Source organism: Manacus vitellinus, unplaced genomic scaffold (assembly GCF_001715985.3).
Source record: "Manacus vitellinus isolate BGI_N305 unplaced genomic scaffold, ASM171598v3 scaffold_4_pilon, whole genome shotgun sequence".
In the NCBI taxonomy this organism is placed as follows: domain Eukaryota; kingdom Metazoa; phylum Chordata; class Aves; order Passeriformes; family Pipridae; genus Manacus; species Manacus vitellinus.
In genome coordinates, this window is record NW_021940604.1 from 18,699,698 (window position 1) to 18,760,645 (window position 60,948).

The window sequence follows — 60,948 nt, forward strand, 5'->3', positions numbered from 1 at the left end:
ATGGCATGTGAAATGGATTTCTTTTAATAATAAAAGAGTAATCCACCAAAGTGTGGGATTTCTAAAATTAATAACCTCAATACACTCCACTTTTAGTCTCATTGATGTCCCTAAGGAAGTAGAATAGTATGTGACCAGCTTCATTTTGACCCTTTGATGTTTTAAAGGGACAACTGATGTTAAGTTTGGTGCTTAAACCGTAGAAGGATGAGGGGGGCAGATCAGAACTTTTATTTGAGCGCAAAGACTATCAAAACCCAAATAGGCAGTGGGTTACTTGCTAATCATGATCTTTCAGCCCATGATAATTTTATGAGTGAGAGTTTTGGAATTGTTGTTTTAATTTAAATGCACCACCATATTACAGGGTTCTAAAGGTGAAATTAGTTTAAAAATTACTCACAATTATGTGGGCCCTTTGGTATTTTTTTTTTCTGAGCATCGTCAATGTAGTGTTTGGTTTTGAATGGATATGGTTACTGCTAATGGAGTTGGTCATTATTAGCTTTACCTTATGAAATGCTCAGTGCTTTTGATGGGTACTGAACATATTAATTCCACATTAAAATAATCCTTAAAGAAGTGGAAGTTGAGTGCACAGTACTTTACAGAAGGTGCTCAGAATGATACTGTGTCTGGCCCTATCCGTGTCCTATTAACTTAAAATTGTCTTACTGTTGAAACAAAATGTTACTGCCTTTGTGAGAGCAGCATATCTTAAAATTGTTTTTGATTGGTGTACATCTAAAGGCCCATGACAGGGCTGCAGACAGCAATGTTGAGGACAGTGTCTTGACCAGTTTCTCATACTCCATTTGTAGATCTGTTGGTGAAGTGCAGAACACTCCACAAACAAGCTCTACATTGTCATCGCACTTATTATTTCAGCATGCAGTGCTGTGTTTCCTGCCCATTTCTCTGCGGGCTGTTGAACTGTAATGTGAAAAGATTTTGTACATTGAAAGAGGAACTAACGTGAAAAGACATCTTTGCAAGTGTTACTGTGTAGGATGTACATACGTAAGAAAAAAACTCAAAGGCCTTTAGAGTAACATCAACTAATCTTATGTTCTAAATTGTGATGTAGAACACAGTTACTTTGTCTCTCCTAGGAGCACTATATATATATATATGTTTATAGAAAAAGCCTAAAAATGTATATACTTTATTAAAAGATTTTGCTATTTATAAATCCCTTAACTTCGCTATTTACACGATAGTTTTGTGTGTGTATACGTGCGTGCATCAATTCCACTTGCTCAGTGGAATAACATTATTTGGTTCATTTTTTATAATAGTCTTTGTCATACAGCATACTGTTGAAGGTTTTTAAAATAGTCAAGGCTGTACAGTTTTCACTGAACAGAAACTAGTATTTAAAAATAAAGTTGTGTGAAGAAGAAACAGGTCCCCAGGCATGTTTCTTTTTCTGAAGCTTCAAAAACTTGAGGACATGTTGGCTGTGTGTTAGCAGATGAATCCACTGCCAGAACTTTGCATTCAAATTTGTGTTTTTCCCACAGCTACTCAAGCAGAGTGCATTCTGAAACTGTATGTAGCCTGGAACACTCAATGTCCTCTGTCAGGAGGGATAGTTCAAAGCTAAGTAGTGGTCATTTTGTCCTTGAAAATCATGGCTTTATGGAATCTTGCTGCAATTCTTAAAAATTAGGCTTGTCCAACCAGTTGTGTAACTTTTTAAAAAGGCAGTAAGTTTGCCTGTACGGTTTCTCTTTATTTGAGGGAAAAGTGAAATTTTTAATTTATTTGTTCTTCCTTACTTCTTGGCACACCTGTTTTCTGTTTAATGCGTTTGATCAGTTTTAGCCTGAAGTGGGGGAATGTTTCTAGAGTTATTTTCCTAACATTTCTTGTCCACCAGTTTTACATGATGTTGTATTCTCTACTTCATCTGCTAGACCCTTTTCTCTGCTCCTACCTTGTCTGTTTTTGACTATATATGAGAACTAAAGGAACACGACTAGGAGTAGATGAATCAGGTAGCAATAAATTATCATCAGATTTCCTTCCCGACAGTTTTTATAATTTTGTTTAGAAAGTCTTGAATGGGAGGATTTTGCTCAGACACTACAGTCTGTGTCCATGTACTCTGTACTTCCTATCAGCTGATTTAACATGCTGGTTTATTTGTAATCATACTGAGATGCTTAGAGATTAATATTTAAACTGAGAAAAGTTTTGCAAGTTGAGATTTCCAGATTCAGTAGACAAATATGTGTTCTTCCCTTTGTCAGTAACTGGAAGACTCAGTCCTGCTGATTCCCAGGAGTTGAATAAGTTAGTTAGACTTGGAAGAATTCCTGAGGGAAGTCAGTGTTCAGACGTCATTTTTATTTTTTAAAGTGTAAAATGGTTTACTTGTGTGTGCATATATATTTTTACTTAAAAAAATAAAATAATATTCTAAAGATAATTTTGCAATTCTTTTTTTTAGTAGATAATTCCTTGCCTATTAAAATTTTCAGTGAGACAATTGTGTTCTAAGCTAAAGGTGGACAGTGTTGGCATCTGGGACCATTGTTAATTAAAAGCATGTAAGATAAGGAAAATGCTTTATGGCAATAAATTTAAGTCTGATCAAAGGCTGTATGTAGTATTTCCTTTGTACAAGTGTGTTCTTGGCAGTGAAGATGGTTTGTATCTGTCTCACTATATTTTAATCCACAGTTATATCAGACAAAATTAAGGTATTTATTGTATTTGTCCAAACTTAATTACATCATGGGTTACTCTCATTTCTCTAGCAGATACAACATTTTGCAAAAAATGTATACATCTCGTTGAGCTGAATATAATACATTTTTATTAGCCTGCAAATAAATATACTCTTCTGCATTGCAGTGATTTCTGCACCTAATTCAGACTTGTATTTAATTTTCTTCTTTTTTTATATATAAAAAACACCCAACTTTGTATGTGATATTTTTCTGTTAAACATGTAGTTCTCACCTGACCTAAAAACTAATATGGGGCAAACCAAAACTGCGTAATTTTGACTCTACTCCAGTCTTGGCCAGCAAAGGTTAATAGCAAATTACATTTTTTGAAAGATAGTTATAGGATATGTTTATAATTTCATTGAGATACATTTTCTACCGAATGTTCTTCAGTTAAAAAAAAAAAAAAAAGAAATATTTGCAGTGTCTGGCTGTATAATAATACCATAAGTATTCTGAAGCCCTTGACTAAGAGCTACAAAGACCCAAACCTGTCAACCAATTAAGTCATTTGGGTAAAATTGTGGATACTGCCTTTTTTGTTTCTCATGCATTATGAATAATAAGTGTATTCTGAGTTTTCCACTAAAGTTACGAAACACGTTTAAGTTACAATTTTTAGTCCTGATATTAAGGTCTTGTTGTTCAGATTAAGTGTCTGTTTTGTATTCTAAATTGCATTTTAAAAGAAATAATCTCTCACCTACACTTGAGTGATCATCTTGCCCTAAAACATCAAGTTCATCTGAATGAACAGAGAGCTCCAATGAAAGGTAGTGGTCTGGTAGCTGTGGTTAGTAGTATAATTATGGTAGTACTTAAGGACTTACTGAGAGTGTATAAGTAGAGAATAGAAAACTGTGAGTGTAGGAACTGTCTCAATAGACAAGGCTGAGTCATTTTGGATGAAAAGATGTATAATGGACAATTGGTGAGGGATAGAACTGTAAGTATTTTTTAGCTCTAAAATTTTTAGAAGGGTTTGGATATGGGTGACTTCAGCAGATGGAAGGAAGAGGGAAAGCAGAGAAATCTTGCCTGAGTTGTCATAAAACAAGGAGAGGAATAGAGGCAGCTATGAATGAAGATGAAAATGGAAAGAGGAGAAAGAAAATTACTTTTTTATGTCACCTGGAGTCAAGGAAGATCATTCAAAATTTCTTTGTATCCCAGTGCCCTACTGAAAGACTGCAGAGGCTGCTCACTAGTCCTCTGCATTTTTCTTCCAGGAATCCACATGTGACAGAAGAGAAGAGAAACACATGCTGACTTAGGGTGCGTGTGGGAAGTCTGTTTTGGTTAAAACTTCAGCTCAGTGACCTGAGAAGAAAATTGGCTAAAATATTTCAAGCTTGCTTTACAAGCTTGAAATTACGTTACAGCAATTGAAAAATATTACAAGCTTGTCCAGTGTGTCTTTTCCACCACAATGTGATTTCTAATTCTTTAGAAGTTTCACAGTTGGAAGGGAACCTAGGAGTCGAGAAGTGGAAAATGTGATGACTTTGAAAGATAAATACTCAACTTCTTTGGATTTGCTTTTCTCAACGAGACAGCTGTTGCTTCTTATGCTTCGGAGCAGTCTTGCCTTAGCTGGGTTTGCCTGATGTACCCCTGCTTCAGACATACTTTGATATCTGCTCCTCATGCCTGCTTCTGTGCAGGACAATGCTTCTAAGCCAGATGGTTGAAAAAGGGCAAGTGATATTTTTCAAGGGTTTTCACTTCTTAGGTGAAAAATTGAAGTCACTTGCATAAATTTTCCACACTCTATAAAAAAGTGTTTAATTATTTGGTATCTCTTTGTCAGCCTTCAACTTTGTGTGCTGAGACTTGTGCTTCCCAGCTCTACCTAGGTAAGTGTTGGAGCTGCTGATGTTTTGAAGGCTCTGCCAGGAGTATGCTCTTCCAGTCCCCCGTGAGAGGTATGTTAGAAGTCCATCTATTGATCCCTAAAAAAGATTGCAGGAAAACCAGTTAAAGTTGTGCTGCTTTTCTTTCTTTGTGACTTTCTACAGGAGATAGTAATCACAATTCCATCATTGAGTTTTTGGCACTCTATTTCTTCAGATTTCCTTTTTGAAGTGCAAAAGCACTGCAGCCTGAGCCATCTCCCCAGCTTCCCCTCCATCAGTTGTGAGGCCATCGGCACTCTGCTGCCTGGTTTTCAATAGCTGGGTCTCAATCAGAAGGTTAGGAAAATGTAAAAACAAGTAAAGTGAAAGAACAGGCAGTCACAGACATGTTTTGATTGCCTGTAGTGCTGGAAGTCAGGGGTGCTTGGGAGACAGCTGGTAACTTTTCTGTTAAAACTGCAAGTCTTCAAATATATCTGTAAATGTCTGTAAATCCTGTTGATTAAGTCTTCATTTACCTATTAACTGTCTAAATATTTGCACAGATACTACTACTGTCAAATGAAATAAACCAGATTGGCATGAAAATATTTTTTCTAATGTTATTTTATTTGCTGTTGTCCAAGTGTTTACGTCTGTTATCAATTTCTTTAGGGGAATTGGAAGCATTAACAATCATGCTGCAGAACTGGGCTCGAATGTGTTCCCTTCAAATAAGAAATGTGGTGTCTGTGTTCACTCTCTGCTGGAACAACCTGTAGAGAGTTTGCTGCTATTGACTCTTCTTCAGCTAAAGGTAGGGGAAGAAGGTTACTGTAGGTTGCCTATGCTGTTCCTCTTATGTCCACAAATGCACCAGTTCCTCTTGTTTTGATTTATAATTTGCATGGTTATCCATGGTTTTGTGAGAAGGGATTCCCAATGGCTGCTACAATATAAACTCTGCAATGGGAACATACCTCAGCTGCTGAGGGTGACAGCTCTGGGCTTGGAATTGAGGAACTGACATTTTATATACAATAAATGGGGATTTCTGTGTAGCTGTCGAGTGCTACTGCACACATTCCCCTTTATTTGATCTTCCTTTTTGGTGAGTGTGTCAGTTTAGGTGTTCTAATTTGTGACAGACATGGGGTGTTATAAAACAATTCAGGAAGCCAGCAGGATTTTTTTTTTTGAGATCTGTTGTGCTTATTCAAGTGTTATTTTAAATCCAGGTCACGTATTACTAACTTTTATTTTGAAATGAAAAACATGGCAACTCTATGTATTATGACCCCTACATCTCAGTAAGTTAATGAGGTTGTCTTGAGTGGCCTGGTTAAATAGGCAAGTGCACTTCGGGCTGTCTCAGTTTTATGCTATTTCCACCCCCAAACTTGTACATTACTTAGTAATTGCAATTTGTGACCGGAATCCTCATTTTTAGTGCCAAGTATTTGCATTTGTATGTAGTGCCAAGAGGGGGCAGCAGCTTCCTTCAAATCTTCAGCATTAAGGTGCCTTTGAGAAAGAGAACCTACTGTTTTGTGGGTTGGTTGTTGGGTTTTTTTGTGAGGAGTTTTTTTGAATTTAAAAAATAGAATACTTTATTCATTAGAACTATTTCTAGTAGCATGTAATCTTAAAATTACGAACATCCAGTCTAGTTGACATCCCGTAGCAAGTACTTAGCAGGGGACACATCTTACAGTTAAAAATTGTCCTCTATATATCAGTGTAGCATATGTACAAGCACATATAAACACAGACATAAATAATTTCATATAGCTCTGGATTCATGACTTTTTAAAAAACACAAATATCTCCATCAATTACTTTAAAAAATGAGTGCTCTGCTCTCTTATAATCTCACACCCAAGCACTGAAGTTTTTAATCTTTGTTTATGGTTGGGTTAAGGCTTTCCAAATGAAGGGACCAAATGCACTGATGAAACATGAAGTGAGGTATCAGGTAGATATTAAACACTCCTGCCTGCACTTTGCCAGTGCCCTTCAATCATGATATGGAACCAGCATTGTCACATTCCTGGAATCTTTGCTAGGACAGAGGCTGCCCATGGTCATGTCAAACTGTGGTGAGGAGAAGTGGGAAAAAAAGGACATGATTATATTTTGCTCTAGTCTAATTTCAGGCAGAAGCCTCTTGATTGGAAAAAGAGGAAGGTCGCTTCACATTGACCCACCATCATCTTTTCTCTACTGCTGTTGGTTTCCAGTCACCACCAAATGATAGTGCAATCTCCAGACCTTGTTTGTTGTCATTAACCAGGTGATCAGTAGATCTGTCAACAAAATGTTCTGAGACATATTTATGTCCTCAATGCTGGTCCTTGTACAGTATTGTGATCATACTATAAAAGTGGGAGAGGATGGAGCATGACTTCATATGTTAAAAAGTTGCCTATATAAATTAAATATTTACCTTAAAGGAGTATCATTTATGAACACCATTGCCTGGCCTTTGTAAGATAGTAGAAAAGTTATTGCAGCATTGTTATCAAAACCACGTCTCACTTTGTGTTGTGGGGTATCAAAAAAGACTTGTGCTGCCTTTTGTGATGAGATGCTGAAAGTGCTTGGATAACTGTGGAAGAGAAGCTGCATGAGCCATCCATGACCTTTCTACATCCACATATGACACTGGCATTTCCATATAACAGGCATGCTTTAACCAGGTCACCTTATTCAAATTTTATAAAACTGTCTGTCAGAACAGATGGTGTCACTTAAGGATAAAAAGCTTAGCCATAGATGTGAAGAAAAGCTGCCTCTTCAAGTGAGGTCTGCTAGCTTGTCTTAGTTTTTATCACCCCTGCCTTCTCTCCCTGCCCAACTAAGGACTTTTCACAGGTTCATGACTGGTGTTTTCAGAGGCCTTTACGTTTTTGGATCGACTTGATTTGTTGCTACAGCTCTGCACAGGTGGCAGATTATCTATCTCAGTTCACCCATCTGTGAAACGGTGTTTTCCTAGGCCAGAGAAATTAAGATGCACAAAACAAGTTTGTAAAGACTGAAGTTTCTAGTATATGCTAAAGGGGTTAAATGGTTCAGACCAGGGGCTGGGTGGTGGGTGATGGAACTTACTGTCTTTTCTCCCTTCTTTTATGGCAAGCATCACCATCTTCTCTGCTATCAGCCACTCCTCATGGAGGATGACTTCTGATAAACTTCCTGTTGTGGGTCAGGCACCAACCATTGCTGTATGTTTCTGTATTGTTTGTATTAAATTGCTCTTTGTGTTTCTTTTAAGCCTAGAATTTTGTCATTATTTTTTTGTCTGCCTTCTAGTAGGCAACATACATGTGTTTTAAAGTCTGTTATTGTCTGTTGTCATGTAATCCGGCTGAGAGAATGTTACAGGTTTTGAATAATTTGTTAAGTTTGTAAGTTTTCTCACTCTTTTGGGTAGCTCAGACTTAATAGGAGGAGATACTGTTCCTCTTTGGGTTAGCCAATAATGCAGATAATCAATGCATTAAAGGAGATTTTCCAGTAAAGTCTGTTAAAAATTTTGTGCCTAGTCAGAATTATAGGTTCTTGAGGTCAGTTCAGAGTGGTTATTAAGGGCACAAATGCCTTAGTAACATTACTATGTTGTATTTGTTGAGTTATATTTTTTCTATGCTGAAAAATGTTATATTTTAACTTGATAAAGTTGTCTCTTTCCTGAATTTCTCATTTTTATACTTGTGGCTGTACTAAAATAAATGGGATGATAATCTCTTGGATGTCACATGGCAGCACGGTAGCTGTGTTGTGACTGTCTGAGTAAGTAATGAATTAACTTGGCCCAGGACAAGAGGTTATTGAATAACCTTTGCCTACTTGTAGGTGGCAAATGATTTTAGGACTTACAGCCATTTAATGTGAGGCGAAGCCAAAACAAATTGGTGAAGTTTTAATGAAAAAGTCTCCAGATTCTCATGTCTAGACTATACAAAGAGATAGCAGAGAAAGTTGGATGTGAGGCATCCTCCTTGTGGATAACATGAGTTTTCTCCAAGTTCGAATGTCTTCCCTCTTGTCTTCATCTAGTTTAGAAACACTTTATCTGACTCCTTCTTGCATGTCCTTTATGAACTGTAGGACTGTACTGGGGGGAGGAGGGGGAATTGAAAAAAAAAGGAAGCCCTCAGGAGAGGTTTCTATTTTAAGTTTGAAAGTGATTGTGCAGAAATGGCACCTTCCTATTAAATATGTTCCGTGAAATGTATTCTGTCTTCAGTAGTTCATAGGAATTGCAACATTGTTAGTCCTGTTAACCCCACAGAGCTATGGCACTGTGATTTTCAGTGTAAGTATCAACACTGGTGAGTTTCAAATGAAATGGTAAATACTGTTTTCACATTGTACTAATTGCAGTGGAGGTTCTCCAACAAGCTTGCATCATAGCTGACACTGGAAAGAAAAGGGCAGTATAGAATTTTTATTATGGAAAGTAATAAGGAAAGAAATGCAACAACATAACCTTGTTATCCCTTAGGTCTGGCTTGATTACAGACACCCACTCACTGAGCAAAGCTAACCTGGTTTTGGAGAGAGGGTGAACAGAAAAGTACAGATGGATTTATATAAGGTTACTTTTCAGTGGACATCCAATCCCACAGGACTGCTGTGAGACCACTGACTCCTTTTTTAGAATTCTCTTCATTTTTTCGCTTTTTATTTTAACAATAGTGATCCACCAAATAGGTAATCACAGTTAGGCATCTGCTCCTCTAATGGGACCTACAGCCTGACATTCCCATCCTGTGTAGGAAGTATTTTGGGTCCACTAAAATCTGCCCACGGAGTGAAGAACTGCCAGTTCTCTGGCAGGCAGTGGGAAAAACCTGAAGAAAATCTGTATTAAAAACTCAATCTTCCCAAGTTTTAGCCATGCCAATTATGCAGACCAGCTATGGGATTCACAAGCTGCTTCTAATGGTTGTAATCCAACCTCATGGGTTTTTTTAAGTAAGGAGGCAGGGATGTGTCATTTACACACAGGTGCTCGAGACACTGCTGTGACTGCTGACATTTTGACTCGGTGCTTACAATACTATCAGATGCAGGGGGTGCAGATTGTCCTTGGTGCTTTTCCTGCCTTCCCCCTTCTATGCAGACTGCTGTAGTCAGTGCTGAGCTGGTTGAACCTGTCCTGTGTCTGGAGAGGGAGGTGAGGCCAAGTTTTTGATCCAGAGAAAGACCATAAATGAGAGCAGGTGATACTATACGTGAGCGAGTAGGGCATCACCTGAGCCAGGATATCCTAGTTCCAATCTACAAGGGCTACTTTTATTCTATTGCCTGTTGGATGTAAAGATTCTGTTAGGTATTAAGGTAGGGTTTAATATCTGATGTTTAGCAACTAAAAGAAACAGAGAAATACTCTTCAGAATTACACTTGAAATGCTTTTATATCAAGCATTAGAAAGATACTTGATAGAAGAAATAAGAATTTGTGATCTATTTCCCAGTCAGACGTGCAAGCAAAGAACATTTGTGTTTTTCCTGTGGTATTTTCAGAATCTTTGTTGTAGTTGTTTTTTGTAGGTTTTTTGTTTGTGTTTTAAGTATGAGGCACCAGCTGGAAACATGCTAAGCTGTTGGTTTTTTATTTCAGTTGTAGGTAGTGTACACCATCTTTTACACTTTCTTACCTCAAGAGGTACCTTCTTCAGTTCCTTTGGTCAGACTTGTGCAGTTACAGTGCTGCCCCTGTTCCTGGCAAAGTCAGAGACTTGCTGTCAACTGCAATGGGGCAGGCAGGCCCTTAGTGCCATGAGCAGTTAATATTTAACCTTCTTGTGGACTCTGGCTTGGTTTTAGTGCTCCAGCCCACTGGGAGTGCCTGCTCAGGAAAGAAGTTCGGTACCAAAATGCTATTCAAAGCCTCCATTGACTAGAGGGTCAAACTCAGCTCTCCCACAATCTCTAGAGCTGTTGGTGAGAGATCCAAAGCTAAAGCAGCCCTTTTGAGCATGAAAATGTCCCAAAATGATGCATTCTCTAACCTTCACTGTGAAACAAAGTTTTTTAAATCTGTGGCGTTTTATAAGGGTGCCTTGCATCAGGGTTTGATAGAACAGGTTGATGTAGACAAGCTGGAGTTCGATGTATCAGTAAGAGGCCATTCAGAGGACGAACATGGGGATGAGCACTAGCACTGGTAAGATTCAGGCATTCCCCTTTCCTTCCTACAGTAGGATTTTGTATCTCTACCACTGTCAGGATAGAAGAGGCTACATGGGCAGGAAGTTCCCTTGCATGTCTGCTGCTAGGGTCACTAAAAGTTTCCCAGGCCAAGGTGGAGAAGCTGAGGCTTTTTAGATTAGCCACCCTCAGCAGTCACTCTGTCCCTGTTGGCACCAAGCCATTCTGAAGGGAGGCTGGAGATGTCTGGGGATCTATTTTAAACCATCTTTGCGGGGTTTTTTGGATGGCAGGGAGGTGGGGGGAATGAAGGGAAGGTGCAAATTGAGACCCAACTTTTCATTAGGCTAAACCAGCTGTGTTAAGATGTGTTTGAATGACAGCAGAAATGGGCATATGCTGCCAAGAACCCTTTGACACTTGTAGCATGCTGCAGATGCACCAAGCATGTGGCAGAAGCATATGAAAAGTTCCTTAGAATACAAGTAGTGTCATCTGCTGCCTAGTCCCTTGCATTGCTGTGTTATTTAGCTGCCTCGCTAGGTGGGGAGTAGGTCTGATTACTGACTTGTTTGTCAAGTGAGGCTAATTAGTTGCGTGGGTGGAGGATTGGTTTCAGGCTCATCAGGAGGGCATCTTCATCCTTTCCCCAATTATATGCATCCAGCAGCGGGGTTGGGCATAGACGTTATTTTGTGGCTTCTTCTATAGAGCTTATGGACAGAAAAGCTGGGCTAAATGGGGCACTGAGAGAATCTTTTTTTAGCCAGTCACACTGGGACCGTGAATTGCGGCAGCACAACTGGCACTTTTGCAGGGCGTGAAGAACTCTTCTTTCTCACCCTGCAGCATATGTGACGGGAGTGGGTGTGCAGCGATGATCAAGTCACTGAGTTAAGTGGCAGGCCCTGAGTTAAGTGGCAGGCCCGTGTGACTGATTTACAAATACCAGTGTTCTTTATTTACACAGACATGTAAACAACAGAAGGTAAACAACACCGCCCAGCTCAGTCTAACAAACAGGCTGCTGCTGTTTCACTTCAGGACCTGAGGTGTTTTAGACATTTCACAGAAACTGTAATGACAGGAAACACAGGAAGGCTACGAGGTTACCTTGACTCTTCTTTGCGCAGGAGTTGCATGCACGGTGCGGCGTGGGGGAATGGCACCACTCGAGGCCACAAAACACGCGTATGCAAAGAACCCACTCAGACCTTGCCTCAAGTTCGGGTATGGCTAGAGTATTCATGAGTAGTATCACTGCAACCAGTCTGTCCTCTGACAGCACTTTCCACCCAAGGGTCTGAAAGCACTTTACAAACAGACTGAATAATCTTGGCTGCATCCTTTGCAAATTATCCCATTTACACACAAGGAAATGGGGGGCTTTCGAAGAGTGATTTTCCCAGAGCTCAGGTTTTACTGGTCTCGTTTCCCAACCTTGTGCTTAAAATATAGCACCATTCTTTCTTCACAGAAGTATATCACTTCTTGACACTTCAGGACAAGCTTTTGAATTCAGAGAAATGCCCCAAGCACTGGAGGTAGAAGGGCAGCAGATGGTCCCAGTTGCTACCAAAAGCTGTTTTGCTCCAACGCTGCCTCTGCTGAAAGAGGAGCCAGCTACTGTGCGATACATTGCACCCATCCCCACACTTTTTCAAGTTTGTCCAAAAACAGAACTAAGGGGAACATCAGCTGCAAAAGAAAAATTATTTGAAAACAATGGTGCTGATCCACTGTCTTGCAAATTTAACTGCAACAGTATACACACTCTGTTATACTTAGTTGAAATATTTCAAGTAGAAATGTTACACTAAATTTGTAAGACAGAAAAATACCTAGTGGAGCAATAAAGAGTTCAGGAAGTTTGCTGCTTTGTGCCAAGGAACAAATGTCCTTACAGTTTAGCAGCAAAAAGGTCAGCTAGGGCTTGAACAGGATTTAATTCTCAGCTGTAAATTCACATTTTGGTTCCATGCACACTTCCTAAATAAAAAAAAGAAACAAAACCAGATTAACTGGTGTTGGATTTGTTGTTTGGTTTTGTTTGGTTTTTTTGGTTGTTTTTTTTTTTTTTTTTCTGTTGTAGAGTGATCACCATGGCTTGAACCCAAAACCAGTTTCAGCCTTTCTACTTATTTCTAACATGAATTGCAAGTTAGATGGCTCAGCTCATATGCTAGATCCAATTAAAGCATGTGAGAATTGCTGCTAAAAAAGCAGCTGGGAAGTTGGGTTTGAGCACAGTATTTAAATGCTCAGCTGCCTTCTCTTGTGCACATTATGCTTCAAGTAGTTTAACTTCTACCCTCCCAGAAAGAACTACAGTGATGCCCTATCTTCAGTTTTCATAGGAAAGGAGATGAATCACCACAACCATAAGATACACCATTTACAGCTGCCAGTACAGCAGCAGGTAAAATAAAGACAGAAAAGGAGGCCTGTTTTTTCTTAAACAGGCCTTTCTGCAATCCTTTCAAACCCCCAGGTGAAAAGGAAACTTAAGAAATTCTCCTTAAATAAAAGCTATGTACAAATTGCACACATTGCAAATGGAGCACTGAGATCAGTTACAGAAAATAAGATGTACAGTCTTCACTGATAACATCTCTCTTGCTACAAACAGTGATAAACAGCATATGCTTTCTTCAGATGTCAGAACCCAGCAAGACAGCAATATTATGTACACAGGGCTTGTTTGCCTTCTGCCTCCCACAGCAGAGTCCCTCCAAACTCTGTTTTTGCTTCAGAAAGCTGTGCAGTGATGTTCCTATGCACCACACCTCTCCTGCTCAGCAAATCACAAGAGAGCTGTCATTGCTGTCTGACTTATGGGTTTTAGGCAGTCTCTGGGTGTTGAGTAACCCTCGTTCCCAAGGGCATTTTGCTGAGGTTTCTGGTAGTCTGTGCTGTAGCTCACAGAGGTCAGAACACCATTAACTTTGGGTTTGTCATAGTTTATGACACTCTGGGGTGTCTGATAGTCTCCGTTCCTGGTGTCAGTTTTACATGAATTGGAGAAGCTGCCAGCAGTAAGGGAGTGTATCTGAGATGAGACAACAGGAACATTGTAGCCATTTTCAGAAGGGAAGTTATTTTCTCTTGCTATGTGCCGTTCTATGATGGGAGTGGCGTATTCAGGCTCTTGGCTGGTCAGGGGCAGAGCATATTCATGCCGGTTAGCTCTGTGAGGGCAGCGATAGTGATTTTCAGACTCGGAACTCCCCCTTCTTCCCTCATCTTTGGTGTCCACAGGTCGAAAAGTAGATCCTTTACGTGTTACTGTCCCAGTCCCAATCATGAGAGGCTGCTGATAATCTAAAAGGAAGCATGAACTGCTCAATAAGGCACAGAATGATTATTTTATGTATGTAATACTTATGCATAGATAGGTATTTTATGATGAAAAACTACTCACTTATTATATCAATTGTGCGGTTATTGGGGATATGAGGAAACCTTTCCGCAGCACTGATCCTGTAAACTCCTTCCGCGAGCAAGCGTTGTAGAACATGGCAGAAGCTCTTCCACAGAGGAACTGCAATCTGCCACCCCTTTTCCTACTCCCTCCCTCCCTTTCCCCACCTACCCACCCAAATAAATTAACATTTCTGGAATATACTTAAAAGCCCTAGAAAAACAAGTGAAGTCAACAAAATATTAGCACCAAACTGGACAAAGGACACTGCATGAAGATCTTCAGGTAAGAAGTTCTCCACAACAAGTGTTCCACTTTTGGAACAATTAAAATACCCAGGATTCTTAATGAGACAGCTTTATTTAAAAGGCATCTCACAGTAGCTGACTGACAAGATGGATGAAGTTAGGCAAAACGGCAGCCAAGAGAGTCAGTGGAAGTGTGAAACACACTAAGCCAGCTCGCACGGCTGCAGGCATGCCAGGGGGAATGAGTGTGGGAGGAGAAGCAGGACTGGTGCTCCCAGAGGAAATTGGGCAGTCACCCTGGTGAAGGGGGATGACAGGGATACAGCTGGCGACAGGCAAACGGCCTGAGCAGGAGCAAGGAGTGAGATGGAGGAAATACGGCCTCAAGATTTGCTTGTTTGCACCTCTAGTCAAGGCAGATGCCAGACTGCCATGTAAGGAGGAGGTCTGAACTAAAAAGTTTTTTTAAAAAATCCAGTAATACTATTATGAGAAAATTCAGTGTTCTAACTTTCTCACTTTGGTGCTGGTGACAATCTCATGTGGATACATACAGTGGCCTGAACAGTTCTAGTAAATGACACTGCTAAAGTATCGTGTTTTGATGCAGGCGTGAAAGAAGTTAGCTCAGTTTCTGTTCTGGCATCGTGGTTCATCTGACATGAGCGTTGAATTCGATCCCATATGTCCTGTGAATCTTTTTGGCAGTTTCTGGCTAACTCCCAAACTTCAGCATGGAGGGTGAAGGTGTTATGATATTTCACTAAGTAAGTGGTGCAGCTCTCCTCCGCATCGCTGCCGCCATCCCCAGCAATCTCTCGCTCAGGATGCAGCATCTCGACTTGCTCCTGGCTGCCTTTGGGAACCAGTAGGCAGATGGGGATTTGAAGTGAGGGAATTCCATGTAGCATGATAACCTATATGCAAATTGTGTGCTCTCTGCAATTAAATTATTAAATTTTCTGAGTTGCATTCACATTTTTATGTCATGTTTCTTATTTTTAAGGAGACTGTAAATGAAAGGCTAAGGCTGGGAAGCTGCCTGGGCCAGGCTGAGAGTTAAGACTTCCCACAAACACAGCAGGAGGGGAGGATGGACAGAGCAGAAACTCCCTAAGCATGGCCAGGGGAGCCAAATAACCATGATGTTTGAGCAACCTTTATTCATTCTCTTTCCTTCATGATAGAAAATTGCTTTATAGATCTCTGCATATTTACATTGAAAGTTTCTATAAATGATTGAAACTGTCTTTGAAAGATATGGAGGGTAGCACCATATGGAATTACAGTAACCATCCATTTGTTTTTAAATGTATTTTTCTGCCAAACGCTTTGAAGAAATTCTAAGGAATTTCTGAGGTCTGGAGGCTGGAAACAGCAAACTAGTCTTTCTTCAAGATTGCTGATCACTGATCTCATGAAATGGCTGCTCTCACCAGCCTTACCAGACAGACTAGACTAGGCGGGGATAAGATGTGCTAAGAGGATGAATTAAAAAATCATCCCTTTGGAATGCAAATAGTACTGATGTGGGGATTTGCTCTATCCAAACAGTGACCTAGAGCTAAGGTAGCACAGGAGAGAAGCACTGGCTTTTTTCTTCTCTGCAGTCTACCTGCTTCCACTTCAAGGGGTCTCATCTCCCAGATAGTTCAGCACCAGGAAAGCTGCACTGGGATCTCAGCACAACTTCCAGCTGGGCAGGAAATCCCACCACAAACCAACTAAGTAATTTTTCTATTTGCTCAGCAGAAAGGGGCATTATATCAAAATTTTCAGAAGCATTTGTTTTTAAATAGTAACACAAAAATTAGTCAGCAAAGGCGAACGATCCTATCCTAGGCATATTCTTGCATTCCATCCATGCCTGAGTGCCTTCCAGCATTTCAGAGTCAGAAAATCTTTCCAACAACTCCAAGAAAAAAATTGTAAAGTAGTGGTCTTTCCCTCCCTAATATATTTAGCTGCTTCACTACATATCTGGGATGAACATGGATAAATCTATTCCTGGGCCTCAGCTTGCATAAGAGCTGGAGCTTGTAATATTGCTGGGCCATCCCTCTCCATTACCTGCTCTGCACATGGAGCAAAAGGAATGCAGATGAGGGGAAGCAACTGTTACCTGCCATGTCACTGGTGACCAGATCCAGTTTTTGTGGTGTCTCCTTCTCATTGTTATAGCTGATGGTAAATTCAGTTGACTGATGTCTGGTGAAGGGCTGCTTGATTTGTTTCCAACAACCTATGATAAAGAAATAAAAATAGAAGGCTTATCAGCAAGTTAAATGCTTAGAATCAGAGGATTTACCAGGAAGTTTAATATTTGGTGTTCTCTTTGCTGTCAATATATATTTAAAGTTAAAAACCAAGGCTAAAATAGGCTGCTTGTAAAAAGAGTCCCCTAAATATGGAGGGTGAAGGAAAAAGTGATTCATCAACTGGGATTTCCAAATGAAAATGAATCTTTACATAGGATTTTTTGGCAAGAAAGGCTCAGATTCTGTAGGTGCCTGCATTGATGCCTTAACAAGGTACATTGATAAAATACTAGCTTTAAATCAGTTACATCTTATGGCATTGATTATGTGGCAAAAATAATGCTTAATTTTTTTTTTCAGTAGATTAGCGTGGCTTTCATTTTGTTGGTATCTGAGCATCTGCACTCGTCAGTTCATTTGTTCTCACAACATCCTTGTGAGACAGAAAAGAAAAAACTCCACAATGTCAGGCACTTCCCCGGAGCTGGCAACAGGAGGTCTGTGGAGAGGTAAGTTCGACTACCAGCTTTCTAAGTCCCAAGCTTCGTTCACAGGGGCTTAGGAGCTTGATTTATGAAGCACGCATGCAACAAATGAACTGACTGGGTAAGAGGCTATCTCCAATTTCTTGGGATTTGTCCTCATTAGCAAGTGAGAAAGGATTATGACGTGACCTTGAAAAATCATATTAGCAAATATGATGTTAAGTACAAATTAATTTTCTAATGAGGGCAAGCTGCAGTGGGGAACAACATTCCTTTCACTGACGTCAGCGCCTGCTGAGGGATGAAATTTCGCAGCTGAGCTATTGCAAAACACTTGTCAAGAGACATATGAACTGCTTAGTGGTTTCTTTTTTTACGAAAAGCCGAGGTTCAGAAGGATATTCCTCTATCAAGTCGGTTGGCCAGGAAAAACAGCTAAACCCCAACTGCCAAGCTGATGGGAGACCCCACTCCAGAAAGCGTTATTGAGCAAGACAAAGAAAATACTTCATCGGGGTTTTGCAGGCATCTCCTAAAGCAGTGTTCTCAAGCCAATCCCTCATTTGGATTTTACACATGCAGTACAGTTGAGTATTGTTAAGCTTTATAAACACAGTCCCAAACAGGGAGGGCAGTGAGATAAGAACATTAAAGCCATAAAAAATGATTATCCCTTGCTCTCTTGAAGAAAGGCAATCCTCTCTGCTGCGGGGAAAAGAAAAAGAAAGCAGCAATTTTCTGCAAAATAGGTATTTTGGAGGAGGGAGGGAAAAGGAGGGCACCTGGGAGCACTCTTACATGCTAATTTATGCACTCTGTATAATAGATCTTTTGTTAATTGCCTTTCTGTCATAGAAACCAAATTATATTGTTTCTCAGGGCACTGTACTAGGATGACACAAGTGGGACTATCGTTTGCCATTTCCCTTGTATGAAGAGGTGAATTTGAATGAGGAAATGTGGATGCTATTTCACAAGCATTAAATGCTTAGTTGTATAACCCCCTTCTTGTTGGCCCAATGGACAGGACAGGATGAAGTGCATGATTCTCCACTAACCTGATTTCTGAGTACTGGATAATCCATAGGAAAGTCCTTTGGCTTCTCGCCTGCCAGGAGAGAAAAGGAATTATGAATGTCTGTACTCACAGCATTTCAGTTTCATGCATTAGCTCCATCAGAGCTTTGTGTTTAGTGGCCGAGGACAAGGCTTCATTTCAAGTTCCTGGAGGCTGGTGTTTACCAGAACGTCAGGCATGCAAACCAGCACCTTGACATTTTCTATTTCCCCATCTGTGTGCAAGTTGTGAGTGCTGGTGCTCAAATGTCGGGGACTGGCACTCATCAATTTGATGTGTTCATGTCTCTGTGTCCATAGACCCAGGCTATGTTTGCGTCTGCTCTTCTGAATTCTTTGGCTAGTTTATAGATTTACTGGGAATCCAGGGCAGATTTGGTGATGAAGCAGCATCACCAAAGCATTGCTTATACTTCCAAATTGCCATCTGCTGACAGAAATATTTTCTGGCTCTACATGCAAGTGCAGGTTCATATGAATGGGCATGTGGCAAGAAGCACAGTTAGCAGTGCTTCTTCCAGTCCTCTGACTTGTGAGTTGAAGTACCTTAGTTTTAGCTGCTTACCCCAGTGTATGTGTGCAACTCCTTACAGCTGGGCTCTTTCTGCTTTCAGCCTGCTAGGTTAAGTGCTCTGACTTAAGGCACTGGGAAGCAGAAACACAACCGGAGGGAAATAAAAGAAAATGATCCAGATAGATAGCTAAAATCTTCCCTTCACTGAATTTTTACTTGGCTTTGGTGTGGAAAGTATTCTGTCTTCGATTGCTTTACACCGTAGTATTTTGGGGTATATGTAGGCTGAAGAGAACAGCTGGTTACCTTGGACTGTAAATTGGGGTGCGCAGTTCTGACCTGCTTTACCTTTGTTTTTCTCTGACTAGGGGAGGCATACGATAAGAAATACAATTTACAGAGATACAATGTGAGTTCTACTTAAAAGGAGGACTGACAAACAGGATCAATTCCCAGCTCCCTGGTAAAGAGGCTCTGGAAAGAGGGCACAAAGTTGGACATGGTAGCTAGGTACCCACAAATGCCTCTTGTGACAAAAGTCATATCTTACTTGCGTAGGGCTGCACAGATACAAATTCCAGAGAACACGAACAGACACAGCACAATGAGGACGGGGACAATTATAGCTGTAAGCTTTAAACCTGCATGAGAAAAAAAAAGTGATAAAAGTTTAAAAGGCAAATTACTCTGAAGATAATAATTTTTACTACAGAGAATGCAGCAAAAAGTAGATAATGTTGCAGGAATGCTCCTTGAAGAGAGCATAAAAATGTACATCTATAAAACTAAAATACTACTCCTCAGCCACACTTTCTTGCCATGTACCTACGTGGAACAATGTTGAGATGAAAGACTTGAATATACTTTCTCAAGGGTGACACTTGACTTGGCATCTATATGCATCCTTACAAAGAGCAGTTCTTTCTTATTACACACCAGATGACTTTTAAAAAGCCACTTACACACACTTTGTTTGCAGTTGCTTATAAATCTGCCAAACAAGGCTGCAATTTTACATGCTGAGTATGTGGCTCGTGGAACAGACTGAAGCATTTCAGTCAAAATAGTTCAAAGCTTTCCATGAGTGGATCTAGGGAAAAACCTGTTTAGCCCCTGTTAAATTCTAACACAACATGCTTTAGCACAGGGATTTGAAAATCAGCAGTGGGGTGGCTCTTGTGTCAGGAGTGTTTCATCCCCTGTTTCTACAGACACTTGCCAGCTGTGACAATAAGGTAGTACAAGTGTCCACGGGGTATTTACAATTTAGCAGATGAAATCTCAGTAGATTTAATTTTCAGTGAACATGGATATGGTTTGCCCATGCTGCTGCACAGATGAATTGAGCTTCTTTGCTCTTGGCAAGAGCTTCAGAATGTTTTTTTTTATTACAGTGATTGCTTCTACAACCAGTTTTTTCACAGAGCCATTCCTACAACTATCGGCTATCTAGTGGGTAGAAGCATTTGGTACAGCGGATCTGGTAATGCCTGCCTGGCTGTGGGTCCACCAAACAGTCAGTATAAGCACCAAATTTTGTTTGTTTGCTTTTTAAGATCTTAGATGCTAGCTCCACAGCATTAAAGGATGAAGACTGCAAATTCAGGAAGAAGTATGCAAATTAAGGTGGTCTGAGCCCCCATGAACACATGCATTATGGAAAAATGTTTAAGTACATAACTGTGCACTACTGTATGCTGCTTTTAGCTGGGGACCCTCTCTGGGAGGGGTCATGATTGTGTAGAGAGAAGGTAACATTTTTGTGAGACCACTACCTCACATTTTTAACTAATTTTTATAATTTAAAAAAATCATAAAATATAGGAAAATAGTGAGGAAGAGCTCTTCCAAAAATTGCTGCTGAGTGCTCACTATAGTCCCTTGAGCAACCCACCAAATATGGCAAATAAACCAGTAGGACGGGGAAACCAAAGCCTGATGTTAACACATCAAGGAAAATTAAGGCTTTCGATCTCTTTCTGTGCCTTAAGACAAAAAGAACGTAAGTTCCTCCCTCTTCTCTCTGTCATTAATCTTTAAAAAAGTCTGAAGGGAAAATGAAAGTTTTGGTTTGTGAGAAAGTTTAAAGTTCACTCAGGCTGGACTGAAGACATGATGCATCCTAGAGAAAATGCAGCACTAGGTAGCGTTACCCAAGTTTGTTTCTTCTGACGGGATGGGCTCTGTAACAGTCCTGTCTTCTTTTCCAAGGGAGGTTTCTGTGCTCTGACTTGGTTTCTGCCACATTGAATGCGTAAATGAACTGTTAGCTGCAAAAGAGAAGGGGGCATCAGTGGCACTGGGGTAGCACAGTGGTTTTAGAGGCACCATGCCTGGGGACCACTGCTTACCCCATACCTGGCATTATTCGACACCCCATCAGCTCAAGCTTCAATGCTATTCTTTGGTTCCAAGTCTGAGGGATAATTCGCACATAACGGGCCACTATTGGAGGGATGAAGTTATTGCGTACTACGTCACCGGAGTTGGAGTTGCCTTGGAATACCTGCAATGAAATGTGCACACATTGTTTGCTCGGTTCTGAAAGTCTCTTTCTTCAAAGTGTTCCTGACATCCATCTTCAAAGATTTTCATTATCCTGAAACTAATACATTGATAATCTGGGATTCAGACACAAGATTTTAGGAATTGAGAGTTCTGGAAAGAAAGAAATAATCTTTTCAGTTCTGCCAGATGATCACATTTTTCTGTTAGCTCGGAGGAGAAAGATTATCACCATTTCAATTCTGTGTAATTTTTAGTTAATGTATGCTGGTATAATGCTATCATTTTTTATTTAATAGCACAGCAGCACCCTTTCTTGGGAACAGGGGATAAAGACATAAAAAGAAAAAACTGAACTGAAGAGTGACTTTTAACCATGCAGTTGTTATTGCACTTATACAGTATTTCCTAGAATCAGCTCAGCCCCTTGTGCAGAACAGTAGTCCTTGCAATATTAATTCTTAGAGATGCTTCAGCATGATCTAGGAAAACTTAAAAGCCTGATGAGATAGAGAAGAGAGCTCAGCATATCTTAGATAAAATGCTAGGCCACACAGGGTTCCAATAGGACAGGTTGTGTCATGCACCTTAGCTGAAACTAAGATCATATATAATACTTTAATAAGATTATTTGCATATAGCAAGTCATTGTGGAAAACCACAAGTCTTTGCAGTTCAGCCACTACTAGGTTGATTTGTCAATTTTTGGGCCAACATCCCCTCAGTTTAATGTTTAAAAGAAACGTTAAACCAGTTAATGTTGGGCAGTGAAATTCCTTACCCTGCAAGCTAAGAAAATCAGAGCTAGCAGGAAATCTCTCTGCAGCTCTACCAAATTTTTAAAACCTGTCATCAGGCCTGAGGACCAGGTAGAACCTTCTCCTGAGGCAAACTGAGCTCTCTCAGAAATGATAAGTGAAAGTCTGACTTTGAACACTGTGGGGACACGGAGTGAGGCTTTTGGGGTTTCTTTTGTTTGAAAGGAAACATGAGGTTTTCAGGGGATAACGTTATCAGACAAACTTGTGCAGCGCGTCTTTTGTCTGCATTAACTTGTTGCACTTCTTTTATACGTTCATTGCCAAAGTCACACAGAGTCTGTGAAAGCTGTTGCGTATTTTAGTGTAAGAGTGTATATTTTACATTCTGTTACACCAGTTCCTAACAGACGTAGGCTGTGCCCACTTGTGTCAGAAGAGTCCCACCAGTGAGGAGTGGGGAGTGGTGTAGCCCTGGTGATGGTAACACGGGCACTGCGGAAGCCACAGGCACAGCTCCAGCACCTGCGCTGTACCTGAGGGAGTTGTTTCATTTGGCGGGGGCGGTGGATTGACCATCCAGATGCATTTGAAGCTGAGCCTCAGCTTCGCTGGTGCTGTGCCAACCTACGCTTCTGCACTGGTACAGCATTACTAGCACAGGCAAAAGCTGAGCTGAGCTACAGACTTGCCCAAACAGCCTGCTGTACAGCTTTCATTACACCGTTTTTTTGAAAGAAGGGTATGGACATACACATGCCTCCCTGTGTGTGTCCCACAACTTCATCAGTCCCTGGATAACTTCCTTGTTTTGACAAGCTTACTGTCTACTACTCCAGGGGCAAAAATTACACTGGCGAAGACAACCCAAGTTGAGACTAGTTTGAAACTCCTAATCTTTCTTGACAGTGAAACCTGCCCTTCAATGTCAAGGCAGCATACACATTATTGCTTTGTGTTTTCCTACCCTTCCCACTTTCCGTTACCTTTTCTTCGTTGCTCAGAATCCCTTTGTAAGTTCTCCATTTTGAGTTGTTATTTTTATAGTTCATTGTAAATGTCTTCACATAAAAGTTGAAATTCAGCATCGTGGATCCAGAACCAGTGGTCTTAATCCCTTTTGACAAGATGCAAAAAACATTTTCATTTGCTAGGTGTCTGTTTTAAAGGAACATTTTCAAATGCAAACACAGAAGCCAAAACAATTCGGAAAATTTTGCCTTCAAGGTCTTAATTTATTTTTCAAACTGTGTTGAAATTGAGTTTAAGGTTGGATGAAGAATGGAAATCAGTTTTAAATTGTCAGAGCCATGGATATTTTTAACAGAGCACAAAGGGCTGAGAGAGCTGGGCCTGTTCAGGCTCGAGAAGAGATGACTGAGAGGGAACCTCATCAATGTGTATAAGCATCTAAAGGGAGGGTGTCAAGAGGAGGGAACCAGGCTCTTCTCAGTGGTACCAAGCAATAAGACAAGAGGCAATGGGCAGAAACTGATGCACAGAAAGTTCCACCTGAATAAGAATCATAGAATTATAGAATCAACCAGGTTGGAAAAGACCTCCGAGATCATCAAGTCCAACCTTGATCCAACACCCCTGTGGTTACTAGACCATGGCACTAAGTGCCACATCCAGTCTCATCTTAAAAACCTCCAGGGATGGTGAATCCACCACCTCCCTGGGCAGCCCATTCCAATGTCTGATTACTCTCTCTGTAAAAAATGTCTTCCTAAAATCCAACCTAAACCTCCCCTGGCACAGTTTAAGACCATGTCCTCTTGTCCTACAGCTGGTTGTCTGGTAGAAGAGACCAACCCCCACCTGGCTACAACCTCCTTTCAGGTAGTTGTAGAGAGTGATGAGGTCTCCCCTGAGCCTCCTCTTCTCCAGGCTAAACAACCCCAGCTCCCTCAGCCTCTCCTCATAGGACTTGTGCTCAAGTCCCTTCACCAGCCTTCACCTGGAGGAAGAACTTCTTTACTGTGCAGGTGAAAGAGCACTGGGAACATGTTGCCCAGAGAGGTTGTGAAGTCTCCTTCACTGGAGATCTTCAAGAACCATCTGGACACAATCCCGTGCCTAAATCAGGAGATGGAAACAGGAATTTCTTTCACCTGGACAATTGTTTCAAAGGCTATGACTTTCATGTTTCTTATTGATTCCAGAACTGCATCATTAACAGATCCTAAGCAATTGTTTATCATCCACCCAGGCTCTACCAGTCCCTGTGTGTTTTGTTTTGTCAGCATGTTTATGGATCAGACACACATGACAATTGAGTTGAACACTATATCTCCATAGGAAGACCAGTCTTGTAAATAGCCAACATTTTTTTAAATATTCAAGAATATTTTTAAATATTCTTGAATGCAGAACATTTCATTACATTTAACAAAAGAAACATTGCATTTGTGCACTATTAGCTTTTCTGCTGCATTCATTTTGTTCTCCAGCTGCAACACCAGTTTCTAATAACCAGACAGCGACATACCTGTTATTCTCTTCTTCTCTCCCAGGTCTATCTCCAACCATTCACGATTGCTGCTGTGGTTAGAGGCCCAAGCCAATCCCAGGACTTGAAGCCAAGCCTTATCAGGAGACCACTGGAATAGTTGCCCAAACTCATTGGTCTCCTCCCAGTAGGAAGATGCAGTAACCTGGCTCTTGGAGAGGAATCCCTCTTCCAGACTGAGAGATTTGTTGCAGCCTAGGAGTCCCCACACAGACAGGCAGAAGGAGTTACTTTGCGTTTTCACAGGATATTTTTATATTAGGCTAGCAACATTTAAAGACCACCCACAACAGCCAAATCAGACATTGCTGAATCTACTGCTAGCCTGACGCTCTCCATTAGCTGTGGTGTTTACCAGAATTTGTAGTGGATGATCCAGTACCAGCGTGGTGCAGTCCCTCTCCTTTACCAATCTAACTCCTACGTACAAGACACCTTCTGACTACATCTGCTATTTTTGCAATTTTGTTTTTTTAATCTCTGCACTTTTGTCTCATTCCTGTGAAGACTTTTTATTTTTAAATTTTCCTTCTGAAACATAATATTTATGTTTTGAGATTGGTGTTAACTAATTCTGCTCTACAAAACATTTCACAGATGAAGGCACTGTACTGAAAGGAACACTTTACTGTAAATATTTCATGATTCTCACCTGCAATTAGGGCTAGGAAAGTTACTCATTAGAGAAGTTCCTTGATACTGCTGCCAAGACATGATATCATGAAGATAATAGCTGCAGGTAAGTATTACAAACTCCACCAAAGAACCCACAAAATTTCTGCACATTGAGGTTCTTCAGAGAAAACAGGCCAGTGGAATATGGTTTCAATGAAGTTAAAAATAATTCCTTGGCAGATTTAAAGGCCTATACATGCTCTACACATTTTCAGTTTTCAGTGGAATAGTAAATGATTTTATCTCAAATGAGTAAAATATAATCCAAATGAATGAATGTGAACTTTTCTCCCCTCTTTGCTGTGTTTTATGCAAATGAACAGCTTGACAGATTAAAAAGAGGGGTTTGCATCTTGGAAAGTCATAAACAAAAACTTGTTCTATATCGGTGCAATATAAATATATCTTCATTCCTCCTATGTTCTTTTTTCTCTTCTTGTATGATGAAGATGAAATTTATAAATGTCTGAAGAAAAATTGCTTTAATTTTTCTGTAGCCAAAAGTACATAAAAATGGGATTATCTGATTGCCATTTTTCATATGCTGGCACTAGAAATGCAACAGCAGAATACTATTTCGGTTTCTAGTCTATGTGCGTATGACCACATATATTCTCTGGGTTTTTTTCTAGCTCACTTCACATCCCTTCAATTTTTTTATTCACTTACCAATTTTAAAAAATTGCTGTCCTAAAACATCCTTCTTAGACACAGCCTGACATTCTCCTGATCATTTTTCAAAACTTTTGCAGAAAATACTTAAATAAAAAGGTAACATATGAATAGCTAAAAATAAAGCAATTGTTCTTACCATTCGAAGTAAATGTAAACCGCTTATCTGACAGTGAACCACTGTAAGAAAAGAAAAAGGTAATTCAGCCTTTCACGAGGTGATCACAGGAATGCTGAGGTACAGTTTCTGAATCACTGTTTATCCAGTAAAATGTCTCTGGCCAGACAGCTGCTTTCTTTGCACTCTAGTGCATCTCTTACTGTGACTGAATTCCAATCATTTTTTAAATGGATTTGAACATTTGTTATGCTTTAAAGTGACTTCCTGTTGCATCAGCCTGTTACTCTTGCTACATGTGAAGGAATTACACTTGATGGCAACTAAACCACACCAGCTCTGCCCATTCCTGCTTGGGCTTCAGGTGTGTCATAGGATGCCACTGGATGAAAACTACTTGTTTTAATCTGGGTGGGAACCACTTCTTTATAACCATGGCCAACATCTCCCATCAGGAATGGTTCTTTATGCTCCATTAACCACATCTATGGATCTCTTTTTCTTCCTGCTTCTGAGAGGGACTGCTTTGCTTCAGGAGAAAAGCCATTTCTTGGGCCACTCCACACAGGCCTGCACAATGCAGGACAAGATAAAATCATCACTGTGAGGGAAAGCTGAGCTTCCCTTGGCCTCCCAGGGAGCACTTTCTGATTCCCAAGGAGATGCCCCTGAGGTTTCATTCCAGAAGCAATGAAGCTGACTGGCTGCCTAATAAAAAGGAAGGCCTGGGTTTTAACGTGAAATTAGTTTGGATTTCTTAAAAATCTGACCCCTTCACCGTCACTTCAATTAGCTGCATGCATCACTTGCCCCTTTTGAAAAGCCTTGGCCAGCGTGACTGAGCAGTAAAACAACTTCTGCACTAAACATCAAGACAGTTCCCTTTAAGGCTGCCCTTTTGTTGTTGACCAGGAAAATTTCCCCCCGAGGTACTGTCTGCAGGCTAAACCACGGTGTGCACTGTCTGTATGTTTTGAGAGTACTGCAAATGGGGAATAGGAAAGTAGTCCCATGTCAAGGTCAATAAAAACACTGCCTCTTTCTGTCACTGAAGGAAAACTAATGACTACAGGCAAACGAAACCCATCAGAGACTATGGGGAGCACTGGGTGGGAGCTGATTTGTTTGGGCATGTAGGCGGCATGTAGCTAGAAGGGGAAACACAAGCCCTCCCTCCCACATCTTCCCCCCAGGCAATCCTCAGGGGCGATCAGATGCACTCTGCTCACTTCAAACCAGTTCGACATCAGAGCCAAAATATTTTTTGCTTTCTTAGTTAATGCAAAGCAATCCATTTCAAGAGAAAAGAAGAAAATAAACACCTATGGTGATCAGTAAAACCTACCCAAAACAGCAGTCACAGCACTCCTTGAATATGATAAAGCTTTGTAATAAAAAAGTCACCCAGATCCCTTTCAAATAGAGAGCAGCAAATTTAGCAAATAAAGGGAGGAGATTACCATTTCTAAGGTCTATAAAGCTATGAAATCAAGCTGAAATACTTCTGCTATAATTCACTAAAGAGGAAAAAGTAATTCAGTAAGTGGTAATTCATCAGTTTCCTAATGTGACAACTGGCATTCGTCACACAAATTCCACTTTGTCCTTTAAGGAAGGGTATCGCCCCATGCTCCTCATTTTCCTGACAACCTTCAGGATCCTGCCTTTCTAACAGTACTAGTGGCAGCACTACATAGAAGACCTGTGCTGGTAGCTCTGCAAAAGAAGGATGCTACTTCCCATAATAAGTAAAATAAATAAATATAAAATACATTTTTTTTTCCAGAGTTGGTCTCAAGCAAGCTTTTCCTAAGCAGTGAAAGTTAACCCCAAATCTCATCTTTCTCTGTTCACAAGCACACAGTATCTTGTGTCTTCAAAGACAAATGATTTCATGTGTGTAGATGTATAGTGAGAGGCCAGGCCACGTCACAAACTTAAACCCTCATGTATTTGTACTGGGTAGCAGAACTGCCCAATAAATTCAGCCACTTGGTCTTCATTACAGCATTTGTGGGTGCAGGTCCATGCGTGGATCATGAGAACTGAAAACCTCACAGATGCTGGTGCGTAACAAGCACACTGAAAAATGGAGTGGGGAGGCGAAGGTCAGCTCTCCGGGATGATGGGCAAGCGAGCTGTGTTAACAATGCAGACACTTAACAGCTCGATGCACTCCAGCACCAGCTTTTGATGAGGTCAATTTCAGCTCAAGCCACTAAATAATTTAAATCTTTAGTACTGGAATCCACTGTAAATGAGATTTTAAAAGCTTGAGTAAGCTTTTATTTAAGGGCACCTGAAAAGCTCTTAAAGCACTGCTGCTCAAGCACCAATTTTTTCTTGACAGCACTGGCTTCTCTGCAGGATTTTCTTTCACTGTGTAGGTACCCTGAGGACAGGGAAGCCATGCAACTTTGCAAATACCTCTTGTAAAAGCTTTCTTAAAGCATATGTGTTGGTTCATTTTTTTAGTAAACAGGCCCACTGTTTCTAGGAACATTTTTTCATGATTTGAAATAAAAGGATTTCCCTGAATACTCCAGATTTCCTCTCCTGGCATAATGGGCTCACACCAGCAGTTCATCTGCTCCAGGGATTGTCCCAGCTGCTAGGTATGGCAGAAGCATCCTAGGAATCCCATTTTTCTTAAGGTCCATGCCATCTAGTTTGCAGGCATCCAACCCAGTATGAGCCTGTTTACCTGTAGCTCCCTGTATAACCTGTAGAAAGTGACAGTTGTCTCCTCAGGGCAATTCAGTCTCTTCAAGATGTGCATCATGCTCAAGGAGTGCCCTGGTAGGCAGAAGAGCTACAGGGGCTATGCTCCTTCTTAGGCTGCTTTCTCAGGGGCTTCACATTAAATTGGCTACATCCAAGTCCTGGAGGCTGGCTTCAGCCTGGAAGCACGTTTCAGCTTTCCTTCAAGTAAATGGGAGTTTTCCCACTTGATGTAACAGAGAGAAGTTTGCATCTCCATGGATACTTCTATTACTCACGTGAAATGGTTGGGATATTTTGTGAATAGTAACATTAAAAGGACACAGTTAAGGCGATTGGTAATTACACAAACTGTTTTCCCCCAGCACATGAGTATTTGCTGTTTTAAACACTTAATTCCTTGCCCATAGCTCTTGTACTGTGAAAAAAATACAAATGGGAATCATAACTGCCTTTCATTATAAAATTTCATGTGCTGCTATCTGAGTTACTCCTACTGGGACTCTCAAGGATCACAAACATATGAATGTATGTAAACAGTTCTGTAACATCTTCAGGAAAGGTACAAAGTATTAAATTTATGGTTTCACTCAGCTGGCATGTGTGATGGAAAGAATTTGTATTATTTGTTTTATGGAGGAGCTTGGTGCCTGAGCAGAGCTATCAATCCTGCTCTGCTTGATACAACTTTATATTAATTTTCTTTGGCAATCAACTTTCAAGAAATATAGAAAATATTTAGGCTTTACAGTTCTTTGGCTATGATCTACATACTACCCAGGTTTGTATACTTCAGTTCCATTATATATAAAGCATTTCAATCTGTGCTGAAGTTTAAGCACAGCAACAGAGCAAATGAATGCCTTTTTTTTTTTTTTAATGAATGAAACTATGATTGTAAAATTGTCAGGAGGGTGTGAGAAATCATGGAGAAAACAGGAAAATAGTATAAAAAACACATATTCTCTTAGCTCTCATAGCTGTGGGATGGAAATTTCCCTTCCTACTTAAAAAAAAAGCCTCATGTAAAATCCAGATAACATTTGAAAATTAAAAACTATAAACCAAGAGGAATGACAGAAGCAGTTGCTGGAAGGGCTTACAGTGCTGGATAGAGATTAGAGGATTTATTTCTACTTCAACAACAGTACAATTAAAAGTGAGAAGATAAGCAGGAAATATAACACCCTTGCTATAAATATTCTAAAAGAGAAAAACTCTGAACATGTCAATAGCACAGTGTTTAAGAAGTTGTTCATTAAATCCCCTATGGCTCAATGGCACTTTTTATTTATTCAGTCTTCCTAGCTTTTTTCAAACTTTAATATGAATTTACCATGATTTATTAGCACATCGATTAAAGGTGTTCAGTGCAGAACATCATATTCTCTTGTATCTGCTAACAAAGTAATTTGTAGATATGTGTTGGAAAGAATAGAAGGAAAAAAAGAAGAAAATACTCCACTACATGGTATAGAGCCACTGAAAACTTTGAATATTTTCCTATCTCCAATGCCAACACCATTCTAATAAAGCTATAGAAACTAAGCCCAAAAGCCTCTAGACCCACACCTAACATCTTTTCCTCCCCAAAAGGTGTCCCCAGCTGCTTCTGCTGATGTGGACAGTGCACTGTACCCCAGGATTTGCCCCCAGTGTGAGCTCCACCAGTGGTACTCACTCTTGTGAGGGGATGCCATTGGCGACGGCGCCTTCGTAGCGGCTGATGCCCTTCTGCTGCGTGACGCTGATCTGCCCACCCAGCTCGTCCGTGATCACGCCCGCATGTATCGCAGATTTGCACAACAGCGAGGTCTGAAAGGCAGAAGCCAAAACTCAGAAGATCAATCTGACAAACTGCAAATGCTTTCCCTTCCAAGCCACTAGTATACAGGTGTTACAGCTCATAAAATCCAGGTAAAGCTCAAGAGAAATACGAGGCAGGGGAGGAAGGAAGAACAGCAATCTTTCCCAAAGTAATGTCTTTTGTTTTTTTTTAAATGAAAGATCAAATAATCTGCTTCTGAGAAGGTGCTGTAAGATTGTCACTCCTCAGGAAAACAAAGTCAAAGGCAAGGCAGGATTTCCTTGGGAAGATAAATCAGTAATTGCTTGCTATTCTTGCCTGAAGGCAGACCTACCTATTACTGCACCTTAGGACTTGAGTCATGGCGTACATTAGGAGATTTAGCTATGTGTTGACTAGCTGCTGCTGGGTTTTAAGTATAGCCCATTTACCAGTGTCTGAGGTGGGATAGCGCTGAAAAATACAGGCAGGACAACTTCTGTGCTGACTAGGTGGCTGCAGGCAGAAATTGGTCTGGTTCACAGAGGCCCTGCTTGGGCTGTGCTACTGGAAAATCTGGGCTGCTGGGCTGTTCCCTCCAGGGAGGGCTGGCGGGGAACAGGGGCTCAAAGGCAGCAGGTCTCCAGGGGAGCCCTGCAGGTTCTTCCCATCAGATAAGCTAAATCCTTCTTAATGGTGAAGGGAAAATGTCTTTCACAAATTCCTCAGTGCCGATAAGATCTGCATGAGGTCATGCCATGTGCTGCTTTTCTGTCCTAATCATCCAACCCAAGGGCAGAATAACTCCAGCTAATGAGAATGTAATGTGGCATTTCTTTGTTTCTTCAGCTCTGCCACTTTCCAGGCGGGAGCCGGCAAGCTTGAATAACTGGGCTTGAATAACTGGATGAACAGGTTAAACATCAACACTGACTTTTTGGAAACACAGCAACTGTTATAGTTGTGATAGGGTGGGATTTTACTTCAGGGATATGATTAAGCTTACTCTTTGAGATTTCACAGGCGTGACAGGAGGACAGTCCATGGTGAGGGGCACAGAGAGGGCAGAGCTCTGTGTGATATGAACTGTGGATAAATGCAAGCACTTGGGCAAATTCTTTGCTTTAAAGAACAAGCAGTTAGAACAACCCAAGAGGTTGGTAGTTATCAGTGGGATGTGATTAGGCAGTGTGCAATATTTATTTCATCTCAGAGGAGATTGCTAGGATACTGCAGGCATAATCCTAAAGAAAAACCATGTGTTACTGAAATGTATTTTTTTCACATGTGGACAACAAAAAAGTAAAAGCTAAAATCACAGAAATATTTGGTGCATGGATGAACACTGCCTCAAGAGGGACAAACCCTATGCAGGGTTTTTCCAGAAGGCCAGAAGCCACAAGTCAGTAGGTGTATTTGACAATTAGTGGACTTTGTTCTCACACAATTGATTTGTCTGTTTGACAAGTGTCTCTGTGTGCTTATATACTGATAGCTTACTTATATACTGATAATAAAGGGTCTATTTAACACAGCTGGGAATAATTACTGACAAAAGTCAAGCAGCAAAAGTTTAAACTGAGTGGTTCTATTCATGTTTCTTTCATCTTTATGAATTTCCCCTCATTATTCTGTGTACTTACATCTCTGTATCCTTCTCCAATATTCCCAGAAATGTCACCTGCTATGTCTCTGCAGCCAGCAGGACAGTATCTGCTGTAGTGAGAGGAGAAAGGCTTGTTTAAAACATGAACCGTAGTGATGATACACACAAATAAACTCATACAAAAGAAATGCTTTCAAACCAATAATTATTTTAGCAGCAATTTCTGGCTGGTGGTCTGTTAGTGAGTCTAGGGGATAAATAAATGGGCTCTTGAGTTTATAGGTGGACTGGACACTGTAGCACACAAAGAAACAGAAAAGCAGTTTTGCAAGGGCACTTATTTCTGTCTAATTCTCTTGTTCTAGAAATGCTACTATGTGAGTTTTCAGTGCAGATGAGATAAGAAGCCTATATGCACACTCAGAGAGCAGCCAGAAGAGCACAATTTATTACCACTTCAAATCCTATCACAAAGTTCAAGGAATCAAGAAATTATAGCTTGTCCTCAGATAATCTTATATCAGCTGGGATGTGATCTGCTCTCAGAGGGAGCACAGGAATTTAAAGCTATTTTGAATTTCAAAGTGGAAACTGTTTTTATATATACCATATATATGTGTGCCCTAACGAGTATTGCTGAGAGCTCTGCAACTCCATTCCATCATTTTTCTGGGCTGCAGACTTCCATTCTGCACTATTGCTTCTCGTAACAGAGCCTTACAGCATTGGAACTCAAAAAAATTCACTTCTTCAGAAAACCAAGACTGTTTTCTAACATTTTCTAATGACTGGACCAGATGACATACAGCAAAGCAAGCCAGAATGCAGAGAGCTACAAACCCTCTTTACCTGAATTCAGCCTTTGTATAGTGGTTTGCTCGTTCCAAACAGGTGATTAGATCTGTGGAAAGTTTACAAATGTCAATTCCCATTGTAGGATGTAGAAATAGAGATAAATATTTGGTTAAATGTGTAATTACCTTTAAAGACCCCTCTGTATAATATTTAAGCAATTTTGTTAGACTGGAAGCAACAGCTATGGTTCTCCCTCATTCTTTTCAACTCTCTCTTTTACTCCTCTTCTGTTTTACACCTTCATCAAAGTTGAACAGACCTCCAGAACATTAAATGTAGGAATGAAAATAATAATCTGTCCTACCCCGTGCTCCTATCACAGTAAGGTGGATGCTGGAGCCCAGAAAACAGTGGAGCTTCAAGGAGAATGTATTAATTTTCTCTTTCACTGGGCCTTTATTGCAGATGGTCTAGCAGCCATTATATCTGGTTAATGCTACAACTATTCCTTGCACACATGCTATTAAAAATACCTTGGTTGATGATAATCTGGAAATATTTAGGATCAAACATTTGGGCTAAAGTCTATGTGTGTAAAGAAAATAATGAAATAGGGGGGACTATGCCACTAATCCTCTACTACTTTTGGATTTCACTTTACCTGGATGATCACTACTGGCATAGGACAACAGAAAACCTCGTCCTGACACATGGGATCCACTCTCAAAGTGAATAGTTGCCTCATTGCTATCCAGAATGATTTCTTTGGGGACAGGCATCACATTACCACAATACGGCCCTATGGCAGAACAAAGAAGATTTCAAAAGTTTAGATGACATAATTAGACTGGAATATTCTCATGATTAGCAAAGAGTTTCATAACACATCCATTCTCTTTCAGTAACAATCCAAATGTTGACAAAAGGTTTTTGGCTTCAGTCCTTTATGGGTATGAGCTATAAAGTTATCCTGACAAGGAGTGGCCAGGATCCAGTTGTCTCTCCGTGGCAGAAATTCCATTATGTGTCTCTCATCACATAAGCCTTAAGAGAATGATTAATGCCCTTTGACCTTTGAAGTATAGCATGCTTACAATCAGCAGTAATTCATTAGAGAAAAATAACAGAACATTTAAAAGCAATCCAAAGGGTCTAGGCAGGGTCCCCTAGATAAACTTTCCAGACACATACAGCTCGTGCTGCTGTAGCACAGCAGCCAGTCAGGAAGGATTAAGATCATGGAGTACCTGGTTTTCAGGGACCTTCATGCCACAAATCATACTACAAGACAGTTAACACCTTACTGGGAACATTTCTTAATCTTTTCCTTTTAAAAACACCATCAGGTCATGGAATTACACAGTTCAAGTCTCCAGAATTTTAAAGGAAAAGGAGAGGTAGAGAAAGGGGAAGATGAAGGGAGTGGAACAGGGAGACAAGAGCCTTGTGCTTACATTGAATTAGATAAGGGTTTTATAGCTACCAACTACAGTATCTTGGAACAGTCTTTGGGACACTCCTTTCTTGTGAGACCAGGCATGCCCAGGACTCCTAGTAATTACATTTGCTTCTTCAGAAGTCAGTTCCCAAAGGGAGCATTCCTTTGAGACTGCCACAGTCTCTGCGCTTGCCTTCTGTCACCATACCTGGTGCAAACACTTGTCCCTGGCTACCCTCAGGCACATATAATACAGAAAATCCCAAGTAGTTTGGGTACACTTGTCCGAATTTATGAGGCTATTTACAATATAAACTGCAAAGAGGTTTTGTAAGGTGGGAAACAGATTTTTTTTCCCAAGAGAAAAAAAGATACAAGCGACCCTTTACGAGCCTTCAGCCCATCTGTTCTGTTGAGGTGAATGACAGCTTTTGTGTCCTAAAGTAAGTCTTTGGGATGAAAAATGATCAGTTTGATTTTTTCCTAGACAACCTCATTTTGTTGATTGTGGCTACTTTAGGGCAATTTGGAACTGACTTCTGAGACACAAGAAATTACATTCACAGCATGACACAAATTTGATGAGTGATACCCTCCCTAAGAGGCTCCGAAAAGCTTCTTCATTTTACTCGATATTCTGGGGTTGGGGGGGGGAAGGAGAGCTCTTTCCCAAAACTTCATTTGCCTTATTACAGCTATAAGGTCAGCCTATAGAGTAGCCTGATAGGAGCCAACGACAGCCAGCTGTCAGCAGAATGGGACAAACAAAAGAAGGAACTCTTGCCTTTTGGCTTATAAAAGTCACATGGTGAAGCCAGGCAGGCAGAGAAACAAGAGAGGAATATGACATTTCCCTGGACTACTCGTGTGTTGAAAAATGAGTCACGACTTAGTCAGAGACAACAGAGTCTATAAAAAGGGTTAAACAAATTGCTTAGGAAATGAACTTATCAAAAAGACAGCATCTGACACCGTGTCATACCAGACAACTGCACAAGTGATTTTTTTGAGAAGGTCTTTTGTGTCAGATTGCAGTGGGAGAAGTAAAGTGCTAACTTAGATATTTTTTTTTTTTGAGAGAGAGAGAGAAAAGGGAAGAAGACAGAGAGGCATTGCGCTTCTTCAAAACAAACACCTGAGAAAGCTTTAGTCCTTTTCTTCTCTGAAGGACTGTCTGTACATATTTTCTCACAAGTACTCTTTGGCTTTCTCCCTCGCAGCAATTGGCACTGACCTATCTACTCTGTAGGTATAATTTAGATGACTGATTCACAAAACCACACATCAGCTGGATCAGGGATGAGTGTCTCCTCCAGTAGCAAGTCTACATACGTTCCATATAATTATACAAACAAATCACACATCATGAGCAAAACCAATAAAATAAAATATAAAATAGGCTAGACTTACAGAGTTGTATAATCCAAATGAAAGCCAGAAATTCAGAAACAATCAGCTTAAGAAATCAGCATTTGATGTCTAAAGACAAGTTTCTACCTGTGATAAATCCAAAAATGGTATTTTTTGGATTTAAATCCAGGCTATGGTATTTTCTGCTAAGAGCAGTTCTGGTGTACTGAGAGATTTCCATGGGTAGCTCAAAATTAAGGGGGCCTAGGATGAATTCCTTAGAGAATACAGAAACAAGAAAGATTATGCACTCAAGGAAGGACTATTTTCTGAAAGTTTATCAGTTTTCTGCAAAGATTTTTAAGAAAAAAATAGGTGTGGGATTTATTAATACTCTAAAACATTAACTTGTTCTCTTGATGCAAACTAAGGAAGGCTTGCAAAATATTTAAATATATTTTTTCGCAATAAATCAGCGAAACACCACGTCAGCACTATACTGTGAGGTCCTCAGACTTGCCTGAGGTCTAGCAGAGTTTATTTCCATGTTATCAAATACAGAAAGAGGTGCTGAGAGGTAGTGCTCAGAAAAAAAAGTGTAAGCATTATCTCACCCCTATATTGATGTTCTTAGAGAAGCTGATCAGACACCAGGTTGGCTTAGAGGTTTTCTACTCCCTGAAAAACTAGACGTGTACAGTCCGTTTTTCAGGAAAAGGTGTTAATCCACTATTTTTGCTGTTTACTGTGTTTAAAATGACCTGTGTAAAAGCACCTTTCTGATTTGATTTACCTAATAATATTGGTTTTGGTTTAGCAGCACCTCACTCCATTTTGCCAGGTTTTTGCAGAGTGGCTTTTTTACCTCAAATTTTCATTTTCCCCCGAATCAATTTATTTTACATTGATGGTCTTCCAAGAAATTCTCCAGGGGAACAACCTAGTAATGCTTAAAAAATAAAACTGATTCAGGATCAAGACAATTCTGTGGGTTCAGTTTTGACCGATGAGAGAATTTTATGCTTTCATCTGTTTCCTAATTTTCTTTAGAAAAATAACATCTTTGTTTTTATGGACTCTTTCCTATGCACTTCCATATAGCAATCCTCCATTTCCTTTCATGCTGTAAAGCCAGAGACAAGATAGTCTTGTGGTCTCTCTGCATTTCAGCTTGTGGTGTGCCTGAATTAGATGCACTTTCTATATACACAGTAATGCCTAGCAGATTTGCTCTCCATTGACTTACCCATTACCTCGAATACATATATTGTGAGAATTTATAGGCATTAGAAGTATAAAACTAATCAGCATCTGTAAACATTAGACTTCATCTGAAAACTCTATTTACTACTCAGTATTTTCCATTTTAAGACAATTGAGGTATTTGGCAAAAATACTTCTAAAACTCATACATTCATATGTGCTCCCTGTGTTGTCTGTCCATTCCACCTAGGATTTATTGATTTTTATGAGCTGTCTACATGAATACAGTACAACCATAGTCGAGATGAGAGATGATGGAGAAAGCCTTGGTTTGTGTCTGGTATGAAAATGAGAAACTTGCTTATAGGGCCCTGTTAATTTTTGCTGCAGCATTTGGACTTGACTCTGGATAAATATCTAATTCCCAAAACTGGAATTTAGCCAAAAAGTTTTAAGATCCCTTTTGAGAACTGCCAGATCACGTTATCAGTTTTTCATCTCCTAATGTTAGTTGTGAGGTAAGTTGTTTTGCATATTCAGTTTGAAAAACGAGTCATGAATGCTGATCTCTCTCTGTTTCCTGTTAAAGTCACTTGGCTGGAGCTCTGATGGGGTAACTAGGCAGGATTATTGAGTTTGTTTACTAAGAACAAAGAAAAGAGTTTGATTTAATAAACAGATGTGTTACATGTGATGAAACTGAGTAGGTGTTTTCCATATTTCAGTATTATTACATCTAGATGCCAGGGCCTTTTCTTCTTTCCGTGCCTCATTAACAAGTTGACCCAACTGTGGTTCCGTCTGTTCGCTCCAGATTCTTTATATACACATATATATATATATATATACATATATATATATAAAAATATAATTCTGCAGGAGAGATATTAGGAGTCTAAGGATTTCAAATATACCTAATTTAATTTAATATTCTCTATAATTAAACTAACATTTAATGCCTTTCCTCCAGAACATTTGATCTGCTGGTATGGTCTAGGTGGCTTAAATTAAATACTTTTCTTTTGGAATCACTGTCTCCAAGTAGTATTAACATCCTGCAAGATACACAGTAAATTGTCTCGTGGATATCCTTTGGATTGCTACTCTGGAGACTGAAGAGACTATTTTATGTGTTGTTTATTTTTTAAATGTTAGCAAAGGCCTACTGCTTTTGTCTTTTTCATAATAATCTGATGATCTTTACAGCATTGTCTGGTTTTATGAGGTCGAGTTTATTTCTCCTGTCAACCAGGCTCTGGCACAGCTCATGAGCTTTCTTTGTTGAATTATGTTCCTTTATTTTTTCTACTTCCCGTAAGAAGTACTGTGCCTAGAGGACCCTCTACTCTTACACCAGCTGGCAATGCCTACATGCCATTTGTTTCTGTGGTTCTTAATACTTTCTGCCTCTTCTATAAGGCTTTTGCTTCCTTTTAGAAGCAATTATTTCCCTCTTTAGCTATTGAATGTCTGGTTCACTATGCTCATTCTCCTTTCAAATTCCCAAACTTCACTTGAAATCTGCAGTTTGACATTCACAGAGGTCTTTAAGAAACTCAGTTTAGATATCAAATCATAACATCCTCCGTTCAACAGAGAATCTTCTTCCTTTTTTTTCAGTCTTTACTTAGAGAATAAGCCACAGTTGTCAGGCAAGGTGTAGCAACAATCCCATAGATCTTCCTCTCCAGTTTTAGTATGTCCTGATGCATTTGTTTGGGGAAAACAATGTTTTAAAATGTCATCCTTATATTCAGTCGCCTTTTCTCAAATAAATCAACTTGGCATTACCTCAGTAGCTGGGGAAGGACAGGGGATATGATGAACACAGATTATGCTTGTTTTGCTTCAGAGCTAAAACCTCATCCAGAGTGCAAGTCTTTCACAAATACCACACAAAACCAGCAAGGATCTGTTGTATGAAAACACCTGCATTCTCAAAATTCATCTCCATCCTACATTCACACAAATACTTCATAAGCAGTATAAAGTAACTCTTGATAAGCAGTAAGTCTTCCTCTCCTCCAGACCAAGAGAGGTCCTCTTTGCTCCAACCATGACACGCACACGTGCAGAGGTAACAAGCATGACCCCACAAGGACGTGCCAGGAGAGAAAAAGGGCTGCTCTATGTCCTTTGCAGGACTCAGGCAAGGTGGTGTTTAATACTCGGTAGATACAAGTTGACAGAGTAGTCAAGATGAGACAGCCTGATTATTCAACAGTTAACTCTGTGCAACACAGTCTTACCCCAGGCTGAGTGGTAAACATTTCTTGTTTTAGGAAAACCTTTCATTTACTGTTTCCAAAGGGTTGCCAAAGACTGCATAAAGAAAAGAAAAAGGCATCCTCGTTTGACTGGAGAAGTAATCACAATTAAAAAATGGAGGGTCTGGACCACCTGCACAGGCTGTACATCTGCCTGCTTGACTTCAAGTGAGATCCCTCACTTCTAACATTGCGTGGTTTTAGCCAAATCCAAAGACAGAATCACAGCAACAGCTAGGAATCGTGAGTGAAGAGCTGTCGTTTAACAAGAACCAGAGAATAATACATAATACACTGTATGCAGGTAAAAGAACGGTCCATTTGATAAAACAAAACACAGACATTCTTTCTTGCATCAATCTTTCCAAATCTGAAACCTCAGGATACTCAAGCAACCACTCAGGCGAAACCCAACTGTTAGAAGAGTTTTGACTGTTAAGAAACTGCTTGACTTGATCTTCAGCAAGAACTTGTCTGGGCATTTCCCTGGGTTTCCTGAAATACCAGAAACAATACAATAATAACAAGTTTCCTTTGAGGGACAAAAAAAAAACCTGGACACACCCTTTATTCAAGCAAGATATTTATTTCTATACATAATAAGGAGAGACTGGTTTGATGAATCCCCTCAAGTCATAATGACAGGTAGGAGGCATCCAAAGGTACTTGGTTCTCCTGCACACCTGCACACACACATGTGCACACTCTCAGCAACTATTAGACACCAGTAAATGCTCAATTTGTCTAACAGCCCATAGTGGCGGGGTGTGGGGAGGAGAAAGCATTTTCAGTAATTTCACTATTTCACATTAGTTACCGGCTGTAAATTATGCAAGAACAAGTCAACTGCACTAACTCTCCAAATTATTACTAGTCACTCAGCAGCTCTGACATCCACCCCAGAGGAACACATCAATCTCCTACTGACTGGAAGTGAATGAAGAAGTAAGTAGGCACTTATCTCTTCTTTAGTCTTTCTCTCCAGTCAGGGTTGATGATCAGCTCATAAAATTAAGGGAAAAAAATACTAAGCCATTAGATGGGGAAAAAGACAGAAAAGGCAAAGAAAAAGGGTCAAAAGAGGTACAGAATTGTGATAAAGACATATAAAGAAGCTGACTAAAAGCAGTTCCTGTCATACTCTTCAAACATTTATGTTCCACCTTCCTAAGTAGTGCAAATTTTGTTCTTGAGAACTACAAGGCTGACATGGTTAATCTTGTTTTCACATATCCCTTTAACTAATTAAAAAATCAGAAGCTCTACTTCAGAGCTCAGTATTTTTAATATGCTCAGATAATGCAATTAACTCGAGAAGAAAAGCATTTCGGTAAAGGCTTCACCTTGTGTACACTGTGAGATTATGCTCATAATTATTTTTATTCTAGATTCTTTTTGTGGGACAAAACCCCCCATATTTTAATCCAGTGAAAAGCTATGCCTTTGAAACAGAACGTGATCATCTATTTATTTCTCCTAGAGACAAAACTGTGCTAATATTTAAAGGTTTGTCAGACAAAGGTGACTCAGTTCAACCAAAATGGGTGTTAGGCTCCCTTTGCTGACTGATGATTAATATTTTCACATCTAAGTCTGGATACAAAGATAACAGCTTGAAAGAAAAGGCTTGCTACAGGTTCTTTTCTATGGTGAACACTGAAGAAAATAATTTGCAGAGTAATAACCCAGAAATACAGTGTTCAGACATTTTATGTCTCCAGTTTTAGAGCTTCATTAAGAGTATTTAATTATCATCTTTTAATTGCAATATTGGAGAAATCTAAATGCAATAGTTGCCTTCACAGGTCCATCAAAGGTGAGAAGTGCTGTAGTGTCACATTAGTGTCTCAGTTGAGACTCAGAGAGGCTTCAGTACATCAGCATACCCAACAATGCGCTTTTCTAGGAATGAATTGTACTCTTCTATCAGTCTACAAAAATCAAGGAATGTCCTGAACTTAAATAAAATTTGCATGCAAGTGGTCTAATCTGTAGTCACCAATTTACAAAAGTGAAGACATCCATGTTACAGCTAACATAAATCAACTAATCCATTTATTTGTATTTAACAGCTTCCCCTTATTGCACAGAATAGAAATACCCTAAACACAAATTGAGTTACTCTTTGTTGTATTGCATGAGTCGCTGCAGATGGTTATAATCATGAATGAATCACAGTTAAATGGAAAGACTGGAAGAAATCTGAAAGGAAAACAATACTTTGTCATCTGAGTCTTCTTTACCCTAATTTTATATTTACACGCATAATCTAGTGTTTTGCCTCTGACCGATTTTCTAAGCTTCAGATTCACCCCTCAGCAGATGTTTGTACTCATACTGACATTCACACTGTTGTCTTCTGTAGAGTTGAAGAGATCAGCATGATATTTAAAACATATTTCCCTTTGGATCTTATTGTCTTGTAATTGCAAACCTCCTAAATACAGAGCAAAGACTGCTTGGCTAATTTGAAACATGAACAATATTCACACTGCCAGCTTTCCTACTTTGCTTTTTAGGTTTTCTTTTTTAAACCCAGGTCAAATACAGAAAACATGCAAAGATGAGTTTTTAATTGCTCAGATGTTTCCAATGACTGCAAAATATTTTCAATGCTCTATCTTCCTGTGAAATAATTTCGATGGCAAAGATAGGTGTCTCCTTGACCAAAGGGAAGATGTTGACCTGCCTGTAGATGTTCATGAGGAGGAGACAGTTGCAAAGAGGAGATCTGGATTCAGAAACAGCTGTCTAAAATGACACTTAACAGACTGAATGGATGTAGCAGTGTCTACTCACAGGGCTTCTTTTGCTGACATAAATGCATATTAAAAGCCAGAACTATAGCAAAACTACTGAAAAAAATTACTTAGAGGAGCTCTAGTCTCATCCAAGAATTACTGTGTCTTTTAAAACACAGGGGACATGATGAATTTATGCCTATAGAACTATTTCCACACTGTTGTGCATGGATTGACCTGAATGTAGAGACTTTGTAGGTATGCTGGTGGGAAAGTCTACAGTGAGCTGCAGACCACAAAAAAACATTACAGAGGGTATGTCTGTTTAACCTATAAAACTGGTTTAATCAGATATAAGCAAAATCTGCTAATTGTGCAGTTCATTATGAGAATGCAAATTATAGTCCACATGCATGTAACATTACCAATTAGGTCTGAAAATGGGTGTGGGAATACTTTAAAAAAATTAATTATGTGGATTTGATTGCATAATACACAGGTATTCTGTGCTTACAGGCTGAAAAACTGCAGGATAAACTATGTGAAGAGGCCTTCATGCCGATGTGTAAGGACTCAAAATTTCAATCAACATCCAAGATTCATTTTTCACTTCAAAAAAAAATATATTGATTCATCCCTGTTTCCAAGATACTTTGATTAGAAATGCCAAGATAGTATAAATAAAAATTATTCAGATATGTTAATGTAATATCAACCACCTAGTTCTTACTGCCAAGTACAGGCAGACTGTGTCAGGTAAATACAACTCATTACTTACAGTTATGAAATGGATCATAGAACCATGGAATGGTTTGGGTTGTAAGGGACCTTAATCTAATTCCAGCTGCCCCCACCATGGGCAGAGACACTTTCCACTAGATCTGGTTGTTCAGGGCCCCATCCAACCTGTGTTTAAACACTTCCAGGGATGGGGCATCCACAACTTCTCTGGCCAATCTGTTCCAGTGCCTCACCACCCTCATAGTGAAGAAAGAAATAAAAAAAAATCCCAGCACATGTGAACAAAGATGTTCCTTATGCCTCAAATCAAGCTCTATGCAAGGCTTAGACATCAGCATGTCACTGCCCACTCTTAGTGAAGGCTGTTTCAAAATGTAATACCTCCCCCATGAGAAGAGTAATTACCTTTACCTTCCTTTGAGAGCAAGGTTTTAATACTTCACTTGATCTTCTCTTACCAGATGAGTGATAAGCCTATCATGCTGATGAATGAAAGGCAATCAACCCTCCTTACTACTAAGATATCTGTTAGATCTCATCCTTGGAGAACCACATACTTTTCTGAGCCAAGCAATAAGCTGAAAAACCTGCAGAGGCCCTGTGTAGCTCATGTCTTTGTCACATTTTCCCATTGAATCCATTCTGCTTGTTAAGTCCAGTACAGCACATTCAGCTTCAGCTGACTGATGGGCTACAGCCCATTCCTAACAGGCAAAATCTTAGGAACTGTCAATTCTTGAGTTTACTCCTACATTGGGGATCTCCTTGCAGCCTTGGATTTAAATTAGACTTCTGAAAAAGGGTACATTGACTTGAAAATCAGTTTGATTCTTTTAGAAAGTGCAGATCAAAGTTTCAGTGACATCTGATTGGGAAAAACAACTTGAGGAAGGCCTCAGGTTCTCCCTGGGGGAGGATCCTGTTGTTATGATTGTTTAAAGTGCACAGCTATAGCAGATTATTTACTTATCTTCCTGTGCAAATCTCTTACAGCAGTGCAGTCTGGCTTCATGCATTTAATATCTACATGTATTAAAGCCTGTACATTAGCAAAGGTTATCAGTGGCTAATAGGTAGCAATAATAAAGGTTATCTCTTCTCTGCGCCATGAACTGCCTAGAAATAGAGACATGCAGGATCATTTGGCTCCAATTTCTCATCTTTGTCTGGTTCACGAGCAAGCTCTTTCCCTGTGCAAGGGAACAGGGCTGCTACAGATCCACAAACTTGCTGTACCAAAACTGTGACAGTGAAGCTCTGCAGGTCTGAAGGCAGAGCCCTTGGGGTGGATGTGGCAGAGCCAGGCATATGCCCTTGTGTCCCTGGCAGCCCCTCTGCAGCAGAGCATGGCAGCACCCTTGGCCTGGGCAGAACTACACACAGTGTGAGGGGCAATGGCCTCCCATACAGAGAAGGACACACTTGAATATGAAAAGGAGGAGGAGAGGACAGAGGCTGACATTTCTTGCATTTTGCTGAGCTGGCCTTTTACTCACGCTTTCACCATTTCATGCATTGACCATTGTCTTGTCTTTTACGTACCGTGCAATGTTGAAGAGCTCTGGATGGTAAGGTAGCTGGACTCGCATTTCTGTGATTCGATATCCAGGTCTCCAATTTTCAAAATCAGGCGTTTTCCTTGAGGCACTTGGATTTTCTTTTCACAAAGTGTGTAGTTTGGGTATGTACCGGGATAGTTCTTGGATGCCAGCGTCCCACTGTCTTGATACATCACTGTGTGCCCACATCCATCCCCTGCAACAGGAGAACAAAAAAGGAAAAGAAATGTAATAAGAAAAATGTAAAAGAAATAAAAAACATATAGAGAAATACTGGCCACATAATCACGTCTCGTGCACTTTCCCCTTTTAAAAAAGTATTTTGAAATACTCCATTTCAGTTCTACTTCTGTTGGAACACAGGTAACAAAAATAAATCTAGTCACATTTCTCTTGTAAAGCAGTAGAAAGGGGGGTTGGAAACACTAATGAACTAAGCAGTATTTGACAGTACTGTACAGACAGTCTCTCTGGCTGTCTGCTTTACAGACAAACCCTACTGAATTCTGAAGAGAGGGTAACTGAATCATACATGAAAGCACAACAGACATGATTTAACTATGTACTATCATAGACCAAACACCTTACTTTCTTGTTGGCTTTCTTGTCTCAATTGCACAACACAAAAAAGCACGGAGGACAAGGTGAAGACACAGGAGAGGCTTCAAAAGGGGGATGTGCACTGTTAATGGTACGCAGGCTACTTCGCAGTACATGCCTGGAAATACAAGTGCTGCTGCCTCCTTGCTCAAGGGGTGAGGGCAGGTGCCCGCAAAGTGTGTTTTCATGGCACTGTATAGGAGCCAACTTGGCTTTAGAGCCTTTCCTTGGTGGAGAAGCATCTGAGGAACAGCTGCAGCAGAACATAGGACAACAGGAAAAGGCACATGGAAATACATGGGGGGATGTGTGGACTGACATGGAAAACAGGAAGCATCCACAGAGGGGAAGGAAGCAGGTATCAGATAAGAGACCTTGACTATTAAAGGAAGCAATTTTTACTGAACTATTTAAAAGTATACTAGGAACTTAAAACTGATATATTAAAGCCTAAGCCATTTCATTCTGCTCAATCATCCAAATAATGGAAACTTTTGCAACAGTGAAACTAGGATCATATACATGTGCATGTAGGCAGTCCTTAGCTTTAGGTCAGTTAGGGCATAGGCATTCTTTACATAGGAGTCTTGTATACTGCTTATCTTTATCTGTGCAAAACTGAAGCTAATCCAAGAAATGTTAATAAAACAGACAGTCCTGCAGAGCTGAGAATTCACAATGTCCTCTTTAACTACCCAAAATTTTACTTTTGGGGATATTTTGGTTAAACTGTTTTGGTTTGTGCATTTTCATTACTATCTGAACTTCCTTTCACAAACACTAGGTAAAACAAACTTAAGGTTTCATAAGATTATTTAAAAATAAACAACAAGAAATGAAGTGTTGAAAAAGAAACATGACTTATTGGGGTTTGTCGGGCAAAGTGGCATGCTATGCAAAGATAAGCTCCAAGCTATCAGACTTTGACTTACTACCATATAATTACATATAATTTTATCCAAATCACTCAACTGTTTTTTCACAAGCAACCACATTTATTTTGAAGTTTTAGCATTACTACTAGCTTTGTTGCCTGCTATTTATTTTTGTTGCAGGTTCGTGCTGGGAATAGAGGGGAATAGAAGATACAGATCCAAAATCAGCTCACTGTAAAACATGTTCAATATGTTGTTTTCAGATCTTGTTCACATGCTTTAAAAAAAATCTGTTGTTCCAGTTTTTTATCTAAGTGTTATTGATTTTAGGATGCATAGGAAAATACTCAAGATGAAAGAAAAACTAGACTCATGAGCAAATAATCTTTTAATGGAAGCTTTCTGCAACTGGAATAAAAATATAAAGAGTAATACAGTACACGAGCTATCAGCTTTCTGAACAGAGAGAGGGGTCCACAGAGGTCCAGAAAATGTAAAACCAGATCACTTCTAGCTGAACACAGTACAACCTTGCTGCCTATGTAGCCAACTGCTGTGTAATAAAAAAAAATGCCCATGGCCTTCAATTTACACTGCATGTTTCTATCTGTGAGCATTTGCTTTAGCTGGGCTGATGAAAATAAAGTAACTACAATCTTGAGCTTAGTTTGCAACTTATCCTTATTAGGAAAGAAAAGGGAAAACAAAGGGTGAAGTTACAGGACCACATGGGGATGAACTCCTTAGAATGGAAAGTCTAATATTCACGTAGTTTTCATCTCACTGGGCTATATTCTGGCCTGTGTCACCTTGGTACACTCCTAAGGATCCTTTGTGGTATAAAATGCTCCTCAAAAAACTGTAAAGACATTGCTATCATGGTAAGACCCTGACAACTGTCCAGGTCACACAGCCTTATATTTCTGAAGAAAGTGTAGAGGCAAAACTGTGCATGAGAGACCTCAGCCTGCCTTTGTCGAGGTTATACAAGGTCTTGTTCCCAGGGAAACTCCTTCTTTTTTGTTAAATCTGTCTTTGAGTCAGAGTATTAACACCTGAACATCTTTTGAGCTAAGAATGCATAAATGCTCTTTTCTGACTTTTCACTAGTGGGTCATGGTCATTCAAACACTCTAGCTGATGAGAGGTAGGCTCAGCATCAGCCTGCACCTGTGACATCCCTTGCTGCCTCTGTTCTTGCCTGCCTCAAAGGAAAAGCTAATGATAAAAGCTTGTTTGCCACAAGAACTGAAGCAATGTCCAAGAAGTCAGACCAAGTCCTAGTAACTATTGTTTCTTACAGAGAAGGCTGACTGCAGCTCTGAATTTTGAGTTTCTCAGCAAGATTGCCAGAACAAAGAAAAATCTTACACTGAAATTTGCTGTAAAACCCATCCTAGGGAAGGAGTCAGAAGGTACAGAGGGAAGGTACAGCAAAGCTCAGGATCTCATGGTTTAAAGAGAGATTTAATGATTAAATGTTAGTGAAAAAAATTACAAATATAACACCATTATATAACAAGGGCTCAGAAATGGAGGCAAGTTGTAAAAAATTCAAAGCATATCCCTATTTTCAAATGAAAAATGTGAACAATACTACCATTAGTTTTGTTCTTACTATTTTCCACAGAAAATTTTGATTTCCAGCAGAAATGTATTGGTCAAACATCAAAAACACTGAGTTGAAAACACAACTCCTTGTCCTTATGAAAACTATCATTTAAATTCCTGACGTCACACTCTTTTCTATAGGCACAGCTCTTCTGCCTGGAAATATGTTTATTCGACTAGTCAGTTTGACACAGAATTTCTTGCTGACACTGAATTTTAAATTAGCACTACTTCTGAGAACTGTTTTCTATCACCCCATTTGGCAAGAAGCTGGCAGCCTTGCCTCAGACATCCAAGTTTCATCACTTCTCACTGGACAGGAGCAAAGCAAATATTTGAGCACGAGGTATTCAGCAACCAGAGTCTAAACCCACTTAGATTTAATAAAATCTCCCCACAGCACTAGAAGTTATTTAAAGCACATCAAACATGCTTTATAAAAGAAGTTCCCATGGGCATTTGAATCAAGACCAAGATCATAGTCTCTGGATCATGGCCCTCTTGGCCTCCAGGTTGTACCGAAGACAACACAGCACTGAAATTAGGGCTGTTTACCAGAGATAAAAATACTCTCCTAGGGCAGATAATGGAAACAGCTCCCCAAGAAGTGAGAACCACAGCTGCCACCTTCTGCCACAGCAGTGAGCACACCACTCACACCTTGCTCTGTCTCACATGGTGCTCACTTGTGCATCTTTTTAAAACCAAACCCGGGACCCCACCAGAAGACACCAGCACATGTCTCTGTGGTGAGAGCAAGAGGAGATACCAAGTGGCTGGTAGATAGTACCATTTCCCACCCTCAGACACACATGTGATTAATGTGTGTGGGACAAGGTGGAAAAGTATCTCCAAGCTGCTGTGTCTGGGCTGGGTCTCACCATGGCTGCTGGCTAACAGGCAGGAGGGCCCCCTATGGGATCTAACCTGCCCAGGAAGGACATAGGTAATGAAATCAATGTTCTCAAACAAGCTCTGGCTCCACACTGTGAGCTACCCTCGGCACAGCCCCTAACAGATTCTGAGGCTTTAGCAAAATGATGGTGGTGCCAGGGGCAGCACAGCTAGAGATCTCTAAAATGATGCTGGTTCCTTCAGGCACCCTCTTATCATCCAGAATCACCTGGCTAGGACGATTCGCTCCTCCCTTCCCAAGCCCAGCACGCAAGCTGAGCCCTGGTCTCTCACTCCTCTGCTCCCTGGGCTTTTCCACCCCTTACAACACATGTACACGTGCACAGTGCCTTCATCCAAGCAGTCATCACATCCCCTTCTCAGCTAGGGAAAAGGTTACAGTTTTTCAAATAAGTGCTATAAAAAGTTTCTATGTGCTGCACCTTTCAGAAACATGTTGATACGGCCAACTACAAAACAGTTACAGCGTATGGTATCAAAGCACATTTTCAAAAGCATTGCTACAATATCCTGGCTGCAAACAGCTGCCTTTTTCATCCTGATTCACCCTCATGAAGCAATTCATAACAGATTGGACCTAATCCAGGGCTAAATACGTGTTATACCTAGGCCTGTTCATACGCTCAGCTTGTGGTTCCCTTCCCCCCTTCCATCCCATCGGACAAGCCAATTCACTCTTGGTACCAGCATTTCACTCTTGGTGTCTCTGGTTACAGACTCTTGCTACCTGCTGCCCCTTGGCTGCCCATCTCTTCCCACCAGCATGAAGCCCCACAAAGCAACTTTATCTCCCTGCCTCCTCTCCCAGTTTGACATCCTTTTGCACAGCCACCTTCATGGTGATGCCTGGGACAAGGCATGCTCTCCCCACCCTGCATGAGGCCAGGGAGCAGAGCTGTTGGGGGCTGATGGCCTATCCTTCCTTCCCACTCCTTTCTCCCTTGAGAGGAGAGAGCAGAAAACTGTTTCTGTATACTTAAATTTTTGATTCAGACAAAAAAAATCAGCATTTTCTGAAAAGCCACAGCTGCAGATGGACAGTGTCAAGGTGGAGAGTCAAGGGTACATCTCTGAGAGCTCTGATGAGAAACCCACAAAGAGAAATAAGATTTGTCTCATCTTCCACATTGCTTTCACTGAAGTAATCACTCCAGCTTATTAAAAGCTACAATATAACTGAGCCAAGAAGGAGTTTTGCATCTGTGTTTGAAATGAGTTATGCATAAGAACATAGAAGTATCTAAAAAAGAAATCAATTCCTTCCAGTCAAACCTGTGCCATCCCTGCTCACGTGGGATAGGGAAAAAGACAGGGAAAAACCAAGTTTCTTGCTAAATGCCATAGAAATCCACTGGTGTGGTCTGAAAACACTTCATGTTTTCATACAGCTACTTTAACTTCCATTACTAGTGGAATCATGCACACTGCAAACACAGATGTGTTCATGCCTTCACTGCTTTCTGAGGTGACGGAGTAAAATCTAGAGTTTAGTTTTTCATCTCTAACCTCTCTGCTGCCAAACCTGGGTCAAGAGCATCAGATCCTTATTGTGCCATTATAACAGAAGGGAGAGAGCTCCACACAGCCAAGACCTAAACCCATCACTTTTCTAGAGAATGGTGAGATGTCAGACCTTTATGCTTTTTCTGGCAGTGACATCAAGCAGGTAACTAAAACGAAGGGCAACATCACAGTCCTGTGGCATGGCTGGGCAGGTGAGTACCCCCAGTCCTCCTTCCCAGCAGTGCTAGGGGTCAGAGCCACAGGCACCATGTGGGCAGTGGGGGGATGGCCATGCATTTGAGGATTTCACAAACCACCAGATTCAGGACAGATGCCACTTACACCAGCCAAGCAACTGGCTGAGCCCTACTTCTAAAGTATATAAAGACACAGCAGGATTTTTTCAAAAGTTCAGCTTTACATCTTCACAATATTTTGTGGATACAGCAAAAATAATTTTCAAATAATGAAAGAAACCATTAAAAATTAAGGCAAGTCTATAATCATCTGAAAAAAAAAACCAGTGATTGGTATCTTCCATGGCCTTTCAATTAGTATTAATATCTGTTTAAGGGAAGAAGTCTCCCACTCCACAGTATGCCATACTACAAAAGGAAAAACAAATAGTGTGTAAACATTTTCTTTGAATTGCATTTTAATTTGACTCCATTAGGTTCCCAGGAAACATTTTAACTTCTGCTGTAGCAGCTCCTGAGGACACCCATTTTGCTGCCCAAGCTAACCAAGCAGTGGCTGGCAGGAGGGCCGAGAGCAGGAAGAGAAGGTAGAGCAGCAGAAGAAACAAAGGAAAATTGTGGAGTGCTGATTTTGTTGCCCAAATTATTTACTTATGAACTTCAAAGGGATGCAAAAGAGAAGGAGGCCAAATAAACCACAGAATGTTTTCCCCTCCTCTTCACAGACGTTATTTATTGTAATGTTGCTCTTAGAGTAGAAATGAGAAAAAAGCAAATGATCTCCAGTTGGTTCCACAGTGGTTCCATAAATCACAGATTCCCACCATGTGCCCATCTGCAATCGCCTCTATAGCCTTTCAGGCTCCAGCTGGGGGCTGGCTTTCCTCAGGGTGTCCTCTGCAACCAGCCTCAGGAGATGTTCTGCCTCAAACGTGTAACAAGTTATTTTGGTAACCAGTTGGATTACCATCATCCAGTACAGAAAAAAAAAAAAATCCCTGACAACCCCTCTAAATGTCTTATCTAGCAAAGTAGCTTACATCCATACTACCATTTTTCAAAGTTAAAGAGTTTTTTAGCAATTGCAGCACAGCCATCTGCCAGTAGCCAGGGAAATCTTTCCAGCTGTGCTGACCTACATGCTAGTGACTTTGCTGGATTGCTACAACTGACCTGGGCAGCTTTTACTATCCCAGAAACCTCTCACCCTTGCAGAAATTCACAAAGGCAAAAACCTAGCAAGATCTGAGATTTTATTTATTTAGCTGCTAAAAGGTCAAAAGAAAGCAGAAGTCTCCTTATAAGCAACTTCGCCTGTCAACAGAAAGTCATATTCACTGAAGAGGGAACTTTACATTCAGCATGCAGGTTTGAAACCTGAACAAGTAGTAAAGTCTTACTTAAACTAACAAAAATGCAAACCAGAAACTCTCTCACTGAAACTCTTCCAGTATCCATAAAGACTTGATTAACTTTGCTACTTAAAATATCTTCCTGGAAAGCAACCATCTCATCTGCTTATACATTTTAGGGACTTGTATCAGGATGAAGCCTAACACTACCTGGCAGGAGACCTCAGTGACAGGACAATTCAGATTACTGTAGAAATCACAGTGCAAAAGAAGAGAATAGCAGCTACAGCCCGGTAGTTCCTTTCCTATGAATTTTGTATGAGTACACAGGATTAAGAAGGTGCTGCATTCTGTGAAGAACAAAATCCTGAAACACAAAAGGGATAAGGTTTATACAAAATTGCAAATAGCATTGTACAGTTTTCTTACTTTGCTTTTATTATATATGCAAATAGTAGCAAATGAGGTTTGCCTTTGATTTTCAGTATCACTATCTGGTTCCATCACAATCTGTGAAAGATAGACAGTACCAGAGTACATGTCAAAAATAACTATGGTTTATAGTTGCTGCTTCTAGGACTTAGGTGGTATACCCAAATGTAGTCCGCCAGAGTGGCAAGTTTCAGCATTGGAATTTGCTTTTCAGCACTCTAAATACAGCAGTCTTGTGCTTGTGGGTGTGAGAAAACTTCTATGCCTTTTTAGCTGCTGAAACAAAAGAGATTTGTAGATTATTTACTTATTTCCTGCATAGCTGCATTTAGTATTTGTCAGTGCTTTTCTTTTATGAAGGTGGCATATTGCTGAGATTGACCACCTCAACATCTTACTATTCTGTGTGGTTTTGGACAGAGATAGGAGAACAGAGTTACATATGTATGGAAATCTCAGACGAATTTTAAGTGTAGGGTCCCCTTTTTGCAAAAGGGAATTTGATTTTTTGTTTTCTAAGTAAATACCTGCCTTCTTTGAGATACATGCCCATAGTATGCACCTCAAGTACAGTGAAGGCACTGAGAAGTTAGTTACCAAGCACTTGTAACTGCATACTTGGAAAGAACTGTGAAGGATTCTAAATGAATGGGAAGATGGCCATGCTCCACCCATGGTCATCAGCCACCTCTGTAGAGTAACTCAGAATCCTGTTGATGCTTCAGTGCTATGAAGGTTATGGGGAACAAATATCCCACAGACAGAGGTTTATTCCTGCCCTTCTGCCTACAGTATCCCAGCGAGCTGTCGACGACACAGGGCTGCAGCAGGAGATGGAGTTCTCTCCGGCTGTGTGCTGGGCTACCCCTGCAATGGAGGGACATTTTGCCATTAGGGCATCTCCTCTGATTCTGCTGATTTGTGGTAAACATACAGTTGAATTTTTATTAAGGGTTTTTTCAGGCAAAGTAGGAAATGCTAATCTTAACCGAAAGTCATATCATATATATGCAAATTGTTTGCTCTACTTTCTCCATCTGTTTTCTTCTCAGGTTTTTCTCTTCACTATGCTTTACTGGAGATTAACTTACAGTATATTGCACCAAATTTGGACTGTGTGGGAAACATATGCTGCAATCTCAGGGCCAGACTCGAATATTGGGTTGCACAGGAATATTCACAGCAGTGCTAAGGACTGACAAACCCACAGGGACAGGAAATTTAGAGACACCACAGTAAGGAGAGGCTGAACCAGAGCTGTTCCAGTTACAGTAGCAGGTGGGAAGGCAAGATTTCAAAACAGTTTTAATTTGGGCAAGAGGAAATGGCTGAACATGACAGAATGAAACTACACACTTCCCTTATTTTAATATGTAATTCCCTTGTTAGTGTGATACAATTCAAACAAGATAGAAAGTTAGCAATGATGCAAGGTGGCCTTTTTTTCTTGAAATCAAACCTATCCTGGCTTACTTGACAAATCATGCATTCACCTTTTATGCCTGTATTTCTAGGTGAAATATGTGATTTGTTAGTAAGAAAGGACAACAGAAAGCATGCCACTTTTCTGCGAGCAAATTATGCAGACACTCCATTATCCCCAAGGTATAAATTAACAAATATCTCTTTAAAAAATTAATTGGTTTCTGACGGAAACAATAATCGCCTTTTATTAGCAAGATATATTTTTTTCTTTTGTCTTTTTACTCAGTGAACCCAACATCTAGGAAACTAGCTATTTCCTTCTTGGTTATTGCAAATTAACAAGAAGTGGTTTCTTGCAACTCCAGCAGGAATGGAAGCAAAAATTACCTGAATTAAGATTAATTTACTATTCTGACCTGAAGCACTGAAAGCAGGAAATGCCTTCTATCAGTATTGTCACATTACCAGCCTGCCTGATGCTTGTCATCAAGGTATTAACCACAATGGTGTATGCAGAAGCTCCATACACCAGGAAACTTTGTGACTTCTCTGGCTAATTGTGGTTACAGATAGTCACTGTGAAAAATATTTTAAATTAAAAAATAGAGAGGAAAGCAGCTACAGCATTACTTAAGTACTGTAGTCTTGGTTGTGGTACCATATATGGCCCATCATTTCTGTGACATGTTAATATGAGACTGCACAAAAGGTATTTGCTAATGGATGTAGAAAATAGCACAGAAGAGTGTATTTTATGCCCCTCTGTGTACATCACGTACACTGAAACCCCATAATTTCATTTTGACTGGAATTTTTTGATTAGCAGTACTATCAATCATGTTCTCCAGTTTTGAAATAGAATACAGCAGAAAGATCTGAGCAGTTTTTCACTCATTTCAAGAGTGAATACCTCAGTGTAACTGCTCAATTTATTTTGATACAGTTTTATTTTGCTTTCCACCTCCAGAATACAGGGACTGAAATTCATCTAAAAACAAAATAGCAGATTAATTTTCAAAACACAAGCACTAGCAAGGACCATGAGTTTAACCACACCTCTTCTGTCTGTGCTAAAATACCAATAGAGCAGTAAGTACTGACTCTTCGGGCTTGAAAACGTTAACACTTATGACCACTCAAAAAACCTCCAGTTCTGTAGCTCATAGGCATTTCAACTTCAATTCCCTTGTAGCATGCTGACATAAGATACATGGGATAATATAAACTTCTGTCTTTGGGAGAAAACTGAAACAGGGAATGCAATAGCTCTAATGTGAGCCATGGACCTTGCTGCTGAAGTCTCCCAGCGGAGGGGGACCCACAGGATACCTGAATTTATTTTACAGGTTAAAATATGTATTTTCATAGCTGGAGGGCAAAGTGGATTTATTTATTTTTTTTTTTTATTTTTTTTTTAGTGTGTGTGTGTCATGAGTTCATTTTACAAATGAAGCATAGCTGACATTAAGTCAAAGCAACACGCCAACACAGAACTGGTGTGGCACCAGAGCAAAACACAAGTAGTTTCAGACAGAAGCCGCACAGTTACCACAGCTGCAACAACAAGGCTCAGGCATGTAACAAAAGCCATTCTGTTCGGGTGGGTGAAGAAATCCACCTATGCCTTCAGCTTTTTGAGTTCTCCCCTGCTACTCCATGAAGAAAAGTTTTGTTTGATTTCTGACAGGCCTTTGTATAGCATGAGGGATCACATCCAGAATTCCCCATGTGTTTTTGTAATTCAAAATAAAACAAATAAACACAATTTTTATGCAGAAGACATGAACATCTGGAAGATGACATCAACATGACTTCAACTTTAATGTCAAAGCAGTAGACTGAACTCCAATATTGTTGAACAATTTGTGGTGGAAGTGCCAGAAACCTGAACATCATGGAATAAAATTGTGATGGATACAAAGTTTCTGCCACAGCTGAGGGAAGAAACAATGTTTTAGAGCTTTACTAAATGACTCACCAACACTAAGGTAATTACAGAAGCAACTTGGGCATAAATGTGTAATACTAAATATAAAACTGAAGAAGATACTGGTCCTGTAGGAGGACTGGGGATGGGATTTCTAGTCTTGCCTTGCTCTCTTTTCCCCATTTATTCTTCTGTCCCTCATCACGGCACTTGAAAACACCTTTAGTGAAGCTCTTTAGAGATGGGTAAAGACTGCAAAGCATGGGTACACTTGTCCTTCCCTCTGCCCATGTGGGAGAGGGAAGAATGGAGCAGCCACCCAGGAAGCTGCTACCACCAGACAGTAATCCTGTCCCATCAGGGGGATGGAAATAACTAGTAAGGTCACATTGGGACCGGAAATCCTGCTCAGGGAGGATGAGAAAGTCCCATCACCACCAAAATAAGCCTTCACATCTTGGAAGGAAACTCCCAAGAAGCAAGTCCTGTCTCTGTCAAAAGAAGAGACAGGGAGAGAGGGAATGAAAAGACCAAAATATTTCCTCCTCATAACACTCAACTCCCAGGCTTAATTATACAGGATCAACAATCCTAACCATAACTACTGGCAGGCTCTCTACATACAAGAGCCAACCTCAAAAATGTGGCTTTAGCACTCACACAATTTTTACAGACAAAAATCAGTTTAATTAGATAGCTTGTAATTTCTTTTGAAAGCAAAAATGAAAATCTCTGTATACTCTTAAAACTAGTCAAACCACTCTCCTTTTTTATTTAAACATCACTATTAGCTTGTCCCAGTTTGAAGTTTCCCACTCACAGTTGTAACACTAATTAAACCTTTTGGGGAAGTTGTGTGCTCGTTCTTATGCATTGCTATTAATATTTTTTTATTGCAGTTAGCTGGGATCCAACACCATTCCAGTCAGAAGGATTTTATTTGGATTTTGTCTGGCTTATTTTATTCTTAGCAGATGGTGCAAACCCATGTGTTGATGAGTACATGCCACAGGAGAGCATCTGATACGATACAGCCAGCCCCAAACTACAGTGATGTCTATGCTGAGGACTTCATTGCCTGCCACCATGTAGGACCACACTTCTTGGCACGGTGTGTTAGCTCAGATGGGCTTTCAAAACTATACTACTGGTACCTAAGGTGGGTTTGAGAAGGTATCTTAGGCATCTACATACAGTAGCGTGAGCATCCTCAAAGTTGGTTTTTTCAAACTAATTTTTACTGTACTACACATGTAACTCAAGTGGACCAAAGGTGACATAGTTTTACTAAACAGAAATGAATGTATTTTTGCATGTGCAAATCAACAAATAATTTTCATGAAATATCATTCAGTAGCCATGTAGGTAACAACTTTCCCAAAGCATCTTCTCCTTGCATTGTCAGCAAGACTCTTGGTAGCCTACCTGTCTCTGATTTTGTTTGAAATACATCCCCTGATAAACTAAAGAGAAGTACATATAAAGAGCTTAGCGCTATTTATAGCAAAGTCTGTGTGACTGAAAACATAGCAGTTTTCTTGTGGTGGGTACATGTATTGCTTACGAACTGCAACTGGAAAACTGTTGCCTCCCTCTTTAGCAATTCTAGTCAGCATTCCCAAGGCAAGAGAGAGAGCCAAGGAAGGAAACAAGACATAAGGACAAAACACAAACAAACTGAAAATTTACCAATGACTTATATTCAAAAACTGGAGGGGGGGTGTACAAGAAAAATTCATCTCAATCTGCATTTCAAACTGCTGGAAATGGGCATACAAAGTGGATTAGCAGGATCACATCAGTATTCTTCAGGTAAGGGTTTTGTGAAAGCCTCTGAGAACAGGCATAATCACTCATAATTACTGGATACACTGTTGTCACATTAAATAACAGCCTTTCCTCAAAACATTTAAAAGTCTACTGCCCATCAATTCTTGCAACTGGGCATTGGGTGCAACTGGCAACAGATCCAGGAATACTGCAAGCACAGCTCACTCTGGGATGCTGATCTGCAAATCCCACATGAACTAGTTTCATAGCTGTGCTTTATTTGAAGTGAAAATAAATGAGGTACAGCAAGAGCAGTGGCTTAAATCTTGTTCTTAATAGATTAAAATCTCCATTCCTCTTATGCTTTCCTACAACCAAACAACTCTCAGGTCATTTTAAAGTCCTATTGGCCAGAAACATGACAGAAAATGAATGAAAGCTCTGAAAGACTAAGATCCAACTCTCATTTCTGATACCCACAATTACATGCTTCAAGGTCTTTTAAACGACTCCAGAAGAAAAAACAGGGAATGGTGAAAGGCTTTGCCTCCATTCTGCCTTGGGTCCTAAATGCTGGAGGAGACTTTTAGAGGAGGTACCAGGTCAGGCACGGTTGTGTGAGGTTGGCAGGCAGGGAGTAAGGTATGTTTTATAGTCATCAGCAAAGAACTGAAACCCCAAGAGAAGATCAGCGCAGAGCAGAGTAAAAAGAGAAAAGAACCACCTTTTATTAGAAATCCCAAAGCTATTTATCACTCATGGGCAGTCACAGATGCAGTATTTGTCCCCAGATGAGACCTACTAAGCCTAAAAATATTTTTAGTTAAAATCAGCTCCCTAAGTGCTCAGCCTTTATTATCATTATTTTATGGACAACAAAATTCCACATTCATAGTTGTCCTGGGACAACACATACAGTTAACATATTTTCAAGAACAGAAAGAGAGTTGACACCTGGACTCTGCACACACTCATATATGAGCCATTCTCTGAAGTAACCAAGTCACAGTGAAAAAAGGGCACTTTCCTTAATTTGAAACTTACTTAAGTAAAAGAACATAAGCTGTAAAAGCTGCTTCATCCTTGTTCTGTATCACACACCCCCCCCCCAAGAAAAAAACTAAGGGAAATGTGAAGGTTGCAGGTTGTGCAGCCAGTTCATGACAGGTCAGAAAAATGTATTGCTTTATTTTTAAAAATGGGTATTTTAAAATCAATATACTTACACCAGCACATCTTTGAACCAGCTAGTGGGAGATACCAGTGGTGAGGAGATATAGAATTATCTGAAACTCAAGTCTGATTCACTCTGGCACTTCTCCTGCTCCATTACAACTTTTAAATCAAGTCAAGAAGCTTGTGTAACAGGAAGTTTGTGTCCACTTATCTCCTTTCTCCACTGGTGTGACTTTAGAACACTTAGCCCCTAATTTATAGGGTAATAGTAATAAACAAACACATAGAAAAACTGCCCTCTGAGGAGAAACCAAAGCGGTGGGACAGAGAATCAACATCTTTTCTGCTTTCTAGACACTGGACAGACTTGTAAATTTGAGTTTGATCCAAAAAGAACCAGGCAAAATATTACTTGTGTTTCCATGCTGTTGGTTTGATATCATGAATACAACATAAATGCTTTTACCAGTTAATGTGGGAATACAAACAAGGAGGGACATTCATACTTACTGCTCTGTGTTACTGTATGCACAAAAACCCCCAGAAATCCCAACAAACTTACTGTTTCTCACTCCTCGAATGACTTTCTTCTCCTTGAGGTCATTGTGTGAGAAACAAACATTGGTGAAAGAAGAAACAAACAAAAACCCCCAAGAAACACTGACAAAAAGAGGAGATTAAAGGAATATTTTTTGTTTGCTACATATGTTTCCTGAAACATATCAAATTGGAGTCCCAACACACTGAGGACAGAATAGCAAAGCTGCCATGAAGCTGGTAGGTGGAAAGGCAACAGGACTCACACCAAACTCTCCCTTCTGTGGAGATCCATAACAGAAATCTCTGTTAAAAGAAGGTTTTAGGAAAAATAGGTATAAATCAGCCGAAGTACTTTGTGTCATTGCCTGCATGCAACGCTAATTCACATCACTGGATTCTGAAATTTGCAGCCAAGTTAGAACATCGATAGGGGAGCTTCTAATTTATCTGAATGCATTGTCAAGCTCATTATGACGCTTAGCTTCCAGTATTAACTATTTCATCGGTGGCTGTTAGTGAACTCTTCTAAGAGAGGTGCATCAGGCCATGCAATGCCACTGCCAGAAGGTTGCAACTCCTCGGTAGGAGATCTCAGTGTACTTGTAATTTACACAGGAAGCTTAACCGTGAGCCGCATAAAAACAGATGCTAAAAAGAACAGTACCTGCGCCCTAATTGCAACAAACTGCACTATCACAAAAGGGCTCGTAAAATCCCCTGGAGATTCCTACGGAACTTTGTCCCGGCACGAGTATGGGCATTTCCCGTTTTCAGCGAGGCAGTGGGAGAGCAGAGCTGCCTACAGGCAGTCTCAGCTGTGGGACAGGGGCTGCCGGCCCCGGCCCCGGTCGGAGCAGACGCGGTACTGCCGGTGTCCGAGCGTCTCCCGCCGCGCCCCGGGGCTCCCGCCGGGGCTGACGAGGCGCGGCCAAAGACGGGCGCCCAGGTGGCCGCTCCCTGCCTCCTGCGCGCAACTTGCCGGGGACTTTTTCGCCACTTACTTGACTTATTAAAAAGCAAAACAAAACAAAATCCTAATTAACAAAGATCAAGAAAGACGCAGTATACATTTACCAGAAGGCCGGTTACCACTTTAATCTCGCAGCTACTCAGACACGGGGATAAACCCGGCGAGGATTAACGAGGTCAACTATATACAGCCCTGAGAGCAGCTCAGGCTACGCTCACGCCGAGCAGCGAGGCGAGGACGGTGGGGATCCCCCCCAGCAGCCACCGCTCGCCCCCGGCGCAGGGAGCCCCTCGGGGGCCGTGTACGCCGCCGATATCTCCCCCCCGCCCCTGGACTCACCCAGCGTCTCCGCCCGCAGCCAGAGCGGGGCCGAGGCTCCGAGCAGCAGCGAGAGCAGCAGCGAGGGGGCGGCCCGCGCCCCCCCGGCGGGGCCCATGGCTCCGGCTCTCGGCGGGCCGGGCAAGGCACAACTTCCCCACTTCCCTCCTGCTCCTTTCTCTTCCTCTCCTCTTCCTCCTCCTCGTCGTTGAGGCGGCTCCGGGGCCAGCCAGCGCTCCCGCGGAGGGGGGCGGTCAACTCCCGGCATCCTTCCCCCCCGCAGGTGTTCCTGCGGAGGCGGAGAAGGGGCCGTGCAGGGCTGCCTCTGGCCCCGTGCCCCGCCGGTGGCCGGGCTGCAGCGCTGCTGCCTCCTGCCTCCCTCCCTCCTCCCCCGTCTGGGGCTGGGGGTGGAGAGAGGAAACGGGAGAAAGGGAAGCGCCACTATTCCCATTGGGCTGCCGCGCGGGGTATCTCCTCCTCCTACCGTGGACCGAGGGGCCGGCGGTTCCCGGCGCCCCCTCCCCTCCCCGAGTGCTGTTTCTCCCACCCACCGGCGCTCTGGGGTGCTGCACCGGGATCGTGGGGCTCCCCGCGGTCGGGAGGCTCCCCCAAAACCATGCAGCCCCCAGCATTGCCTGCGAAATCCCGAAGTTGGCAGGCCACGTGCATGCCCACGTATATACACGCACAGTCGTATATACAAGTATGTTTATAAGGAAGCAGGATTATTTTGCCTTTGCAGGCTAATTCCCAGGAGTCGCTCCCGCTGCCATAGCGGGAAGGGTCGCGGGGGTGCCTACGCAGTGGGGGGACACGAGTGGGGTCGGTGGGCAGCGGAGCCGACGGGGCAAGGGGGAGCGTCCGACCCCTTCAGCATAGCCGGGGTCGTGATGGGGCTTCTCTCCTGTAACCTGCTCCTTGGAGGGCATCTCCATGCAGGGCTGCAAACGCAAGGTTAACCTATGCGAGCTTTTGTGCGTTACCATTATGGGCTGAATTAAACACAGCCTTTGTAACGATGCTGTTGGCATCTTTCTGGCTGGGTGAGATGATCTTGGCTCTGGAGAAGACCTGTGGCACAGAGAGGGACACAGGTGCATGGTAGGGAAGCAGTGCCAGTGACCACAGGAGACCCCCATATTAAGCAAGCCC

General features: G+C 40.8%; 2 protein-coding genes across 2 annotated transcripts in view; one reads left to right on the forward strand and one right to left on the reverse strand.

Moving 5' to 3' along the window:
• GOPC (golgi associated PDZ and coiled-coil motif containing) overlaps nucleotides 1–2,865 on the forward strand; it is a 32,307-nt gene extending 29,442 nt beyond the window's left edge. Inside the window, exon 10 of the mRNA XM_008928401.3 lies at nucleotides 1–2,865. This exon is cut by the window's left edge and continues 357 nt beyond it. The gene's annotated coding sequence lies outside the window, so the exon portion shown is untranslated.
• An 8,824-nt stretch (nucleotides 2,866–11,689) lies between these two features.
• DCBLD1 (discoidin, CUB and LCCL domain containing 1) lies at nucleotides 11,690–60,134 on the reverse strand. The gene is made up of 15 exons (XM_029962895.1): nucleotides 59,818–60,134; nucleotides 44,169–44,381; nucleotides 33,548–33,685; nucleotides 32,941–32,992; nucleotides 32,129–32,201; nucleotides 30,381–30,514; nucleotides 26,000–26,040; nucleotides 24,493–24,708; nucleotides 22,988–23,118; nucleotides 21,097–21,244; nucleotides 20,892–21,008; nucleotides 19,289–19,379; nucleotides 18,206–18,255; nucleotides 16,527–16,646; nucleotides 11,690–14,056 (listed from the first exon to the last, which is right to left on the reverse strand). Exons 1-15 carry the CDS (start codon nucleotides 60,062–60,064, stop codon nucleotides 13,539–13,541), a joined length of 2,289 nt encoding a protein of 762 aa, XP_029818755.1. The 5' UTR covers nucleotides 60,065–60,134; the 3' UTR covers nucleotides 11,690–13,538.
• Nucleotides 60,135–60,948: the final 814 nt, after the last annotated feature.

What these genes read in the sequence shown, in the direction of transcription:
- DCBLD1 (XM_029962895.1), bottom strand. Translation starts at nt 60,064, where the DNA reads ATGCCGGGAGTTGACCGCCCCCCTCCGCGGGAGCGCTGGCTGGCCCCG. An exon ending in GGGGTGTCGAATAATGCCAG is followed by an intron (nt 21,009 to 21,096) that starts GTATGGGGTAAG and finishes TCTCTTTTGCAG; the next exon opens with CTAACAGTTCATTTACGCAT. An exon ending in ATCCAGTACTCAGAAATCAG is followed by an intron (nt 16,647 to 18,205) that starts GTTAGTGGAGAA and finishes TCTTTATCATAG; the next exon opens with GTTGTTGGAAACAAATCAAG.